General features: G+C 49.6%; 2 protein-coding genes and 1 long non-coding RNA gene across 3 annotated transcripts in view; 1 reads left to right on the top strand and 2 right to left on the bottom strand.

Annotated features, from left to right (window-relative positions):
• The first annotated feature begins 54,796 nt into the window (after positions 1-54,796).
• On the top strand, positions 54,797-69,044 carry Med9 (mediator complex subunit 9). The gene is made up of 2 exons (XM_005413973.2): positions 54,797-55,115; positions 67,247-69,044. The coding sequence occupies exons 1-2, from the start codon at positions 54,889-54,891 to the stop codon at positions 67,461-67,463; spliced, it is 444 nt and encodes a 147-aa protein (XP_005414030.1). The 5' UTR covers positions 54,797-54,888; the 3' UTR covers positions 67,464-69,044.
• LOC102018544 lies at positions 56,952-60,241 on the bottom strand. Its single transcript, XR_265080.2, has 3 exons — positions 58,399-60,241; positions 58,130-58,186; positions 56,952-57,306 (listed from the first exon to the last, which is right to left on the bottom strand). It is a non-coding gene; the product is annotated as an uncharacterized LOC102018544 (long non-coding RNA).
• A 1,219-nt stretch (positions 69,045-70,263) lies between the features above and the next one.
• The window catches only part of Rasd1 (RAS, dexamethasone-induced 1), a gene marked incomplete at its 5' end in the record, with an annotated part of 1,667 nt that continues 1,263 nt past the window's right edge, over positions 70,264-70,667 (bottom strand). The window contains 1 exon segment of the mRNA XM_005413972.2: positions 70,264-70,667. This exon segment is cut by the window's right edge and continues 792 nt beyond it.

Raw genomic sequence — 70,667 nt, 5'->3', positions numbered from 1 at the left:
GATTCTTATAACCGAGTAAGATGAACCCTCACCCAACCCGGCTGGCCTTCTTCGCCCGAGTGTCTCCTGCCAGACACCCCGGGTGTTTTGTTTGGGAGGGGCGGAAACCACTCTGGGTTTACATAGGAATTGTAAAGAGAGTACGAGAGGTTTAACTTTCACCCAGCTTTCTCAGACGTACATCCGTCAGGCACAGGGAAACCTGCAGGAGAGAGAGGGCAGAGAGAGGCATTCTGTAAGAACCTGGTGTGGTTCTCAAAACCGGCACTAAAGGTTGTTGAAATACTGTTCACAAACACTTGCTTTGGATTTTAGTAAATCTTTGCTGCAGGAGGCAGCGAGCTTTGCATAAATACTCTCAGCTTTGGGAGGCTTGCGATCTTTATTGCGATCGCCCAGCTCCAGGTGGAGGCACGAAGGCAGCCCCAGCCGGCTGGGCACGGGGCGGGAGTGGTGTGTCCCGGGGACACTTCACAAGGGCTGGCCAAGGGCCAGGGTCGGCCCTCGGACTGTGGTTCCTGGTCAGTGCGCTCAAATTCGCACAGCCCTTAGCTGTCAGTGCTTCAGCCTTGCCTTATCTCACGGCCTTCAGATTTCTGAAGAGCGCTCTGCAGGTCTTTTGAAAATGTTGCTCAGCCGGGACGCGTTCCTCTCCCCAGTTAGCTGGAGGCCGTGCCTTGCTGGGCTGCGTGCTGGAAGGATGACGTGTCCCTGTGCGTCACACCGGGAGGGACAGGGTGTCGATGTCCCCGTGCGCACTGTGACGCCGGTATTTCAGCACCCGGGAGTGCGGACAGTGCTGTCTGCGGGGTTTCTCCACCGGGAAGTTATTATTTTTCCCTTTGTAATTCATACATAGTTGGGGGTATTTTGCGACTAAGTTCAGTTTCTGCTTCAGCCTTGGGTCTGTTTACAATTATTTCTGTGGCACTGAAAGAGTGGCTTTAAAAGAAGGGTAACTTTGTCTCCCTCGTTCTTTCTGCTTTAGCTAAGTGGAAATCTAAAAAAAATTATCCTGCTTCCTCACTTGCTTATGCATTTATTTATATCAGTATGGGCCTGTGGATATTTATTTGTTTCAGAGAGATAAAGTCCAGTGCTGTACGTTGTTACGTTATCCTGACCTTTTGCTCCGTAGTCTCAGCTTTGGCTTCAGGGAGCTCTTCTGGGCGGGCTCCTGCGCGTGCGCACACGTGAGCACCCCCCCCCCCATGGTCCTGCCCGTTCCTCCTCCCCACCCCAGCTCCCACTGCCTGCCTGCCTGGCCCCCCACACTCATCCGTGGGGGAGGATTTTTCCAGGCAAGCTATGAAGACCCCGGAGTGTGCTGGTAGGCTCCCCCTCACACCCGGGGGACAGGCTCCGTCCTCGCCTGAGCGGTCACCCCAGGAAAGCCGGGCGGAAAGCCGTCCAGCAGCGTGATCTGCGGGCCCACCCCACTGAGAGGGAGGGGCCAGGAGGTAAATGGGGCTGCAGCTCTTGCTGACGGGACAGCAGCAGCTCCCGGCTCCCTCCCCTTCTTCCCCGCCCTGGGCTCAGTTTGCAGGGACTGTTGGTTGGTGCCTGAATGTCCACCAGTCAAGCTTTTGTTTGTTGGTTCGTTTATACGTTCATTTATTCATTCGACAAGTATCTGTTGAGCATCTACTATGTGCTGGCCCCTTTCCTAGTGCTAGAGGCAAAAACTGCTACCTCGCTGTAATGGGAAACAGTGTGTGTGTGCGTGCAGAGGTGTGTGGGAGGCTAGAGTGTGTGGTGTGTGTGTGTGTGTGTGTGCAGAGGTATGTGGGAGGCTAGAGTGTGTGGGGTGTGTGTGTGTGTGTGCATGTGGGTGGGCAAGCAGGTGAGTGTGGGGTGCGGGTGTGTACGTAAGTGTGGGGTGTGGGTGTGTTGGGATGGGGGCGCTGTGGGCGAGTGTGAAGGGGTGGTGGTGTCTGAGGGGGGGCAGTGGGTGTGGGGTATGGGTGAGAGCGAGGGACGTGTGGAGGCACAGGCGTGCAGGACTGTGGGGTGCGGGGTGTATGTGTGGGTGTGGGGCCGGGGGTCAAGGGTGTGGCGTGGGGGTGGGGTGGGGTGTGTGGGTGTGCCTGTGTGTGAGGTGTGGGCGACCCTGGGGCGTGGGGGTGTGCAGAGGGCTGTGGGGGTGGCGTGGGGAGCTGGGGGTGCAGGGTGTGCTCTTCCTGGCCAGTGATGTTGAGAACCTAGATTTTCGGTCGCAAGTCCATCCACCAAGCTGGGGTGTCTCCCACGTAGCAGCTTTTTCTCCCAGACAATCGCTTCATCTGTTGGTTGAGTTTAAATCCGGAGCAAATGGACAGAAGCCTGGCTCTTCGGGGGTCTCCAGGACCAGAGACAGATTTCTGGTCTCCCGTTTTAGCCCCTGTCTCAGTCCAGTTTCTGTCACAAAAACAAAACCTCAAGGACGGTGGGTTGGGAAAGAAGAGGCGCGTGGGTCCGGGTCTGGCCCGCGGGGAGCAGGGCGCCACTGAACTCCGCTCCCCGCTTGCGCACCCCGCAGGCCTCGAAGCTCCCGGGGCCCGGACGGCGCCCTCTGCACGGAGCTGCTCCCCGGAGGACCGGTCCCAGCAGTCCCTCCCGGAGCCCGGGGTGCCGCTCCCCCTTCTCTGCAGGGCGGGGCGCCCCATTAGGGCTTCCCGATGTCCCCCAAAGCCTCCTTGCTCGGAGACCGCTAGAGCCAGGCGACCCCGCGGGCGGCGGAGGGGCGGGTGCTGGAAGGCGGCGGGGTGGCAGAAGGGGCCCTGGCGCTGTGCTCGGCTCCTCGCTCCTGTCTCTGTCCCCGACGGCAGGGCGCCCACCCGCGAGCCCCGCAGACCTCTCCTCCTCGACCTGTGCGTGGTGGCTGTTCCGTCCCAAAGGAAAAGAGTGACCGCTACGCCTGCGGTCAGCGCCCACACAGGGGCTGGTTTTCCGGATCTTGGCCTGAGACTTCTGACTTACTGAGCTCTCCAGGTTTCTGTTTTCTCATCTGTAAATGGGGGTTCCAGGTAGTTCCCACCTCAGCAGGGTGTTTGAGGAGCCTCCAGTGTCACCCGCATGCAGGCTGTTTGCCAGGCCTAGAGATTGGGCACGTAATCGCTCTTATTTTTATTTTTATTTTATTCTGTTTTTGTTTTTCTTCCGCTACGAGGAATCGAACTCATGACCTTGCACTTGCTGGGCAGGCGCTGTGCCGCTGAGCTAAATCCCCAACCCCTCTTATTTTTAAAATTAAAATTTTAAAAAGGCACAGAAGTGACACATGGCTGGGCGTGGTGGCGCATGCCTATAATCCCAGCACTTAGGAGGCTGAGGCAGGAGGATAACCTTGAGTTCAAGGTCAACCTGCACTACATAATGAGACCCTATGTTAAGAAAAAAGAGAAGAATGAGGAGGAGAACAAGGAGAAGAAGTAACTACAAAAGAATCCCCAAACTAGAAAACTGCTATCCTCACTGCCAGGAGTTACCATAGTTGACTCAGTTTTGTGTTTTTGCAAATAGATGGTACTTTTGCTTAGACCTACTTTTTGCAAAAATAGTATTGAAACTTCCACCCTATTTGGTAGTCTACTTTCTTGACTTAATATTACATCATGGGCAAATCTCCTCACCATTCCCTGGAGCCTCTTTGTGGCTGTATAGTATTTCATGGCAGGGACCTGCTGCCGTTTTAAATCAGTCCCAAGGAACTGAAGAACACTGAGGTTGTGTGCAAGTTATAACTGTCACCATGAGTACTGTGCTGGGTATATGTGGCACATTTCTTTTCATCAGGCAAGTGTTGCTGCCTGGGTAAATGCATAGCAGGGAACTTGCTGCAGCAGTTTTTCCATGTGACATTGTGTGTGCATGCGTGCATGTATGTGTGTGTGCATGTTTGTGTGTTGCTGGGTATTGAACCCAGGGAGAACTGAGCTAAATCCTCAGCTCTTCAAATTTTTTTTTTTTTTTTTTTAAGACAGGGTCCTGCTAAATTGCCCAAGCTAAACTGTGATTTTTCTGCCTCAGCCTCTGGAGTACCTGGACTTACAGGTGTGCACCACTGCATCAAGCTCATGTGACAATCCATAAACCTTTTCCCAAGTGTACTCTCTTTTTTTTTTGTTTGTTTGTTTGTTTGTTTTCCAGTACCAGGAATTGAACTCACGACCTTGCACTTGCCAGGCAGGTGCCATGCCACTGAGCTAAATCCCCGGCCCCCGGGGTGTACTCTCGTCCCTCACCCATGTGGGCGTGGGGGGTGACACACCCTCTGACCCCTGCACCTGGCAGGTGACAAATGTTGTACATTTTGTTTCTGGCCACTTGTCATTGTCCTGTAAGCTATCTCATGACATCCTCAGATTTTATAATGAAGTAGCTGGGATCCAGAGAGGTCTGGGACTTACCCAGGTTTATAAAGTCCCTTTCCCCTCTAACTATCCATTCCCATGCAGAAGCCAGCTGCTCATCCATTCTGAGCTCTGCTTTCTGTCTGGATGTCCCCATGAGACCCATCCTTCCTTCCAGACCTGGCCAGATGGCACCTCCTCCGGGAAGCCACTCCTTGTTCCCCAGTGAGGGGAAGTCCTCCTCTGCAGCACCCCCCAGCCAGATTTCTCAGCACTGGCAAGGTCACAGATGGAACCCAGTCCTACCCTTCTCTGTCTCCTGCCCTCCCCACCCCCACCTTGGCATCTCACAGAACAGGCTGAGTGGATTCTGGTTTCCCCTCTTCCCCTGCCCCACTTGGGGTTTATGCCTTGCCAGATTGGGAGCAGTTACAGTTTAAGCTATCAACTGGAGCCGGGTGCGGCGGCCTACACCTGTAATCTCAGCATTCTGGGAGGCCGAGGCCGGAGCATGGCAAGTTCATGTCCTGCCTGGGCAACTTAGTAAGACCCTGGGGCTATAGCTCAGGGCAGAAGTCCTGGATTCCATCCCCAGTACTACAGATAAACAAAATAAAGCCTATCAATCATTATGAACCAAGCGCTGCTGGCCCCACCCTGCCCCAAAGATAGTGACCCCGCCAGAGACGTCTGAGGCAAAGCTTTTAACCTGCAGCCTCCAAAAGAACCAGGCCAGTCAAGGGTTCCCGTCCTCTGTGCTCCTCCCAGTGGGGGACAATGACAGAAATGCGTCTCCACATGGCTTCTGCGTCGCCAGACTGCGGGAGTAACTTAGCTGTTTGTCCTTGCTGATCCCACCCCAAGCTCACCGCAGCCTTGGCGATGAACCGCCATCCACGGCCTGCCTCGTGCTCGGTGTTTATCTCCCCGTGGAAACTTAGACTTCAGGTAAAATCAGAAGAGCCTGCACCTCCACCAGTTAGTGACACTTCTCCCTCAAGAAACAGACCTCCCTGGGGCCACCCGCCTCGTTCCAGAGCTCTGCTGCCAAACCTATGGCACACATCTTATTTGCCTTTAAGACGAAAGATGTTAACGTGTGAATTGTTCTTGACTAACCCAAAGCCTCGGTATTCAGGTCTAATTGCAGTGGTGGCGCTTTGCAATAAATAAGTGGGTTTGGGGTTGCAGTTTGGGCAATTGTCTCTAAAAGGTTCGCCATCACTGTCCCAGAGGTTTGAGCTGGATCAGAACACCTCGTTATGCGCATAGATTTGCAAATCTCAGCCTGAACCACCTTTCCTTTTCCCCTCCTGAACTACAAAAGCAAAGCAATGTTCTTAGCTCAGCTCCCAAACGGCCCCAGCACGACCCAAGTGGGCCCAGCTCAGCTCCCAAACGGCCCCAGGTGTCCCCTGCAGGGTCTGCTGGCTGGGTTTTTGCTTGTGCCATGCAGGGGAGAGGCTCCCTGGAGCTGGTAGCCACAGTGAAAGGCTGTGTGTGGGTCCCTGCGTCAGCCGCTTCGCTGCTGATCTACAGATTTCTTGAGGGTTCTGGCAGGACGGCAACTTCCAATTATTCTGCGCAACCGACATTTCGGAGCAGCCTGACAGGGAACAAGAGGGGGATTTGAGGGTGTCCACTGGCTTCAGGGCAAGCGCTTAATTGAGCAGAGCCTGCTTCTGTGAGAGATGGGGTCAGCACCTGCCTGCTCTACTGCATGATTTTCTTCCTGTGATCAGAGTGAGACGCAGTTAAAGCGCCATGGGGCAGTGCACTCGCCTAGCAGGCCGGAAGCCCTGGTTTCTGTCTCCAGCCCTTCAAAAAATAAATAAATTTTAAAATTAATAAAAACACATTTTGGGGATGACCTTAAGGCTGCCAACTGTTTTTGGAGGGGAGCTACTGGTGGTTGCAGCCAGGGCTTTCCCGTTGAGCTACGTCCCCAACCTCTTTTTATTTTTTGAGACTGGGTCTTGCTAAGTCATTAAATTTTCCATCCCCCTGCCTTGGCCTCCCAGAGGGCTGGGATTATAGCGTGTGCCACAGCACCTGGATGGCTGCTGACCTTTTGTGTCTTTAAATAAGAGCACTGAGGGGGCTGGGGATTTAGCTCAGCGGCATAGCGCCTGTCTGGCAAGCGCGAGGTCATGAGTTCGATTCCCGGTACCGGGAGACAAACAAACAAATAAAAAAAAAAGGGCACTGAAAGGAAAATCAAATCACCACCTATCATGACCACCAATATGGGGGGAAAAGCTCATTTTTAACCTACCACTCTCCATTGTCCCTTCCCCAAAAAGCTATAAGGCATCGTTTCTTATAAATTTCTGTTCTTTTTGTGATGCTAGGAAAGAGGGTCTGGCTGCTGGTCCCTGCCAGGCCTTGTAGGAGGATACAGACACACATTGCTATGGTTCAGATACGTCCCCTAAAGGTCCCTGGTGGCAGAACCTTTAGGAGGTAGGGCTAGTGGGATGTCTTCCAGTTACATACCGGGGGGATGTGGCCTCGAAGGGGATAGTAGGACCCGGCCTCTTCCTGTCCTTCCTTTACCCTCTTTTTCTGTGTCCTGGCCAGGAGATGAGCAACCTTCCTCTGCCACTTGCTCCTGCCAGGATACGCCGCCCCTCCCCACAGGCCTGAAGGTCATGGATCTGCCAAATAAACTTTCTCTCCGTGTAAGATGATTATGTCAGGTCTTCTGTAACAGTAACAGAAAGCTGACTACCACACACTGTGCACAGCACAGACCTCCACAAACCCTCGTCCTGGACAAGCCTTTAGGAGCCACTGGGATTGGGACCGAGCCAAGGCAGAGGAGCTGACTAAGGCCCATCCTCCACGGACCTTCTGTGAAAGATCAACATCGCGGGAGGGAGGCCACAGCTCAGTTCCCGCACTGGGCCCTACAGACCAGGCTAAAAACCAACATGGAGTCACTCGTGGTAAAGTTCCCGGTCACCACGTTGTTTATCAGACCTTCCAAGAAATCAGGAGAGGGGAGGGGAAGGGAGACAGAGAGAGAGAGAGAGAATAGGCACCCTTCTCAACAGGCCAGTTTCAGCTGGCATTGTGGTGAAGTTCCTGCCTTCGTACTTGCTCCCAGAAAGGTTACCAGGAGTAACCTGATGTGAACCTACCAGTTATTTATATTCTATTGTTCTGTCTCCCTACTTTACCAGGACAGTAACTTTGAGAGGACCAATCAGCTTTTTCTTTTGGGAAGTGGGGCTTCATTCTTAGTTTTATTTCAGGTTACTTGGAAGTGTGTGCAGGAATCTGTTTTTTGGTGTGTGTGTGTGTGTGTGTGTGTGTGTGTGTGTGTGTGTGTGTTTTCTTTACCTCTCCTCTGTCTATAAAGCCAACCTCCCTTTCCTGGCTCACTTGAACTCTTCTATTTTGTGGAATGAAGCCTTGCCTGGCTCTAGAATAAAAAATAAAACCAATTAAATTCTTTAAATTTAGTTTGCCTTTTGACATCTGGGATTCCAAGAGTACTACAAGAATCAAGAATGAGGCATAGAGTCTATTCTCAAAAGGGAGGGTTCATCCCGGCAGAGGGTGGGAAAGGAGGCCCTGACGTGTGCCCTCTGCCCCTAAGTGCTTGGAATGTGGCTTCCTCTTCAGAGACTTGATCTTCTGACATCGGCCATCTTCCTCCCCAGAATGCCCTGCGTCCCTGTACTATTTCACAAGAAACCTCAACAAACTGGGATGTACCAGGTGGAGCCCAACAAAGTGGTAGCCAGACTGGCCTCTTATTTTTGTTTTTAAAAGAATGAGTTAAAACACAGTCCCCTAGGGAGTCAGGCAGGAACATTACGGGTGCTTCGTGGGATGTGAGGATGGTGCTGACTGTCTCTGCGGACCTTCTCTTCTCGCATTGTTGTTAGACTGAAACAAAAACATGCTTTTCCTTCATCATGCACAGGTGGGCAAGGGCCATGACAGGTGCCCAGAGATGATCTCGGCGAGGGAGACAGCTAGAAGGACGGAGAGCTATTGCCAGCCTGTCAGGAAGCCTCACAGTCAGACAACGGCTGCCCAGCACGCCTGTCCGTCGACAGCCAGCGCCGCAGTTCCAAGGCCACAGCTAACCAGGAGACTGAGGCCGGAGGAGCCCTGGAACCCAGGAGCCGGGGCCAGCACGGGCAATGTCCTGAGACCTCATTTCAAAAACAACACGAACTGCCCATAAGTTGAATGGACCAATTAGATGTGGCATGGCCATGGGGTGGGATATTCTCCTACCATAGAAAGAAGGAAGTCCTGCCGTGAGCTGCAGGATGGATGAACCTTCATTCCTGATGCTCAGAGAACAAAGGCAGACACAAACAAACGTGTATATGATTCTCTTCATACAAAGGGTTCAGCAGAGGCCAGCCTGTAGAGACACAAAGAAGATCAGTAGTCAGGGCTGGGGAAAGCACTTGTTGGGGGAAATGCTGACCACTAACGAGGTTGGAGATTCTTTTTGGAGTTGATTACAATGTTCTGAGAGTAGATGGTTGTACAACCCTGTGAATACGCTGCACCGTTAAAAGGCGTATTTTAAGTAGGTGAGTTTATGGTATGTGAACCGTAACTCAGGAAAGCTGTTACAAAGAAAAAGAGAGTATACCCCCAGGTTACTAACAATTTTGATTTTTCAAGTGTCTCAGGATTAGGTTAGCTACCTGCCTAGTAATTGTGTAAATAAGAAAGTTTATTTTTACTTTGGAAAAGAAATCAAAGGCAGGTTGTTCAAGACTGGTGTACAGCTTCTCAGAGTCGTCAGGGATTAAAGTTTCTTCTTTCTTCTGTACCAACCCGGCACACAGCTTCCATCCTCAACATCAGTTCATACTCAAGATGGCTGCTGGGGCTCCAGCTGCTCGTCCCTGATCCAGACAGCAAGAAGAAGAAGGGGAGGAAGTAGAAAAGGAACAGGGCCCACCCCCTGCTTCACTGCCATCTCACTGACCAAAACCAAGTCACGGGAGGTCTTTCCTTGCCACAAGGGAGTCTGGGAAATGTAGCTTTTTACCTGGGCACATTGGTGCCCTAGCTTAAATCAAGATTTGTAATCAAAGAAGCAGACAAAGTAGGTAATGAGTAGGTAGACACTAGGGTCTACCACTGTTTTTAAGTGAAATCCTGGTTTTTATATCCTACTTCTTCTTTGTTTTTTAAGTGCTTTACAGAACATACCTACGGGCTGGACCCATTGCCAGTGGACCTGCTGGACAGGGCTGTGGCTCTCGGGGAGACCCTAGCTAAAAAGCTTCTCTGTGACGCCCTCTTGGGGTGTCTCTGGTGTGAAAATAGTGTGAGTTGAAAGGGGGACAGTGCTGAGTCACTAGAGGCAGTGGGTAGAACACAAGAGGCCTTGCCAAACACACAGCACAGACCGCACGGAGGGGCCGCATGTGGGTCTGCCTCCATCAGCCCCAGACAAAGGCTTCAAGCTCTCCACAGAGGCCCCGGCACTTGGGCCAGTCACTGGCCAGATGCGCGGGGACAGGCAATCTGAGTCATGGCACACTTTCTACTGTGCTCCGTGTTTGCATTTTCTCTGAATATAAAGCAGATGAGTTACAAACCAGGGGCGCAATTCAGACACAAAGGAACACAACCACAAAGCTAATAATTACTCATGCTGGACGTGACCCAGTTGTCATGTCACTCTCACTTCCAGAAGGCCAGGGCCATCCACGCTATCAGTGACGTCTCCTGGGGAGACTCAGATAACAAGCCCTGGGCAGAAGACAGCATTTTCAGGAGATAGGAAACGCGGGGAGATTTATGGCCATGTGTTCAGGGGACGCGAGACAGCTTTCCTCCCACCTCTGGGGGCTTGGGGAGAGGGTGACAGGCTGGCTCCTCGGCTCTCCTCCAGCCAGCTAGCCAGACTTCCGTTATGGAGCTCATCACATCTCCTGGAGACAGGAAATGGCCCAGAAATCCGCTGTTTATTTTCGTTACTTCATCTTTAATTTAAAAGGAAGACTGGGGACAGTGTGAAAGACTGATGTCCCAGAATGGCCCTAAATTCTCCATACCTCCCTGTATCCACACCCTTGGAATGTGGTTTTGAAGTTTCTCCCATCAGAAGGTAGAATGGAGGGTGTGGCTCAGCGGTAGAGCACTTGTCCAGCACGTGCTAGGACTGAGCTGGAGGGAAAAGGAGTGTGTTCGTATTCCAAGCCGAGTCCTCAAGAGAGCACTCAGCTTCCTCCGCCTCTTCCCTCCTCCCTGTGAGGGCCGTGAGGTGATGCCGGCAAGCCTGCCGGATGACGAAGCCCACGGGGAAGTCAGAGGGCACCGTTAACCAACAGGCAGCCAGTGAGTGGGCCAGGCTGCTGCCCTGCTAAGCTGGGCAACGTCAGCCCCACAAACCTGCAGACTCACAAGCCATAATAAATGGGCACAGAGTTCTGGGTGATTTATTGGACAGCGATGTTATACCCAGTCCAGGCAGCCTATAAACTACTATTAGGGCCTGGACACTGGTGCTGTAATACTTCCATTAGAAGAGAGAAGCAAGAATGAATTAAACGGCAAAAAAAAAGGAGATAGAGTGGAATCTTGGGACTTCATAAGCAGATATTTCAGGGGCAAGGAGCCCTCTGCTTCTGGTTCTCCAGCATCTTATCACTGAGCTGATCCTCCCAGCTGTGCAAACCCACGGCTGTCTAGATTCTAACAGAGGCTCCTACAAGGACATAATCGCACACAGACAGTTCCCACTGTACAGTGGTTCAACTTAGAATTTTTTTTAAATTCACGGTGGTGGGAAAGTAACATGCACTCAGCTGAAACCGTACTCTGGATTTTGATCTTTTCCTGGGCCGGTGCTCTAACCCTCTCACGGAGCCAGGCAGCAGCACCGAGCTGAGGCTTCTGGCCAGCCCTGCACTCACGAAGGAAAACAACCAGCGTTCTCTGAGCGCATATTCGACTCGCAATATTTTCAACAGGTGATGGGTTTTTAGAGGACATAACCCTATCACAATTCAAGGAGCATGTGTACTTACTAGCCAGGATGGTAGAGGCTCTAATGGGAATGGACCCCAGCCAGGGCCCTCACTGTGGCCCACTCTATGCCAAGCTCTGCTCCTGGTGCTGGGGATGGGCCGGTGACGCACAGTCCCAGTCCTCGCCATGTGCAGCCATTGCTCCAGTGCAGTGATGGCAAACCTTTAAGAGCTTTCAGTGATAACAAACTGCTGGCTGTGGCACGCATGCCGTAGGTTTGCCACCACTGTTCTAGTGGGAAGAAAGAGACGCTAAATAACTGAGGGAGTGAAATACCTGCTGTGGCAGACGGCAGTAAGTGCCGTGGAGGAAATCCAAGCTGGGTGGGAACTGAGTGTGGGCTGATGGTGGGTGCGTCTTGGATAGGTAGTTAAGGGAAAATTCATGGAGAAGGTGACACTTGAGCAAAGATGTGGGCAGAGTGGAGCCAGGGGACATCCCGGGTATAGTGCTCCAGAGGTAAACAGAAGGCCTGACCTCTGGCAGCCAGAAGAGGGTCGGAACCCGTGGGCAGCAGCCATGCTCCTCCCTTCTACTCCCCCTCGGCTCCGGGGAGGTGTAGGACAACCAGCCCTACTCTCCTCCTGGGGTTACTTCACCAGCCCTTCTACAGGCCGTGTTGACAGGAGCCACGACTCAAGGGACAGCTGCAGTGTCTCTTCCCCACTCCGGGCTGCTCCAGGAGCTGCTGCTTCCTCTCTGAGGCCAGAAGATGGTGCCTGACAAGACGAAGATGCAGAGGGACCAGGCTCCATTGCTGACATCCCCCAAGTCCAGTGGACCACGGTCAGCACTGCAGCCCTCTTGGAGACCCCTCAAAAGTAGCAACACAGGAGCTGTCAATCAAACAGCGGTGTCTCCTGGAGTTTTGACAAGCTGTCACTGTGACAGCTGTGGCTGTTTGAGATGCCTCATGACGGCTCTGAGAGATATCTACCTTGGCTGCCGCCATCTTGAAACACAGACCTACCCCAGATGACTCTCCCTTCTTGTATCCAGATGATTCTGCACCCCTCTGTCACTACTCAAAAGTCCTCATATAGGTCTGCAAAGTACAGTACATGAAACTGTACACGTGTAGCTTGCTTCTTATATGAGCAGCCCTCACTCACACTTCTTGGGTCAGTAAAGAGGGCTTCCTCTGGTGCATTACCTCAGTCTAGCTTTGCTTGGGTTATCTCAGGTGGCGTGGGTTGGGTGGGTTGCACTAAAAGAGCTCGTAAGCTTAGGTTAGTAACCCTGAAGACGGCCAGATAGCAGCAGGGCAGCAGAGAACCGAGACTGGTGGCTACTGGCGGTGACTTGCTGCTCCCAGCACAGCTCTTGAGACTCCGGAGGGAGGACAGTGGAGGATGAAGAGATGAAGACAAGAGTCAGAATGCAGGAAGCTGAGGTCAGGCGGAGGCCGCCTCTCTCCCAAGGGGAGAAAGGATCTGCCCAACGGCTGCAGTGCATCTACTTGTACAATCAGCAGAAGAGGCTATTTACAGAGAATTTAAGGAGAGGACAAGATCTGACTCCCAACAGTGACTGGCAGAGACCTGAAGGTGGGGTGCCAGGGGCCTGTGGTGACTGGGGAGAGCCCCAGAGGGGCAGCAGAAGCTGCTGGAAGAGCTCCAGAAAAGCTAGGATCCTTGGCTGCTGAGGAACTGATGGTGGATAAGAGTCACTAAGAACTGTAAAACCAGGAGCTGGGACAGTCACAGCTGTAGCCCTCAGAGCTAAGAGGCCCCGTGACTTAAAACTCAGAGCTTGACACCAAGGGCTGAGAGCCAACGGGAACACAAAGCCACTGCCATCAAGGGAACGACACTTTGACAATCCATGATTTCCATCCAAACCAAGCGAAAGGACCTTCAGCCAGTTGGCAACACAGGCAGTGGGAGCAGAAATACACGTTTCTGCCCACTGGGGCGTGGCGTGGCACCATCCCTGGGCACAGTGTCTTGTGTGGTCGTCCTCATTCACATGGAAGGATTTCAGCTGGGTCTGTGGTTTCCAAAGTAGATGTCTTCACTTTCCCTTCCACTCCGTGTGTGGCAACATCCACTCTCTTCCAGGCCTGTGCCCTCCCGAGACCATGGCCAGCAAGTTGTGGGTGGGGCCCTTGGATGCCCGGTTGGTCGCTTCTCTGACCTCTGAGAGGCGCCTGACCTTGGTGGCTTGGGATGATGGCAAGAGCTCCTGTCTCTGCCCGAGACTGCACGCTTCCTGGTACACACCCACGTGGGCTGTGCCCAGGCCCATGCTCTGCAGGGGCTCAGCAACGTTGCCATCTCCTCCCGATTCTTATGGTCCCCTGGAGGTGTCACCCGCTTCTGATGTGTCACGGTTTAGATCTGGTGCGTTCCCCAAATGCCGCGTGTGCTTGGGTGGTGCCCGGGTCACGGGTGCGATGCTGAAGGTGCGGAATGCGCTGCTAGAAGGTGGAGCCTGGCTGGAGGGGGGTCGCTGGGCTGTGGCTGAAGGGCGCGTCCCCCTCTCCCGCTCCGCCTTCTCTCTGCCTGCTGGATGAGAGCGCAGCCCCCAGCGCACCAGGAGCCTTCCTCCGCTCACGCCTTCCGCGGCACTCTCTGCCGTGGAGCTGGCCTGCTGTGGGCTGCCTCGTTCCTGGCCTCTTCTCTGGCTGACCAGCTGCCGTAAACACCTGTCCGGGCTGCATCTCAAGCTCTCACATTCTGTGTTTGCAGAGGGCGACCTGCCACCCGCCTGTCATCACTCATCCTCCTCAAGAAGGGCTGGGGCTCCTTGCTGCCTGGGCTGCTGGCCGAGGGATAACCTGTCCATCTCTTCTGCATGACAAATATTTCCTCCTCTCCCAACACCACACCACAGCCTCAGGCCAGGCCTCCAAGGACCTCCCCGTTCTTTCTCTTGAATCCTGAGGGTGAAAAGAGACTGAATTCCTTGCCCTGCAGCCACAGTGACCCCCTGAAGTCCACATCTGCTCGTGGCTCCCCTCTGCCCGAGACTGGGTGCTGGCAATGTGGAAACACTGACCAAGCTCGCGCTGTAGAGAGGCAGCCAGGGCCATGCCCACCACACGTGACATGGGGCCATGTGGGCTGAACTAAACACACCACCTGGAAAACACTGTCAAGGCAATCCCAGAAACTTAAATATTGGCTGGGCACTTGGTGATATTCAGAAATTCCTGGAATTTTGTATAGGTGTGATTATGATTTTATGCTATGGTTAGAAGAGTTCATGCCAGGCTTGGGGACACACTCCTGTAATCCTAGCCTTCAGGAGGCTGAGGCAGGAGGATCTCTCTGAGTTCAAGTTCAGGCTGGGTTACACAGTGAGTTCAACAGCAGCCTGAAGTACATAACAAGACCCTGTCTCAAAAAACAAATAAAAACTAAACAAAACATCAAGTCTTATCGAGGTGCGAATGGAAGAATTTATTGGTATAATTACTTAATGTCTGGGATTTGCTTTTAAGAAATCCATTTTTTTGTGAGGGAAGAGGAGTAAATGAATTAGTGTCATTATTTGCGGGTAATTATTGAAGTGCAGTCATGGGCACTTGGAGGATCATTATGCCTTTTTTTTTTTTGGTACCGGGAATCGAACTCAGGACCTTGCACTTTTTTAAAACTTTTAGATATGTTTAAAATTTCCTCTAATAAAAAATAAAAAGAATGTAGCTCTGCATTGCTAAGGATTGAATCTAGGGGCACTTTACCACTGAGCTACACCCCTGGCCTTTTTATTTTGAGACCAGGTCTTGCTAAGTTGCCCAGGCTAGGCTCAAACTTGTTATCCTCCTGTCTCAGCCTCCTAAGTAGCTGGGATTATAGGGGTGCACCACCACTGATGGCATACACTTTAATGTGTCCCGGTCCCCACCACTCTCGGGACAAAAGCAAGGCTCGTGGCAGGGCCCCTCATTCTCTTCCTGCTGCTGCTCCCACCTCCCGCCTTGGCTGCTCCTGCCTCCGTCTCTCCTACCTCCTGCCGCGAGCCTGTCTGTTGGCTTCTGGGAAGATTCTCCACTCGGCCCCCACCCTGTGCTTTCTGTCTCTAACCCTGGGTCATTGTTTTCTCCCAGCCTGGTGCATTGTCCTTGTTCAAAAGCATGGTGTGTCCGATGACAACCCCCTTCCTTGCTGGGCCCAGCTCCATGGTGATCGCCATTTCAGTTTCTTGATTCTGTTTCCACAGTTCTTATGCACAGGGGAGCAGACACACACGCTCATCCCCTGTCCCTACATTACACCCAGAGCAGCATGAAGACACTGCTGCAGTTTGGATCTGAGTGGTCCTGGGGGCCCGTGTGCTGAAGGCTTAGTTCCTGCGTTGCTAGTGGGAGGCAGTAGGCCCTTTAAGAGGCAGGGGTTAGTGCGGTGGTGGGTGAACCTACGGCAGGTGTGTTATTTGCTTTTAAGACAAAAGATGCTAATGTATGAGTTGTTTTTTCAAAACTAAAACCACAGTATTCAGGTTTAATTGCAGCGTGGGCACTTTGTGGTAATTAAGTGGGTTTGGGTTACAGTTCAGGCACTCATCTCTAAAGGGTTCGCTGTCACTGGAGTGGGATGACATGAGGTCCCTGGGGAGGGGGAGCCTTAAGGGCACATGGGAGCCCCAGTCTTTTCCTTTTTGCTCTTTGCTTCCTGGCCACGATGAAGAGAACCCTACGCTGCACGTCCCACCAGGATGTGCTGCCCTGCCACAGCCCTAAAAGCACCAGGACTGTGTCAGCCTTCCGTCACTGAGAAAAATCAGCTCATCAAGAGGAAAGATTTACTGTGGCCCACGGTTTCAGAAGTGTCAGTCCATGGTCACTTGGTCCTGTCACTTGGGGCCTGTGGTGAAAGAAAACATCCTGGCAGAATCACATGGTGGAGGAAACTGCTTCAGGTAGCTGGAAAGCAGGTGGGTCCTCCAAGGGTCCTCAGTGACCTAACTTTCTTCCACTAGGCTCAGCCTCCTAAAGACTCCACCCCCTCCAAACAGCACCACAGAATGGGAACCGAGCCTTTAGTACAACAGCCTTTGGGGTTTGCATTTAAGATTCAGACTATAAAACGTGTCCCATGAGCTTAGACTGAAACTTCTGGAACCATGAGACAAATGAAACCTTTCTTCTTTATAAGTTGATGATCTTGGGCATTTATTATGGTAACAGAAAGCTAACTAATACAGACATTGCATTTGCACCTTGCTTTTCACTCACACAGTTTTCTGGAGGGCAGTTAGGTTATAGCCAATTTTGTGCTCTTGAGGGAAGGGTTATAGGGAACAACCACATGTTTGCAGCATTCCCAGTGCTTTCTCTTTGCTCCTCATCTCTGCTACCCCGCTGTCTCTGCCGCAAAGATTCCTTCTCACCTGCCTTCCTTTCCCCCAAACTTTTGTCCTTCTGGTCTCCATACATCCTTGCACTCTCCAGGTAGAAGTCACTTTTCTGGGAAGCATCTCAGTATGAAGATAAAGAGGTGAGTGTGAAGGACAGGTCCTGAGTCAGGATGGAGTTTGAATCATGCCTCTTCCACTGAGGAGAAATGTTACTTAACTTCTCTAAGGTTCTGTTCTCTCTGCAAAATGAATGTGATAATAAGATCCTTGTTGGCCTGCAGTGAGGATCATATATGAGTCAGGATATCAGCAGAGTCATTAGAACACCACTTGGGTTAGAGTAGACGCGAAATAAAAGATACTGTTGCTCTTGTTTTGCAGTGCTAAAGACGGAACTTGGGCCTTGAGCCTGTGAGGCAAGTGCTCTACCGCTGAGCTGTATCCTTGGTCCCTCGTGCTGTTATCACTGTCATTGCATAGATGGCTTCTTCTCTCAGAAAGCTCTCACATATAAGTCATACTGTTCAGGCCTAAGTCTTCTCTTCCTCCCTTTAATCCATTCAAAACTGAACTTACTTCTCCACCCCATCCCCCTTTTTATGTTCCCTAGTACCCCAGTGGAACAGTCAGGAATGCTGTTGGCTGAAAGTGACAAAACCATCCAAAAGAGCCTTGGTAATAGCTGGAGGTTTGTCCCCCACGCATGGAGTCGCTGAACAGTTGGCAGCTAGAAACACTGACTCAGCCTCTTGATGGAGTAACTGAAGATGAATCTTTGCTCTCTTCCCTTCCAGTGCGTTCATGGTGTTGCTCACTGGATGGTAAGATTTGTGCCTCTTAGTTGTAAGATGGCTGCTGCAGCTCTAAGCCCTCATGTCATCGTCAAGGCAGGAGACAGGGATGATGGCAGTTACCCCAAGTCCTCCCCAGAAGCCTTCTGGCACATTTCCATCATCCACAACCGGGTCTTACACTCACCCCATGACTGGGACTACCATCTCTAAATCTATCTCTACTTGTTGTCAGGTTTACAAGGGAATAAATTTAATATAGGACATACAATTTATAGAATTATTTTATAACAGTCACCCAAAAATTCAAATGCAAAAAGAGTGCAGGAGATCTGTCCACATACTACAGACCCAAAGGATCCAGCTGAGGACCTGGATCCCACAGCAGTGTCTTGCAGGAGTCCAGCTGATGCCCATGGCAATGCCCCCATGAGCCCAACTGGAGGTCCAGAGCCCTTGACAATGTCCCAAGCAAGTCTGTACCAAGGATTTGCCCTGGGAAGGCCCAAAGGTCAGCGGTAGAAGCCAGAAAGTCTGTGCCAGCAGGATGAAGGATGTGTGGCAGCAGGCTGGAGCCAGGAAGCGATGCTCAAGGTAAGGACCAGAGCTTCCCAAGAGAGAACCAGAGCTCTTCTCAGTGACAGTGAGGACCCAAGCTCCTCCAGTGATAACATCTGGATTCAGATAAAAAAAGCCAGCATGACAAGGCTCTCCAAGAGAATCAACAGCACACCATCTTCCCCTCCAGTTCTCCTTTTCATGCTGTGGGCAATAATCCTCAGGCGGCCCATCCATATCCAGCACCATGCTGATTCAATTCAGCTGGGGTTACAAACTGACCATTAGTTGATCCACTACAATCCACCCTTGGCAGCTTGATAACCAGACACATTTCCTTAAATCATAGTCTCCAGTGGCAGATTTGTGAAAAGTTAACACTTCTTGGTCCATTCAGGTTTACTTTAATACAACAATTACATATGAATCATTCATATTGCACTCACTTCCCCACCAAAAGCAAATTATTCAAAGGATGTTCAAAATTTGGCTTTAAAGAACCATAACACTTTGACCAAATAATCTACTTACAACCATGTATCTAAAAACTACATTAAAATCATATTAAGAGAGCTAGTAGAACCACAATTCTTGCTTTCCATTAACTTTTAACAAGGCATGGCAACACTAAGAAATTCCCCCAAGGGGTCCCCTGCATTTCAAACACACTCTTCCTTCCTGGTGAAAGGCCTTAGGTCATTTTTTTTTATTGTCCTGTTCCTTCTCATAACCATGTTCTCCTCTGTTTCGTCCTTGCAATCCATAGCTCCATTGGAGACTTCCCTCTGGCCAAATGCTTCAAATCACCCTGCTGGCTCTTCGCTCTTAATTTCCACCACAGACCTGACCAAAAGCCTTCAACAGTGTCCGTGCCACCATCCCAAGAGTAGATTGTATTGAAATTCTTCTGCACCCAGGCACTATCTCTAACACAAGCAAAATGCAAACCAACTCCCTGCCAAAGCACAATATACACCACCTGGGATCCAGCAGCCGGTGCAGCCCTTCTCAATAGAAGCCTCCTGAGCCTCATCCTAACCTGAATTTCCATCAGTACTCTGATTTTCCAGGCTCCAACCAGAGTCTCCAACATACTTATAGCATACAGGGGCTGCCTCCTTGGCCAGTCTCTCAAAACCTTTCCAAATTATTTCCCAAGGCTCTTAAACCACATGGCCAGGCAACATCACTGCAATGGCCCCACTCCTGGTACCAAATTTTGTTGTACTCAGGGTTTACAAGAGAATAAATTTAATACAGGACACACAATTTATAGGATTATTTTATAATATTCACCCAAAGAGTCACATGCAGAAGAGTGCAGGAGATCTTTTCATGTACTAGAGGCCCAAAGAATCCAGCTGAGGGCTGTCCACACCCAGAATCCCGCTGATTCAGTTCTGCTGGGTGTTACAAGTTGACCACTAGTTAATCCACCACTGTACTCCATCCCTGCATGATCAGGATTCTGTGAGTAGGAAGGGAAGAATGCCAGGGAAGGTAACCAGGATGTGGGCTACACTCACATTCCATAGTCTGCTCCACCTCTCTTTTTACTTGACATTAGCCAAAGGCCAAGAAGCAATGCACTGCTCTTTAGATGATGACCATTTTCTACCTTTTATTGTAGTTTAGTCTCCCTTGCTAAGCAGTGGGCTTGCTGAGGACCAGATGCACTGCCAAGCGCATCTGTGTCCTCAGCAGTGCCAACCACTTGAGGCTATAGAGATAAGTGGACAATCTCTTGGGGCTGGGGATTTAGCTCAGCGGCAAAAGCGCCTGCCTGGCAAGCGCAAGGTCGTGAGTTCGGTTCCCGGTACTGGAGAAAAAAAACCAAAAGAAAAAAAAATAAGTGGACAATCTCAAAACCACAACCTGGCCACAGCCAGTAAGTTTTCGGATTCCAGAAGCTTCCTGCGAAGTCTCTGTGTTTTGTGTGTGACAGCGGCTCAGCAGACACACATCACATGTTCCCATGTGTCTGCCTGCTCTGGGTGCCCAAGGAAGACTTTCGTGGGTGAGGTTCCAAGGTTAAAGAACACACATGTGCAAGACATCAGCAACAACAGCAGCAGTGTGGAGCAGAGCAGAGCACAAGAGCCCAAGAGCCGCCTGCGCCTTTATTGTATAATTCTTACACAGGCTGTTGTCTCATATTTACATTCTTACATAGTGCCGTAACCCGTGCATGCATGTTTACCTGTGCTAAGTCATGGTTACATAACTGTGTCCCACTGTGCGCCTGCGCTGGACAAGCAGGGTCAGGTCCTCAGGTGTCCTTAGACGCCTCTGAGCTTTGAAGCAGCCTGAGTGGCTCCCCACACCATGCTCGGTGTCTGTGCGTGGCTGTAACAGCCAGCAGCAAGGCCTACCCTCCCCACGCCCCCATCCTCCTTCCTGCCTCATCCCTTGCTTCTCAGGAAGCTCAGGGTTTTGTCACCCTGGACCTTTTCGTGTTTGGGTTAACTTGATCACAGAGAGTGAGTCACCCTGTCTGACGTACTTGGAGGAAAGAACATTCTGCCTGGGAAGGGCCGAGGTATCAGGAGCACACTGCCTGAGGACGAGGAGGTCAGACTGCATGTTTCTCCTGGGAGCTGCCAGAGTCTCCAGGCGAATAAGAGTGAGTCGCTGGCCAGAGTGGGTCGGGGCCTCCTGGGTCGCAGCAGATTTGCCTGTCCCCACCCAACGGTGCTGCTGAGCTGAAGGCTGATAGCTGAGTTACTCCATTGACATCCAAAGCCCCAGTTGTTCAGAAGCCAAACAGTGCCTGCGCTTTGAGGGGTGCACGAGGCCACTGGGAGGCTGGCTGGGCTCCTCATCTGTGTGGAATGAGACGGATGAGTGGCACCCAACTCGGCCCTGCTCTCTTCCCAAAGGCTGCTGCTCTCAGGCTTTCCGGACCCCAGCTCCCTCCGCTCTCCTCTCCCAGGACCAGTCAGGGGGCTGGTAATGGTGGAGACAGCACAGCTCGGAGAGCTGGAGAGTCACGACCACGCTCCCAGTGGCTGAAGTCCAGGATATTCGCGTATAATGACGTCCACGAAGCACAAAAAGCAAATTGGAGCTCGCTTTCCCTTGGTGACTCAGAAGGCCTCATGCGGGGTGACAGAGCTTGCTGGCTTCAGGTTGTTAAAGCCTGGTTATGGTGGGTGGGGGGTCAGAGGTCTGGGTGAGCAGGAGCCAGTCAGGGAAGTTCATCTTCTTTCCTTCAATGCCACTTGAGAACTGGTGCCCACCGGTCTGTGACCCCCAAGAAGGAAGGGGCTATTTTAGGCAAGGGAAGAGAGATGAAAGGATCCGTCTCATCCTCTTGAGTCTGAGGAATGGGGAACACCCGGGTCCTTGTCTCTGTCCAGTGCATTTCAGATCTTGCTGGTCTTGGCCAGGGCTTTCCTGGATGTAGGTGCCTGTTCCAGCCGAGCTCACAGCTCTCTCTCAGAGCCATCCCTGCTCTCAGGCCCTCTGGTGAGAGCTGCCTAGCACGCGGGAGAACTCAGGAGTACAGGATGGTTAGAGCTGGCCTGGCTGGCTCGGGCCTTGTCAGTAGTACACTGTAACCCCAGGCCGCCTGAGGCTGCTGCCCTCCTTCTCCACGGAGGAAGTGCTCTGGTCCTCTGCGTACATGGCGTCGTCCTCCGGGCTCAGCTTCAGAGCGTAGCTTTTCTCCACCCTCCATCTAAACTGGCATCATTAATAAGCAAGGAAGGAACCTTCTCCCCGAGAAAGACCAAGAAGAAACCAGACTGGAGCCCAGAGGAAAGGAGAACAGATCCACCTCAAGCAAGCGTCTCCTTTGCACGCTGCTTCCAGAACACGCCCTGCTAATCCCATGGAAACTCAGGCCCAGGCCTGTGGGCCCTGTAGGGCACTATTATTACAGCTGCAGCATTGGGGCGGCCATACTTTGTGTTGTATTTTTCCACATCTGTGCCGTCTTCTCTGTATGTGAGCTCCTAGGGGCCATGCTATCTCCTATAGTAACATAGCAGATGCTCAATAAATGCTTATTGACTTGGTGTTAAGTTTAGCTGAGTATAGTATGGGGTTTCCCCAAAAGGATTAAACACAGACTCACCATGTGACTCAGCAACCCCACTTCTGACTATGCACCAAAAAAAAAGAAACTGAAAGCAAGCCCAGGAACAAACTCTGTTCTAATCTGTATTGTGGATGTCCCCCGAAGGCCCATGTGTGGAAGGCTTGGTCCCCAGCGGTACTACTGGGAGATGGCAGAACCTTCAGAGGGTGGCATTAGTGGGAGGCAGTTAGGTTATTGGAGGTGTGCTGTTGAGGGGATATGGGGACCCCAGCCTCTTCTTGTCTCTCTCTTTTTTATTCCTGGCCACCATGAGGGGAACAGCCCTCCTCTGCCACTTTCTTTCACCATGATGTATTGCGCTAGCATGGCCCAAAGCAACAGGGCCAAGTGACCGTGAGCTGAAACCCCTGAATAATGACCTAAAATAGAACTCTTTCCTGTTCTATGTCACTTATCTCAAGTATTTTATCACAGTGATGGAAAGCCGGTTAATACAGATGTTTACATATATATAGGAGTACTATTCATAATAACAAAAGGTGGAAAGGACTCAAATGTCCATCGCTGGATGAGTAGATAAATACAGTGTAGGAGACACCTACAAGGGGAACTTATCTGGCCTTGGAAAAGAAAGAGATTCTGACATATGCTCTGGCACAGGTGAACTGTGAAGACAGGATGCTGAGTGAAATAAGTCAGTCACACAAGCACAAAGACTATTGGGTTCCACTCATGTGAAGTATCCAAAGAGTTAAATGCACAGACAGCAAGTAGGTGGTGGCTGCCAGGGAAAAGCTGGGAGGAGGAGGAAGTTGGTGTTTCGTGTGGATACAGCTCCTGTCCACGTGGATGAACAGCATTCGAGAGGTGGGCAATCATGATGGCTGCCCACACATGAATGCTTCAGTGCCACCGATCTGTCACATGAAAGGGGTTAAGATGGTAAATGTTAGGCATATCTTACCAAAATGGAACACATAAATTAATTTTGAAAATTAGCTGGATCGTGCAAAACACGATGGAAAGGAAGATGAATCTTGCTGACATTGCAGAGGGCTGACGGCGGAGTCTACTATGGTATTCCAATCTTTCTCACATTCCACCTGCTGGCAGGATGTACTAATTGCAGGTAAAGCACTAAAATTCTGCTAAAACCACAGGGCGCTCCCAGGGGACTTTTGTGAGCATAGAGATGGGGGCTGACTATGCCACCCCGAGATGCAAGGCGATGGAGTTCTTTGTTTCACTTCAGCTCTATTCCCCTGAAGAAGGGACTAGTTGGCTCCCTCTGCTTCTGGAAGGACCAGAAAAAAAATCTGCTCTTCTCACCCAGTGGGAGTCATAGATTCTGACTTCTGCCTGAAGGAGCAAAGCAAACAGAAGCTTGAAAAAAACAAACAAAAAAGGGGAAGGGGGATGCAGTGCTTGAGGTGGGCACTTGAGTTCCTGCCTAGCAGAGGTCTATGCAGAGCAGAAACCATCTCCAGCAATTCCCTTACCCATACCTGAAATCACAAACAAGCCTTTGGCCGGAGTCCTAATGGGCTGCTGACTAGGACAGCCCCCCTCTGACACAGAAAACACAATTATACATGCACAAGTGACCTGTGAATACCAGACCAGGTGGGCGCTTAGCACCCGTGCTCTCCATGAATTCCACCCATCTGTGGAAGCCGGGTGTGGGCTTGTTAGGGGCAGTAATGACTAATAACTCAGGGAACATCATGTTCCAGACCCTCAGCCGAGGCACCAAGAGGTGAGAGACAGTATGTATGTGTTGGATAGTAGGGACAGTGTGACATCTATTTTAATTTTTCTAAGAACCTAAATCTCCCAGAGTGCTAGCAACATCAATATTTAGGGTAAGGAAACGAATGTAAAACACACCAGCATTAAGATTCAGGTTCCCAGCCGACATCCTGGGATCTTGAGAAATTTAGTTCTTAGGAGGCTGGGGATTTAGCTCAGCGGCATAGCGCCTGCCTGGCAAGCGCAAGAATGTGAGTTCAGTTCCTGGTACCAGAAAAAAAAAAAAGAAATTTAGTTCTTAGGGCGCTGGTCCTGTCACCTATGAAATGTGGATAATCATAGAATGTTCCCCTAAATGAGACACAGCAGGCAAAGCTCTCAGCACTGTTCCCAGTGTGTGGTTAGAACCTTTCCAACAATGGTATGGTTAAAAGGACAAGCCAAGTGCATCCTAGTCAATTCCAGGAGCCACTTTTGAATGTCACAGAAAATGCTGGCTGGGAAAACACGAAAAACACAGTCATGGCTCTCACAGAGCTTAGGAATAGCCTGGGTGACTAAAAAAAAAGGAAAAAGCCATTCCAGGCCATGCCAGCACTCTGCTGGAGTGGATGCCAGGATGGGATGAACCAGGGGGCTGCTGTGACCGACTTGTGGGCCTGTTTGTTCTTCATTTTCATTGGCTTCTTTTCTTAGGTGGTGGAGAAAGGGCTGTTTTGGGAGGCCGTAGATAGTAGCTCTTAAAGCTGGGATTTAAGAGCTTTAAGATCATTGGCCCTCTTAAAGCTGTAATAAAGAAATTAAAGCTAGCTGGGCATGGTGTTGGGTTCCTATAATCCCAACTACTCAGGAGGCTGAGATAGGAGGGTGACTTGAGTTCAGGAGTTTGGGGCCAGCCTGAGTAAGATTCTGTTTCAAAAGTATAAGAAGTGAAAATCTTCTCTTGCTTATTTACTGCTACAAAACATTATTTTAAAGGGGCAAATCAAAGAGGGGATGACTTTATTTGTGGCGATGGAATTCCACCTCAAGTTAATTTATGCAAAACTAAACAAGCGAAACCCTGAAGAGGAGATTTACTTTCTTATAATTGAAGAGAACAAAGATGGGTCTTTCTGGCTTCAGTCACAGCTGGATCCAGATGCTGAGAGCCTCTCTCTCTGCCTTCCTATTGGTCTGTGATTAGCTGACCCCATAGCTGTCCTGGGAAGCACAGCCGCCCAGACTACGTGCTCTCAGGAAGAGGCACTTTCCCACAAGCAGCAGGACTGTTGGAGAGAGACTAAACTGAACACCGGCTAAGTATGCACTGGACATTCCCTTGATGGCCACTTGCACGGTCAGTTTCCACCTGTCTCTGCAGGGAAATTTTAGGCTCCTTAAGGTCAAGGTCCATTTCTTCTTCTCCTGGCAGAGAATAAATAGAAACGGCCCCCCGACCCGTGTCTCCCCATATATCTTCTGTGATGGGGCGCTTGTTACTTGCAAAAGTAACTCCAGGGGTGGAGTTGGTCTCCAGCTGCGTGACTCTCCCACCACTGGGCCAGGCCTGCCTGACACTGCGGAACACCAATCACCAACCACCAGCCTCCTTCCCCTTCCCTTCCTTTTTGCCGTAATTCACCAGGAGCTGAGCTAGGCGGGCAGGCCACAGTCTGGGAGGGGCGCTGTATCCTCGCCTCCCAGCAGGGTGAATGCAGAGCTGCATCACTTCAAACCAGGTACAGGTGACTTTGGGGAAATTCCTTTCATCTCTCTTCCTTTGCCTAAAATAGCCTCTTCCTTCTTGGGGGTCGCAGACCAGTGGGTACCAGTGGGGGGATGAGGTAAGCCATCCACAGATGCCTGCTTTGGCAACATTCCTGGAAAGGTCACCATCAGCACCGGCTGAGCATTCTGGCACCTCTGGCCAGGCCTAGGAGGAAGCAGTGCTGACCCAGGAGGAAGTCTGAACTGGGCTGACAGACCGCAGTAAACAAGTTAGGAATGAACCTGTGCTCTGTGGAGTCTGACTTTGTCAAGGAACTTGTGGCTGTTGACAGATAATATCGATACCCGCCATTCCAACGAACGTCATGCTCAAATTACAGGAAGCCAGGCTGTTAGGGTCACCTGAATGGACGCGTGGCTCTTTAAGGTAATAAATCCAGTTCCTTTCCACAAGTGCATGGGCAATCTCAAAATCTTCCCGTAGCATCAGCTGCTTCAGGGCCTTCCACTGTCCGGAGCATCTTTGCAAGTGGGATCTCATTGCTGCCACCATCAGCAATGAGAGACCATGACTGGGGCAGCCATGCCCTCCCTCAGCTGTTCACATCTCCTCTCTCCTCACTGCCTTCCTTGGCCCCATGCAGAGCTGGCACAGTGGTGCAAGGGCTCCATCCCGCTCTGTGGTGCAGTCCACCTTCCGAGGGCTCCCGGCTCACACAGCTGAGGAGGTGACACAATTTGCTGGGGGCCACTGAACATAACCAGTATGTCCTTCTTGTTCCCCACTGACCTCAGGATCCTGGGCCACTTTCCCCGGGGACACTGGGTTGGGCTGGGTGGTGCTCTGTGTGCCCTCACCTGGGCTGTGCCAGTTGGGCAGGGAGGAGAGCTTAGGCACATGCAATTAGAGGCACAGGGCTTGTCTGTGTCCTCTCGGGTCCTGAACCAGGGGGCAGGCTGAGGAAGAGAGATGTAGGGGAGGGCTAGGGAGAAGAGTGTGTGTGTGTGTGTGTGTGTGGGTGGGTGTGGGTGTGTGTGTTACTGGGGATTGAACCCAAGGCCTTTGTACCAAGCTACATCCCCAGTCCTTTTTTTATTTTTTCATTTTGAGGCAAGTTTTCAAAATAAGTTGCTAAGTTGCTAACTTTTCCAGGCTGGGCTTGAACTTACAATTCTCCTGGCTTAGCCTTCCAGAGTTTTGGGTTTATAGGTATGCACCAGCAAGCCTGGCTGGGAGTAGAGTTTTTTTTCTGAAAGGTCATTTTGGCTCTCTTGGAACTGCCAAGCAGAGAAGTGCCCTTCGGCCCCTAGGATTCAGAGGGCTGCTTACAGGGGCTGTGGGGGCTCGGCTGACTGGCCTTGCCCCCGGGCACAAAGGAAGGGCTGCCGGCCCAGTCTCGGAATATGCTCTGAAGGCTGCCTGCTCCTTCACCAGGAGAGAAAGGGCTTCAGGATTAAGATTTCTAGAGGTGGGACCTGAATGCTTCTCGTATGCCCCATATGTTTTGCTACTCAAAATTTGGTCCCTCAGCCAGCTCTGCTGGCGTGGCCTGGGACCTTGTTGGAAATGCAGACTCCCAAGCCCTGCCCTGCGCTACCCAGTTGGAGTCTGTGTTTTAAATGATCTCTGCTTACCATTGGAGAAGCAGAGCCCAAGAGCTTGAGGGTGTCAGTCCTGGCTCCGGGGAGGCCAGCTCTAGCAATGGCCATCCAAAGAGTAGGTACAGTATTCACCAACTCCAAAACCCAGAGCTCGGCCAAAGTGCACAGCTGCAGTTGCAATCAGAACCTAGGTTAAAAGTACTGCAGATGCACTGCAACCAGGGCTGTAGCTCAGTGGTGCTCAGCACTAGCTCGCCTAGCATATGCCAGGTGCTGGGTTTCATCCCCAGCACAGCAAAGGGAAAAAAGTAGAAACACTTTAGGTAGTGATGGTATAGGAGGCTTTATTGTGACCCTTTCCCCCCAAAATATTCATGTCTCAGATACCAAAAAATGTGACCTTATTTAGAAACAGTGTCCTTGCAGATGTAACTAAGGATCTTAAGAGGAGATTGTCTTGCATCATCTGTGTGGGTCCCAGACCCAATGGCAAGTGTCCTTGTAGGAGATAGAAGAGGAGAGACACAGATACAGAAGTCTGTGAAGACAGAGGCAGGGATTGGAGTGATGGGGCCGCAAGCCAAAGAACACCTGGAGCCACCAGAGGCTGGAGGCCCTGTGGACACCTTAGATTTGGCATCCAAAGTTGGGAAACAATAAATCTGTGTTTTTTGTAAAAGACAAGTTGGCGATAATTTACTACAGTAGCCACAGAAGACAAACAGAGTTGATCTTTTCAGATAATGCCGAGGAAAGACAAAGCCAAAAATAACTCAAGAAATAAACAATGGCCCACCAGCCCCACTTAAAGCAATCTTAGCTCAATTCCCAGAATTAGCTGGTTTTCCTCCACCCCATTTCCTTATTTCTTCTTTTAATGCTCTATGAAACCCAAGGTACCTGGTCTTGCCTGGCCAGCTGATCACTAGACCATCAAAGGCTCCCAGAACAGCTCCTTCGGGCTCCCACATACACTGCTGTTATTTATTCCTAGCCCTACCTTGCGGAAATTACTTCAAGTTGTTATGGCAGAGTGAAACTAAATCATATTTTAACTACACAAATGTTAGCAAGTTCTTTTGCAATTATTCCACAATGGCCTTGCATGAGGTTAATTTATACAGTAGTCCTCTCTAATCCATGGGAGAAGCATTCCAAGACCCCAGTAGATGCCTAGAGCCTCAGGAGTACTGAACCCTAAATATAGTTTCCTCTACATACGTAGATAGCTATGGTACATTTTAATTTATAAATTAGGCACAGTGAACTAACACTAGTAACTGACAATAAAGTTAAAAATTATATTAGAATGGAACAAAACTGCCAGCATCACTTCTCTTGTACTATGGGCTACTAGTAAGTAAAACGGGGATTATTTAGATGCAAGCCCTATAGTGCTTTGGCTGTGGACCTGAGAATGGAGACGGCTGCTGAGCGACTGATGGCAGGTAGCATTCAGTGTAGACACTAGGCAGAGGGATGACTCACTCCCCAGGCAGTACGGAGCTGGACAGGGAGACATTTCATCGTGCTACGCAGAATGACTTGTGATCTGAAGCTGATGAATTCTTTATTTCCGGAATTTTCCATTTGGTATTTTGGAACCATGATTGACCACAGGCAACAAAGTAAGGAATGTGAGGCTGTGGGCCACAGGGTTCACTGTAGGAGTGCCAGGCCTAAATGGACAGGAACTCCGAAGGCTCTGGGGCTCTTGGATAATCGGATTGTTTTCCTTCGAAAATTTTTCAGTATTCAAAAGTAAAGATTCAGGAAAGTAACTCTCAGCTTTGACTCCTGTTGGACTCATCTGGGGATCCTAAAAATAACAACGGCGGTGTTTTGGCCTCACCCAAAATTAGGTAAATGAGAAAGTCTGAGGGTTCTGAGAGTCATCTACCCCATGGGGCAGAGCGCGCCTGTGGAGGAGCTGTGCCAGACCCAGCTCCCATCCTCCCATGCGCCAGGGGGTAGGGTGGGCGTAGGGATGACTGTGCCCAGGCCAGCTGTCAGACTCACCCGAGCTCACCTACGAGGAGCAGGGATCACCCAGGATCCGTTCTGCCAGCAGTGAGCAGGCCCCTGAGACAGTGTCTGGAAATGACAGAGGAGGGGGCGTGGGGACAGGCCATGGGCCACATCCCACCCTAGATGAGGACATAGGTTCAGAGAGGTCCTAGGACTTGTCCAAGTTCCCGTGACGAAGGCGTGTAGGGCTGGAATTTGAAGTTGGCCTCTGACTCCAGAGCCTACAACTGTATCTCAGACTAGGGGTGTGCCATTACTGGGGCACTGCTGGACTCTGGCCCTCACACCTCACCCTCTGATCCTCCCAGAGCTTCTGAGAATGACCTCACATGCCCTTTCTTTCCAAACTTAACTTGTGTCTCGAAGTATCCTATACACACGGAAAAGTTCACACTGTCCCAAGGCAGGCAGCTTAATGAACTTTGACAAAACAAACACGTCTGTGAAACCGGAACCCAGACGGAAAACCAGAACATGACTGGCAGCCTGGGCAGCTTCCCAGCCCCTCCTCTCAGATGCTATCACAGTCCAGGTTTCTAGATTTCTTCCGCTTGTGTCTGCACTTTGCATAAGTGGAACCGTGAGTGTGCGCTCTTTTTGTAGTTGTTCAACTCAACCCGTGCAATTCACGGATGTTGCTGTTCGTAGTTGCATGGTATGGACGTGTCACGCAAGGTGGATCGTTCCATCCTGGATGGGCATTTTGCGTTTGGATAGCACGGCCAGAAATGTTATTGTACCTGTCTCTTAGTGCCCAGGTGAATCCCAGCACCTGGTTGAGAAATGCCTTTTCTGCTTGTATTGGGCAGCTTTCCCAAGTCTGGGTTGAAGGGGCTGGAGATTTAGCTCAGCGGCACAGTGCCTGCCTGGCAAGCGTGAGATTGTGAGTTTGATTCCCGGTACTGGAAAAAAACAAAACAAAAAAACAAACCGAGTCTGGGTCAAAATACCTGACATCTACAACCTGCAGGAGCAGCTTATTTTGGCTCATGGCTTCAGAGGTGTCAGTCCATGGTCAGCCAGCTCCAAGACAGGAACATCATGGCAGAAGGGTGTGGCAGAGGAAACCTGCTCGACTCACAGCACTGGGGAAGCAGAGAGCAGGACAAGAGCCCAAAGGAAGGGGCAGGGATAGCCCTTGAGGTCACACCCTGTGACCCACATCCTCCACCTAGGCCTGATCTCCTAAGAGCCCACTCATCTATGAACTCACCACTGGGTCAACCCTTCCATGAAGTCTGTGTCCTCACAATCCCATCACCTCTCCAGGCGTGTCTCAATCCAGTCAAACTGACAATCGAGATGAGCTGGCACACCACTTAAATTAGCAGAGTTAGTTTATATGGCTTACAACCAAGCACTTTGTGCAATGCCACTTCTACGCAGTATTACGCCTCCATTTTACAGAGGGGGAAACTGAGGGTCAGAGGGAGGGTCAGCCACTCACCCAAGGTCATGTAACTAAGGTGTAGTCAAGGCAGATTGGACCAGGGCCCAACCAGGCTCATGTGAGTCCAGGGACAGATGTGTGTCCCAGCCACCACCCAGGTGGCCTCCTGCTACTCAGTGGTTTAATGGCAGCCCTCCCCCATGGCGAGGCGCTGGGCCCGGAGGGAGTGGGTGGGGACTGCTGGACTCCCGCTGAGCTGCTGGGGCTTGGAGTGGTGGCCAGTGCCAGGGAAGGGGAGAGCTTTCTGGCAGGAGAGCTGTCCAGAAAAGGAGGGCTTCAGGTGGTGGCAATGCAGGCTGGCAGCCCTTCCTGTGAGAGGAGGGGAGCTTCCGTTCAAAGAAGGCCGACCCCCTGGCCAGGCCCAGATGGGTCCTGGGAGTCACTGAGGCGGTGGTAGAGAAGGGAATCCACGATGGCCGGTCTTGGCTGTCAGTCTCACTGGATTGGGAGATCCCAGGAGGAGCGTAATGCACTGCTCTAATTTGGATCTGAAATGTCCCCCGCAGACCCCTGTGCTGAGGGCTCAATCCCCAGGGCACTGCTGGCGGGAGGTGGTGGAACCTTTGGGAGGGGCCTCACTGAAGAAAGCCAGGGCCTTGGGACACGTCCTTGGGGGGGATATGGGACCCCAAGCCCTGCTGTCTCTCTTCACTTACCAGCAACCACAGGGTACACAGACTTTCCTGCCATGACGTACCCTGCCACGGACCACAGACCTAAAGCAACAAGCTAAGTGACTGCACACTGAGAGGTTTGACACTGCAAGTGAAAATAACCCTTTTTGCCCTTTAAGTTGATTTTTCTCAGGTGTTTTGCCACAGTGCTAGAAAGCTAACACATGCACACTTCCTGTGTTTGAGTCTGTATCCACTGAACACACGTTTTAAAAAGATTAAATTAGGCTGGGTATGGTGGCCCATACCTGTAATCCCAGCACTCAGGAGGCTGAGGCAGGAGGATCACCGAGAATCTGAGGCCAGCCTGGGCTACACAGTGAATTCAAGGCCAGCCTGGGCTGCATAGTGAGACCCTGTCTCAAAAACAAACAAAAAAAGATTAAGTTAGACCGTATACATCAGAGAGCTTTGTTGAGGACCTGGCATGGAGAGGGCACTCAGAGAGCAGTTGCTGCTCCTCCTGTCGTGCCAGTGAGATAGGAAACAAGTGTGGCTTAGACTGGATGGGAAGAGAGACATGGGGAGACTGCAGGACCTACCCAGCACTGCCTCTCTGGACCCTGCACGTAGAACTTTCCCGAAGGTTCCCACAAGGTGCAGACAGCGTATAAGACACAGAGGCCAGGAGGGTCCTGCTAATGTGATCCTCACGTAGCCCACCCTGAGTTTTGTTTTTGCTTTTGTCTTTCCCTCTCTTATTTGGCCCACGTTTGCACTGCAGAACCAGTTCCGCCCCCTCACTTTTCAAATAACCTTTGCTAGCTTTTTTGGCTTGTCTTGTGCAGGTCTTTATTTGAGACAAGAAGGACCTGCAGTTGTGTAACTGGCTGGAGACCCATTTCTAAGGGAGCTACCCGATGACACTCCCTAGTGGAGACTGCTGACCGCCTGCCTGGTCTGCTCTCTGCCCCTCACTCAGGCTGCCACCCCTGCCTGCATGCAGGGGCTCACAGCAAGGCCCTGCTCCTGACCTGGGCCTGGGCGTGGTCTTAGATATAATCGGCACTGCCCTTTGACTGGGTCAGGATGACGCTCTGGTCACGGCCCACGGAGCAACCAGCTTGGCAGAGAAAAGCCACCCAAATCCAAAATGAGGCCTTGAGAACAAAGCCAGTCCCCCCACTGCCGTGATGGGGTGACCATCCTGTTCGTCACACCTGTTTTATTTAGGCTTTCCTGTTTGTCATTTGAGTTATTCCTTTGTTGGTGCAGTTGCTGGTTCCGGGAACATGGTGACCCCACTCATGGAGCCCGCCCCCGGCCCCTAGAGTCTGCGTTCGCCACTGCCCCGCTTTGCCTAACTGGGCCAGGCTGATGGGGCGGAGGCTGTCTCATCAGCCGCTCTGCCCTGCCGAGCGCCGCACACAAACGCAGCCTCCGAAATCCAATTTAACATAAATCTTGACATTTGGACCAAGGCAAATGGGCCTTATTCAAACTCAAACTCTATTTGTTGAGCCACTGAGCAAACAATAGCCGATGTATTGTTCGGTTACAACTGTCCTAATTACATAGAAACATTAATTTTATGATTTTTTCAGAGTGAAGCAAATTTTTAGAAAAAATTGGCCTCTTTTTTTTTTTTTTTTTTTTCAAATACAGAGAGGGAAGGTGATGTGGATCCACTTTGTTGATTGATAATGTAAGCAGCTCAGGTCCTGGATTTCTGTTTGTCCTACCTCCCTAGGTCCCAGAGCACTGTGAGGAGGGAGAGGCAAATTCAGTAGTGTTTGTGGGAGTGGGTGGCGTGCAGCAAAAACAATCCAGCAACCTCAAGCAGCATCTTGCATTCTGTGCTCCACTGTGCAGCAGGGTGGTGACCTCCCTGGGGCCAGGGCCTGGCCCCTCACAGCACACCATAGCCCATCGCCTTGTCTTCAGCTTTCTTTGAAGTGTCTTCTCAACATTGGGGTGGTAGCACATGTCACTTCCTGAAGAGCTGTCTCCTTGACCCTTGCCATGGCCATCTCCGCTGGGTTCCGACTCCACCCCAGTCTTAACTTGATGACTAAGAGATGGGTCATTTCTTTCCGTTTCTCTTCACTGAAGGAGTGTCAGCTCCAGGAGCGAGGCCCTCTTCGGTGTTGTTCGTAGCTGCATCCCTTGGGTCTAGAAGAGTGCGGGGAACTGAGTAGAAACAGAGGCAACTGTGTGGATTGAGAGATGGCTGGGGAGTTTGGCTTGGGGAGCAGAGGAGAAAGTGATGGATATGGAATTGATGTTGCCTTCACTATTACCTAAGTATCCACAGCAGCCCCTCCAGGTCCCTAAATTTGTGAAACAGGTGCCACAAAGGTTCCCAAGATTCGTAGGAGGAAGAGGTAATGTGCAGTCATCAAATAACTGCCGCTGACGTGCGGGGTGTCCAGTTGCAGCAGCCCAAGGGAAGAAACACACTCCTGGAGACCCAGACCTTCTCCCTTGGGCGGGACAGGGGCGGCCCCTTGGTCACGGCTCCTCCATTGCCACAGAGAGAACCGCTCTGCCTGGCTTTCTAATTCTTGCCCTTTGATTCTGTCCGTGGGCCCACTCCTGGACTTTGTCAAGTGGCCCTGCCCTTGGTGGCAGCTCCCTGTCACGCTCTGCTTGGGGACCCGGCTCTGCCCGTACCCGAGCCCAGACTGTGTGCCTGAGGCTGTCCAGGCACAGGGTGGACCTGCACACAGTGGATGTCCTGGGGGTCCGCCAGCAGGGCTGGTGCTGTGTGGCAGCAGGAAGAAGTGGCCACAGAGGGCATGGTGCCAGGAAGTCTCTTTCATTTTAATTTAACATGCTCTTAACAGGTTTTCTTGGATTTTTCTCTGCCTCATTCTCACCAACATGGAAGCTCTCCAGAAGCTGCTTCTGAGGAGGTCTGCCTAGCTGATTAAAACCTTGATCATCTGTCCTCAAGGGCACCTTGACCATCAAATCTGAAGAAAGCTGTAAACAATCAGAAGCACCCTGCCTGGCCATGCCAATGAGCAGCTTATTAAAATGTCCTTACGTTGAGGCCTATTTTTTTCAAGGCTACATTGTTAGGAAAATAATTGGATTTAGACAATGAAGGAGACATCTTACACAAAGAGAGATGGCAGCTGTCCATAATTCTCTGAACTTTCTGCTCCCATAGGCCACTCACACCCAGCAGGACGTAGCTGTGTTCTGTCTGAGGGCGTCAAGCAGGAACAGGAGCCTCAAAAGCCAAATTGGTCCCCTCTCTCCTGGGCCCTGGCCTGGCCACCATCACTGTCCTTGAGGCTCACTGGAGAAGGACGCAAGTGTGGAGACACCAACCATCCTGTACTGCGGTAAGGATGTCACACGTGCAGGAAGCACACCGCTCCTCAGGAGTGATTTCCTTGGTGTGCTGTTCCCTGTGAGTCTTCATCCTGATCTCAAGGCCTTGTCTGCTCCACTAGCCAGATGTCCCCGCTTTCCAGAAAGGTACTCTCTCCATGGGTGGGGGGTTCAGGAGTCAGGACCGACACTCCAGCGACCTTGTCCAGCAGCGCCGCCATTCACGCAGCCATGTGTGGCTCCACCCTCTCTTCTTGCAGTGGAGTGCAGAGTCACGGGGACGCTGGACGTGACAAATGTGCACTGCTCAGTTGGGTTCCCAGCACTGGCTGGGCAGAGGGTAGCACTCAGCCACGGTGCCTCAGATGCTGCTGGCTGGCCCCTGAACCTCAGCCTGCCACTAGAGAGCAGAGGCAATCACACACACTGGCCTTGCAGTGTTCCCCTGGGGCTCACAGGAGAACGTGCAGAGCCATCCTGCAGGGGCTTCCGGGAGAACCACCTCGCTGTGGAGGAGTGAGGAGACTTGTGAAATTCACTGACTCTAAAACGGATGGAATTCTAAAAGTCAGCCTGCTCGTTCACCAGTGCCCAGGGAGGTGGAGTTTTGTGCATGGATATATGGAAAATCTCCGTTCTTCTCTAGAGACAGGGAGAGGCTAATGGGCCACTATTCTGTAAGTCACTGGCTGCGAAGTACAAACAGGCATGTCCTACGATGACACTGTGGCACAGTTCAAAGCCAGTCCTTCTGCAGGGACTATAGGACCACACATCCCCACAGAAGTCAGCCCGGACTGCCTGCTTTTGGCCAAAGTGAGCTATGAAAGCCAATGTGAGGCTGGAAGAGGGGACCCCAGTGCCCTGATCACAGTCGGTCCCACTGTTAGCAACTTGAGGTCAGTTCTGCAGATATGAAAGATTTCATAAACATTACCTAGAAGGGGACTTCAACAAGTTAGTCAGCCCCCTCTTTTTCCTGATGTATAAATAGGCCCAAAGATGTTAATAATAATCATATCATCAACACCATGACCACCATCATCACTGTTAGGGTCATTACTATTATCACTACCATCATTACATCACTGTTACCATTCATCACCACCATCCTCACCACCATCACCAACACCATCACCAACATCAGCATCATCACTACCATCATCAGCAACACCATCACCACCATCACCAATGTCATCACCATCATCAGCAACATCATCACCATCATCAGCAACATCATCACCATCATCACCAGCATCATCATCATCACCAACATCATCACCACCTTCATCAGTGACATCTTCACCATCATCATCAACATCATCACCACCATCATCAGCAACATCATCACTGCCATCATCACCATCATCACCAACATCATCACCAACATCATCAGCAACATCATCACCATCATCAGCAACATCATCACCATCAGCAGCAGCAACATCATCACCATCATCACCAACGTCATCACCACCATCATCAGAAACATCATCACAATCATCACCAACGTCATCACCACCATCATCAGAAACATCATCACAATCATCACCAACATCATCACCACCATCAGCAGCAGCAACATCACTACCATCATCACTACCATCATCACTAACATCATCACCACCATCATCACCAACATCACCATTTCCATGATCGTCTTCATCACCATCACCATTGCTAACACTTTCATTGAGCACTTACTGTTTGCTAGGCAGAGGGCTAAGCACACCTTAGCCCTGGACTGATTCAGCTCATCCTCCCTGAGGTATCCCTGTGAGGCGATGTGGTTAATTAGCACTGTGAGTTCAGTCCTGGGAAGTAGAGGTTATATATGTACCCAGGTCACATGGCCAGCAAGTGGTGCAGTTGAGATTTGAACCCAGTTTGCCTGACTTCAGGATCTGAGAGCATTTGGCCAATACCTCACAATGAGAGAGAGAGCAGAGGGTCAGAGCAAATGCTCCTGTTCCAGTTTTCAAAATGTGCTTTCTGTGATCCCCTACTTTCCCATGGAGGTCTGTGCCTGGAGAGAGGGCAGCTACCACTTCCTGCCTGCTTGTTGCTTACAACTGGACCAGAGTGAAGACTGGTAAATTACCAGGAGTGGACTTTTTGGTTTGGTCCAGTCCAGTTCTGCTGCAGCCCAATGCCCAGGGCTTCTATTGTCCCACCAAAGGACAGCTTGCCTATGCCCAAGAAAGTGCATGGAGACCCTGACTCCCAGCTGAGTCCCAGAGGTCAGCCATGGATGGTCACTGTCACTCACCCTCCAGACTTAGACTGCTAAATCCTGCTTTCCTGATTTCTCTATAGCCAGTCACTCAATATCATATTGCACCCTTTGTGGTTAAGCTATACAACATGAGTGCACACATACTCCCTTCTTTATGAAAAGAGCTATTTAACAACATTAAAGGCCTTTTAACATTAGACAGCACCATCAAGCAGAGTATGGCGGTGCATGCCTGTGATCTCAACATGCTAGAAGGTTGAAGCAAGTGGATCACAAGTTTGAGCCCAATCTCGGGAATTTAGCAAGACCCTGTCTTAAAATTATTAAAAAGTGGGGATGGTGGTGATTAGGGATGTCACTCAGTTCAAAGGCACTGAATACAGTCCTCATTACCAGGAAAAACATTGTTGAGAGAGAGAGAGAGAGAGAGAGAGAGAGAGAGAGAGAGAGAGAGAGAGAGAGATCAAATTACTCCTCAATTTATTATTCCTTTTAAAGCCAAAGAGAGTTACAGCCATACAGCCTGATAGCCAGAAACCTAGTCCAGCTCCCTTCTTTACCAATAAGGAGACTGACGTGGTAGGGTTTTACAGAGAGAAAGTAGAGGTAAAGCCTCTCACAGGGTCTCCTGAGAGGGCTTCTTGCTCCTCTAATTCACTATGCACATTCCAGCCTTGGGATCTTGGTTTATTCAGTCTCCGGCAGAGAGAGTTGGGGCCATTTCTTAAAGACTGCCTATTGAACAGCAGTTAAACTTTTATCAATAAATTAACTTCAATAGGAAAGTCAAAAACAAGTTAATCACTAAAAATAGATTGGATGTTCCTTAACCTATGATGTTTAACCAAAACCCAATACCAAATACCCAGTGTATGTGCCCAGCAGTCACCATACTCCCACCGAGTGCAGAACAAGACCTCAGTGGTCAAAGCCGTCCCACCTCAGCTCCATTCAGGGGGCTGCAGCTTATCAAAGAGAACAAGGTAAGAGTGAAGTGCAATAAAGGAGAAAAACCACAGGAAGGAACCATATCAATTGTTGGTGATGTGGTGGGCAATCCAGATAAACCAAAAGAATGCACTAAAAACTGATTAGGTCTGGGGAGGTAGCTCAGTGGTAGAGTGCTTGCCTGACATGAGCAAGGCCCTGGGTTCTATTCCCACACGCTTCCTTTGAAAAAATGGGCCAGGGATATAGCTCAGCAGCACAACACCTGCCTGGCAAGTGAAAGGTCCTGAGTTCAATTCCCAGTACAAAAAAAAAAAAAAATCATTAGAAAATCAGAGGTGAACCAGACATGGTAGATAGTGGTACATACCTATAATCCCAGCACTCTGAGAGGCTGAGGCAGGAAGATAGCAAGTTTGAGTTGAGCCCAGTTTTGGTAATCTGAAGATTTACCAAGAACTTGTCTCAAAATAAAAAATAAAAAAAAAATTAATAAAGCCTAGGGATGTAGCACAGTGTGAAGGTCCTGGGCTCAATCCCTAGTAATACTAACCCCACACACAAACTAAAAAAGGAAAGGAAAGGAAATTTAAATGAAAACATATCAAGACTTAGTGGCAAAACCCAAAGTGTACAGAAAAAAATGATACAGTGATTAAGTGACAGTCATAGACACTGGAACATTCTATTGGTCAGGGTCTGTCTCGAGCGCTGAGCTGAGGGCTTTCCTCAGCCCAGCAGGGCCGCAGGAGTGTGGGGAACCACGCAACGAGTGCTTGAGGGAACAGCAAGCAGCCCCAGGCCTTAGCGCCCAAGCTCTTGAGGTCTGGATGTCTCCCCTGCTCTCTCCCTCTGCCGCTCCCAGCCTCTCCCCGTCCCTTTCGCTCCATCTCCCTCCAAACTAAGACACCTGGCAGAGCTTCCTCCCTCTGGGGACGTGGACTGGGAGAAAATGCTAAAACCCAGCCAGGCATAGTCAGGGCACAGTCACATGACGCGGGATCCAGGTGATGCCCTTCTGATCCAGGGAACTCTGGTCCTGGGAAGTCATTGACAATGTAGAGGGAAAAGCAAACTTATTAAGAGAAGGGCCTCCTGTGCAGGGTCGGGGTGTTCTCAGCCCCACACGGTTGTTTGCGCTGCTGGGGAACGGACCTGAAGAGCATGACCCAGGACTTTCACTTGAAGTTGGCTTTTCTGTGAATGTCTATAAATAAGCAGAAAGGATGAGTTTCAATTTTCCATTACTTGCTGCTGCTGTCCTTCAGATTACCTTTGAGAACACCCTGTACAGAATGAGGGAAGAACCACCTTGCAGAGGAATGATTTCTAAGACACCTGTTCCAGCTGCTATTGCTAGCAACAGATCACCGCAAAAGGTGACCACGGAGAACAATCCTTTCATTGTGCTCATGGATTGCAGGGGTCAGACATCGGGACAGGTGTGGCAGGACTGGCTTCTCTGCCCCACTACGGCAGGGAAGCTGCAGAGACCAGCAGTGCTACTGTTGCCTGAATTCAGACATTTGGTGACTGGGGCCTCAGGTGGGTGGTCTGCTGGAACCCACACCTGGGGCCTCTCTGCTTTTTCTCTGCAAGGGCTGCTCTGGACTTCCTCACTGCATGACTACCAGTTTCCAGAGTGAGTATCAGGAGAACCAAGAGAAAGCTGTACACCTTTTGTGTGTGTGGTATATGTCAGCATCCTGTTACTGTAACAAATACCTAAGACAATCAGTGTATAAAGAGGAAGGGTTTGCTCTGGATCAATGTTTCGGTTCACCGTCAGTTGACCCAGCGTGTTTGGGCATAAGGTGAGGCAGTATATCATGGTGGGCACGTGTGGTAAAGCAAAACTGCTCTGCTCGTGAGGGAGAATCAAAAAGGGGAAGAGGTCGGGGTGTATTAGCTTTTCTATTGCTGGGGCAAAATACCTGACACAACTTATAGGAGGAGATATTTATTCTGACATATGGTGTCAAAGGTTTCTGTCCAAGGCAGCAAGATCATGGCAGAAAGAACACAGGGGAATAGCGTCACAGACGAAGGGGCCAGGGGCCAGATAGAGTCCCCAAGGTCATGGCCCCACTTTCTACAGCTAGACCCTTAATAGCTATGAAGTCATCAGTGGGTTAATAAGTCATCACCCTCAGTCAAGTCATCCCTCCAGGAGCCCCTCAGTGCAGTCAAGTTGACATTCACAATTAACTGACACATGGGGTCCTACAGTCCCCTTCAAGGGCACAACCTCAGTGACCTAAGATCTCTCACCAGATCCCCTCTCTTAAAGGCTCCGCTCCTCCCAGCAGCACCCCCAAGGGAATAAAGCCTTTAATGCATGGGCGGTGAGGGGACATTCCAGATCCAAAGTATAGTGTGTTTAGAAAAGCACACATAAGCTTTAGCCTCATAACCACTTTTAAATATAGTTCAGTAGTATTAAGTATGTTCACATTGCTGTGAAAAACATCTCCAGAGCTTTTTCATCTTGCAAGTATAAAACTCTGTACCCTTGAAAAACAGCTTCCCATTCTCCCTTCCCTTGGCTCCTGGCAACTCCCATTCTATTTTCTGTCTTTAAGAATTTGACTACTTTAGTCACTTCATGAGTGGAACTGTACATAGTATGTCTTTTTGGGACTGGCTTGTTTCCATTAGCATAATGTCCTCAAATTTTATCATGTTGTGTCACATGATAAGATTTCTTTACTTTTTAAGGCTGAATAATATTCCATTCTGTGTGTACTTTGTATACCCATTTGTCAATGGACATTTGGACTACCTCCCCCTTGGGCTATTGTGAATAGTGCTATCACCTCTTTGAGAGCCTGCTGTCAATTCTTTGGTGTCTGTGACCAGAAGTGGGGTTGCTGGATCATACTGTAGTTTAGTGGTTAGTATTTTAAGATCCTCTGTTCTATTTCCCAGAGGGCTAACATAATTTTCCACCCCAATCAACAGTGCCCAAGGACTCCAATTTTCCATTTTCCTGCCAGCACTTATTATTACTTGCTATTTTTGGCAAGGGGTTGCTGGGGTTTTTTTTTTGTTTTGCTTTCTTTCTGACAGTGGGGATGGAACCCAGGACCTTGTATATCTTAAGCATGTACTGCTCTACAGCTGAGCGACACCCTTAGCCTTTTTTTTTTAGTAGAAGACACCCTTGTGGGTGTTTTGATTTGTATTCCTCTGGTGATTAATGATATTGAACATCATTTTGTGTGCAGTACTTCTTGGCCATTTGTCATTTTTAAGGAAATGTCAATGAAACTTTTTGTCTCTTTTTTTTGGTACTGTGGGTGAAATCCAGGGCCTCATGCAAGTTAGGCAAATATTCTGCCATTGAGCTACAACTCAAGGCACATGCTCATTTTTAAATCAAACTATTTGATTTTGCTGTTGTTGAGCTGTAGGAGTATTTTGCATATTCTTGATACTAACCCCTTATCTGGTAAGTGATTTTCAAATAGATTTATAGATTGCCACTGTGCATATATGCACCAAGATTTGGACCCACAGAGGCCCCTGGCTTCAAGCATACCGTTCCTTGCCCTCACTTTTGTACCAGCCACTCTAGCTCGTCCTGGTCATCAAGGTTGGGCATCTCCCCCATTCCATGACTCCCTCTTCCGCCTGCTGTTCCCGTGGCATGAAAGACCCGAAGCAAGCTAGTCATGGCTTCCAGTTCACTGCCACCCTCACTATGTCCCTCATGTAGACATCCCTTCCCCCACCCCTCACCAGGAACCAGGACCTCAGCTCCAATAGAGCCCCAGAGTGTGGATACAGGGTGCACAAACAAGTGGATCATAGGCATGTTGGGAAGAAGGACAGATTTTTTTCTGAGACTGGCCTTAACTCATTATATAGCCCAGTCTGGCCCTGAACTCACAGCAATCCTCCTGCCTCAGCCTTCCGAGTGCTGGGATCATAGGCGTGCTCCACCACCATGCCTGAGGACAGGTTTGATTTCTATCCACTGGGTTTTGAAACTTCATATTCATTTTTGTCTTTTTGAGACAGGGTCTCGCTATGCAGTTCAGCCTGGCCTTGAGCTCAGTTTGTAGCCCAGGCTGGTCTTGAACTCACAATGGTCCTCCTGCCTCAGCCTCCGGAGGGCTGGGATTACAGATGTGTGCCACTACATCCGGCTGGAACTTCACATTCTAACATTTGGAGACAGAGCACCATACTCCATAACATTATATTATGCCAGCTGCTTTTAGGTAATGTAATATATGGTACAGTCAATGCGTTCTGTGGTCATGTGATTCTCTCATTGGCTCTGATTTGGATCCGAAGTGTCCCTCAAAGGCTCATGTGTTAAACGCTTAGTTGGAAGCCTGTGGTGCTCTTGGGAGGGAGCAGAACCGGTAGGCACCGAGGCCGAGTGGAGGAAGTCAGACGCCTGGAGGCGTGTCCTTGAAGGGCCTGTGGGCCCACCCCCCTTTACCTCTCATGGACTGAGGCCGTGAGCCAGAATAAATCTTTCCTTCCTCAAGCTGATTTTGTCACAGTGCCAGAAGTCTGACACACGCGCCGTTACCGCACCTCCCTGCTGTAACTGGATTTACTGCCTGAGCACTATCGCATGCCCTGCCCTGCAGTAGACGGGTCAAGCGTTCCAAGGCCCTGTAGAGACTAGCGCGGGCAGAGAAACCAGACAGGAGAGCATCTAACAGAACCGCTTCCCTTTCCAGTCTGGAGGAGGACTGACGTCATCGTCCTGACACCGCATGCTCCTCAAAGGACGGTGCCACACGCAGCGCTCATCACTGCCCCTGCTGCCGGCAAGCCGGGCGTTTGCCAGCAGCCGTAGCTGGGTCAGTTCTGGGGAGACGGACCCCACGCTGCTGGTTAACGCTCAGCGTCGTGTCTCTCACCACAGCCAGTCTGGTCAGGGGCCTTTGTCACCCTGGGGAAGTGGAAGTGAGAACCTGCCCGACATCTATGGAACAAGCCGCCTGCCCTGTGTGGGGGAGGCTCTCTGGGGGGCATTTTGTGAGGCTCAAAGACCCCACTCTTCGTGCCCACTCCCACGGGCACAGCAATATTTGCTAATGGAACACACAGCTAGAATTGATGACTTGGGATTTTTTAGAGGAAGGTAGAAATTGAAGCTTTTTGGTAACATCTGTCAACTCTTTTTAAGTTTTCTGAGCCAAATAGTGTGTGATTTTAGCCCAGTATTAAGCTGATTGAAGCTGATTGAGAGCAGGGACTTTGTGTTGTTTAGTGCCGTGTCCCAGCAGCTAGTGACACCCAGGAGCTATTTGTCAAATTCAGACAGAGGGGAAGGGGAATGTCCCAGTGGTATAGCGCTTGCCTAGCATGCACAAGACCTTGGGTTCCTTCTCTCTCTCTTTCTCTCTCTCTGTCTCTCTCTCTCTCACACACACACACACACTGTTGAGTGGGTACACAACTTAATGCTCTTTTCTGTAGCTGGAACTATTTTTCTCTAAGATCTCCCTGTTTTCCCTTTGCCTACTGGACCATTTAAAAACTTAAAGCAATAACCTTTGGGGAGGCAATTTGGGAATTTTAGTGGCGTATTTTTCACTTCCAGAAAGAAAAACCTAACTGTGCTCTTGAACATAATTTCTCATCTTCTCTTCCTCATGTGTGGCTGGATATTTGGACTGTAAACTCACCTGGCCAGAGCTGTGCTGTGCATTTCTGTTTTGAGCAGTGCGTGAGCATGTGGCGGAATGTCCTTCCCAGTCCTCTGGGTCTCAGGGATTCACCCAGCTTACAAGGGGCAGCTCATGCTTTGCTGCCTGCAGCTCAGGCCTTCCACAAGGTGCCCAAGGCCAGGGAGGTACGCTCAGCTGTGACGATGGTCAAAGGGCAGCAGAAGCCATTGTTCCCAATGGTAACATCACGGTGCTGACTGGTTATTTAGGCTTGGATGCGGCGAGGGTAGAAGAAAGAGTATGGGAGCGAGGACTATCGGTCTGTCAGCACACAGTCTAAACCGCAGTCCTCAGACTTGGAGGCAGCAAGGCAAGATGGCCACAGGCTCCGTCTCCTTTCTACACGTGCCTCTTCCCACCAGCCATCACGTGGAGCCCAGGCCTGGGCCTGCTGCCCTGGAGTCCGTGCTTACAGCGACTCCTAAACAGACTGTGTGTGGCTCACCTTGTCCAGGTGAATATGCAAATGTAATTAATTTTCGAAATCAAATATGTGCCTCTTCCCTTTAGAAGAGAGACACGGCCAACAATAAATAACTTTTCCTTTTTTAGAAAGTGGAAGAGACTGAAATAGGATTGCAAGACAGCTCAAAACAGGTATTGGGTCAGTTGTGGTGGCTCACAGCTGCAGTCCCAGCCCCTCCGTAGGCCAAGGCAAGATTGCTTAAGCCCAGAATTTCAGGATCAGTCTAGGCGGCACAGCAAAGACCCTTCTCAAAAACATAAATCCCGGAGGACATGCAAACTACTTCATTTCGATAAAAACAGCCCCCAAAGTCTATCTGCTATTATTATGGTTCTTGAAATTCTGCAAAATTTTGATCTATTATTGGCCCTTTGTAGAAATTTACTATTTTTCTCTTTGGCTTGTTTTTCTTTTTTAACATATTATTTTATTGAAAACCACATTGCAAATTCATATTAGCTTACAAGGGAGGCCATTGTAGCAATAGATTATTAAGAGAAAAAAAATTACAGAACAATATGGTCCCAAATTTGTTTTAAAATACTCATAAGCATTTGTAATATAGGAGAAGATCAGAAAGCAAAATGCTAGGCACAGATAAATCTAGGTGGATGGGGAAGGTTTTTGTTTTCTTTTGTATGCTTTTTGTACTTTTCCCCCAAAATACTCCCTTGATCATGGTGGGGTTTTTTTTTTTTTTGCTATTGTTTAAGATTTCAAAATAACAAATATTATCAAATAAGTGAAAAGAATTCTTGAGGACATCTCTCACTCCTTTTAAGAATCCTTGAGGAAGCCAGGCACGGTGGTGTCTGCCTGTAAGTCCAACACTCAGGAGGCTGAGGCTGGAGGATTGCTGTCAGTTCAAGGCCAGCCTAGGCTCCATAGTGAGTTCAAGACTTGCTTGTACTAGCTTTGAAATCCTGCTCAAAAAAAAAAAAAAAAAAAAAAGAATCTGTGAGGAAATTATCATTAGAGCTGCATATGAAGCCTAGCAATAGAATGGCTCTTTTTCTCACTCAATAAGAAGCCAAGACTCTGGTTTATGCAACAATTTAATAATATTATGACACTCAGTCTTTTTCTCTATTTGTATTTTGTTGCTTTTGTACCTAGTAGCCTCATGGTTCAAAATGGCTACACTTCTCTGGGCATCCCATCCACATTCCATCAAGAAAGAAGGGAAAAAGAAACAGCCCCAACCATATCTATTTATTATTTTTCCCCTTGGAAAGATGAACATTTTTCTGGAAATTCCACTCAGCCTACTCTTGCTGTCCATGGCTAGGTTCTCTGGCCACTTCTAGCTGGGCCAGTCACTGGCCAAGCGAATGTGATGATTATAATCATCCTTTTTGGTCACGTTTTTTTCTCCCGGGGTTGAAGTGGAGTTCGGGTAGCATGTGAGAAGGCAAAGGATGATATTGGCTCCCACCACCAAAAAAGGGTCAAAATGTCTCTATTAGCGGTGTAAGTTACTGAAACCCGGCTCCTCACTCGCTTCCCTCCCCAACTCCAATATCCCAGCATCAGCAACTACAGCTCATGCACCCCAGGCCTGTGTGACACTTTGGGAGGATGGCCAAGTGAGGAGTAGGAGGTGGTGGGTGCTGGGCAGCCTCAGGCTAGGTGGCCGGAGCACCAGAGGCGGTGCAGATAGGGCTGAGTTTCGGAACGGGAGCCTTCTGTGTGAGAATCCAGCACAGACTCTTAGCGGGAGGAGTGGGGTCTCAGTGGCTGTACCCTCCCGCTCCTCTCCCTTGGGGTTTATTAATTCTGTTTGTAGATTTCTTAATCACTGAGAAGCAACTTGCCTCACTTCCTTGGGCTCTCTTTGCGCTTGATTTACTTTGTAGAGATTTTTGCTGCAGGGTGGTTGAGCCAGTTTGGAGCTCAGCTTTGGCTGTCAGGGGGTTTTGTTTCTCATCTGTATGCTTTTGGCTTCTCTTTCTGAGCTGTGCCATGTCTGCTTCTGCTACACCCTGCTGTTCGGTGTAGGCCCACTTCTCCTTGGACGATGCTCCTACAGCTGCCATCTATTTTATCCGTGTCTTCTGTTGAAATGTTAAGGGCTGCTCTCCCACCTTGTGCCTTTCTGCAGAAGGCCGAGCTAGCTGCTCTCCTGAGCAGAGCTGCACCCTCAGACCAGCCTTGGTGACATCTGCCCACGAGACGGGCAGAATGACGGCAAATATCTGTACTGGGGAAATTAATTCTTGGCTAATGCTGACAAATCGCGTCACTCATGGAATGTTTCGTTTCTCCCACGAGATGCAAAACTTCCTGAGTCAAACACTATCCATCCTCCACTCTCCACCACAATATCTCAGCATCAGTAATTACAGCTCATACGCCCTGTGCCTGTGTGACACTTTGGGGGGATGTCTCAGTGAGGAGTCGGAGTAGTATCCTTACAGTGCCTCATAACACGGCCTTGCACAGAGCAAGGCTCTGTAGATATTTATTAATAGCTTACTCTTTCTTCCCTAGACCAGGGTCAGTACTAACCATGATGAGTCAGATTGCACAGGACACCAAAACAAGAGCTGATAGGGGGAAAGTGGAGGAGAAAAGGTGCAAAACATAACTTCTATTTGAGTGAACTTACCTCTGATTGTCTTTTCCTGCACTGCTGGCTAATTTGGAAACATACATGTGGACAACTCCCAAGATGTGTGGACAAAGGACGTAAGAAAAAAGAATAAGAAGTAGCTAGAGGAAATGAGCAAAATTGCCGGGTGTGGTGGCGCATGCCTGTAATCCCAACACTTGGGAGGCTGAGACAGGAGGATTGTTGGGAGTTCAAGAGCAGGCTGGGCTACAAAGTGAGCTCAAGGCCAGCCTGAGCTGTATAGTGAGACCCTGTCTCAAAAAGACAAAAAAAAAAAAAAAAAAAGGAAAGAAGGAAATAAGCAAAATTGCACTTTTAACTCAGTTTCCTGAGTGTCCCCCGAGTATCAGACTTTGTCAAACACTGCACACACAAACCCTCACCCCCATGGTGACACCCGAGGTGGGAGTACTGCTGAGACACTCAGATATAGCGTCACTGCTGCGGTTTGGATAAGTGTCCCCTGAGGTTCCATGTGTTGAAGGCTTGGTCTGCAGTCTGCGGTGCTACAGCGAGACGACGGAACCTTTGCGAGATAGTAGCTAGTGTGAAGAACTTAGGTCATTGGGGGCATGACCGTGAAGGAGATATTGGAACCCCGGCTCTTCTTTCTCTCTCTTTGTTCCCCTCCCACTATGCAGTACTCAGCTTCCTCCGCTATGCACTCCCGCCACAGTGTACCTGCCAGCCTGGGCCCAGCGCAACAGAGTCACGTGACTATGGACTGAGACCACGGAAACCAGGAGCCACAGCAAACCTTTCTGCCTTAGACACGGACGATCTTGGGTTTCTGTTGTAATGATACAAAACCGACTAAGTCACAGAAGAGGCACTTGGTAGATGTGGCCCTGGTGCTCTTCCCTGATCCGTCTCTTAGCAGTTACATTTCCAGCCAGTGCTCTCTGCAGCCAGAAACCAAGTAAGGAGGGGCTGCCCTGCCCAGTCTCACCGTGTGGCTTTCAGTGTACTCACTCAGTTTCCTAGGTTACTCTATTCCTTTATCCCTGCCCCACTGAACACACTATAAGGAAACAAAACTCTTACTTAGGAAACTATTGTCTTAAGCTGCTCAGGCTGCTATAACAAAAGACTGGGAACTGCGTGGCTTATAAATAACAGAAATTTATTGCTCATAGTTCTGGGGGCTGGAAGTGTAAGACTGCACTGATATATTCAGTGTCCAGCAAGGGCGCATTTCCTGATTCATAGATTCACCTTCTTGCAGTGCCCTCAGATGGTGAAAGGGGAAAAAGAGCTCCCTGGGGCTTCTCTTAAAGGGCACTAATCCCAGTCATGAAGGTTCCACCTCATGACCCAGTCACCCCCTAAATTCCCTCGCTCCTAATACCATCACCATGGTGGTTAGGATTTCTACACAATAACTGGGAGTGGGGCACAGGCACTCAGGCCAGAGCAACTAGCTTGGCTCCAACACACTTTTCCAGGGCCAACTTGGAAGCTGCTGCTGGCTTCTAAGAGCACCAGCCTAATGTTGATTTTTTTCCCCTCCTTTACTTCTGGGGTGACAGCTAATTGGAGGCCAGACAGTCACCAAAGGGACCATAAGCTTGGCTGCCAAGGAGTTTTCAAAAGACGCCCATGAATTTCGCATGCAAGAAGCTCCTCCGCTCCTGGAGCTGGGGACAGCTCTTCCCACACTTTCTTCTCTCCCCGCAGTTGCCAAGCGGTTACATAAGTAGTGCCCCCTGCCAACTGTCACCAGGGCCACCTGGAAACTCAAGATGTATGCAAACCAGCAATAGCTTGGCAGAGGCTCCCTGAGATTTGCTCCAAGCCTTCTCATTACTATCAGCCCTGAATTTTTAAAAAGCAGAAAAACAACAATGTCCATTTTCAATATGCTGGGGAGGTGACACACAGGCTAGAAATGGCAACATTGCCCCCTGAAGTCAGCTGCTCCCGTAGTCCCTGATTTCTTCCCAAGGTCAGGATCACACACTGGTTCTTGTGTGCGTGTCCCAGCGCTCCCACCAATGGGCTGCAGGAGCTTAGCTGGGTTGTTCGGCTTTCTGGCCTCTGCTCCCTCATCTGCAAAGTCAGGGGGACCAGCCCCAGGCGTCTCCATCTGGAAACAAGAAGTCTGCAGGCTCCCTTCCTCCCCTCTGTCTGGCACAGAGGCTGGCACAAACCTGGCACGAAGTTGTGCCCACTTGATCGTGGACAAGCTGAGCTATTTCCTCACAGTGCCTATAATCACCCTGTTTGAATGAGAAGCAAATACGTGACCTATGCATTCATTCTGCCAGTGTCACAAGGGTTCCCTTCCCAAGTCGCCAAACCTAGGTGCTCTCCTCTGGAGCCCTCTGTCTATCCCTCTTGTGTGTGACGTCCTCGCCAAAGGAGAAGAAAAGGTGTCAGTTTCCTGATCTGCGGGTGAGGAAAGGCGATTAAATGAAGCAACCAAATGCTGTAGAGTCCTCGACACTGACGGTGCGTCCTCTGTCTAACACGCTTTAAAGAGGGGAAAGGATGTCTGGGGGAGGGGGTACCTGGCTTTGCCCCATCCCAGCAGCTGATCCCAGGCCAGCACCTGCTTGGGAGGACCCGGCCGCAAAAGGGCAGGGCTTCACGCGATGTTCATGCCCGTCCCTTTCAGTCCTCCGTCTTCAGCTCTGTCCCCTCTTCCCCACACTTCCAAGCAGGCTGGAGCAGGGACAGAGCTAGCAGACGGGGGCGGGAGCATCCCGCCTACAAGGCAGCTGGCAAGACACGTGGTCCGTGCTGAAGAGCAGAGGACAGGACAAACACAGCTGACTGCACTGAGCATTTCTTCCACTTCTCAGTGTGCAACTTGCTCCCCTACAGCTTCAAAGATTCGGGGTGTCTGGGGCTATGGGCAGGGCTATCCCCAGAAGTCCAAAACCCAGAACTGGGGCCGAAATCTTGTTACCTGCAGGATGCCCCAAGTCAGCGTAGGTCCTGGCCCCTTCTGCATCATTCTTATTTTTATTTTACTTATTTTTATTTAATTCTTGGTGCTGGGGTTGAACCAGGACCTTGCAGGTGCTCAGTACATGCCCCACTACCAGAGTACACCCATCACTTTAACCACAGTTTTGAAACTGGAGTTAGCAGTCAAAAGTCAGAAAAGATTGACAATAAATCCCATAAGGTTGAAAACAAGAAACCTCTAGAAAAGGCAAAGAGTAACAACTGGAAGAAGGCTATTTTTTAAAAACAGATTGACAGAAGGTTAAAGAAGGTTAACAGATTAAAGATTTAAAAAGGTTAACAGAAGGGCTAAGGGTTGAGGCTTTCCAGAAGCAGCTGGTAGACAGAAGGAAGGAAAAATCCTTGCTTAACAAATAATTTGAATGAAGATTACGTGATAAAGAGATCAGAAAAAAATATGGTCTCAGAGCAGTAATGAAGCATTTTAGACAAAAGCTAGTTCCTGGAAAGGATCGCCTCTCGGTTGTATTATATCAAAAGCTATTTGGTAATTCAAAGGGCAGCTGGTGGAGGCCTGGAGAAAAATCACAAAAAGAAGGAATAGAAACCAAAGGAGAATTTTCTGAGTCTAAAGAAATATAGTCCAATTTGTACGCTGAAGTGCCTCAAAATGAGTGCACAAGCGAGCTGAGAAATTGGGCAGAATGGAGTAGCTTTCAGCAAGGAGAGGGTGATTGAAAGGAAAAAAAGAAAAGGAAATCAAATGGAATTCAGACAGAGAAGAAAGCCAGGGCAGAGCTGAGGGAAGGGCTTTTGTCTGAGGTTTAAGCAACAAATCACAGCCCAAGGGAGCTGATTCCTGGTGTATATTGTACTGCATTTGGCTTGAGCCATGACTGTTTCCCGTTTTATACACTCACGGAAATCAAAGTATCATGTAGCTTTTCCCACCTGCCCAAAGCTCCAGGTCATGAAAAGAAAAGAATGAATCATATGCAAGTACAAAGCTTTGATGAAAAAGCCCCCGAGCACACAATGACATGACTGGTTTAACAGGCCCCGAACCATTTGTCTGACGGGAAGGAGCTATTTTTGGACCTCACGTAGCAGAAGTCCATCACGAGTGAGCTCATAGGTACTGGTGATGCAGGTCCACTTTGAACAGCTGAAGGCTCAGTTCTGGATTCAAGCTGATTTCTGTTTGCTTCCAATAGAGCAATTTCAAGCTGGAATGGAGTTGACAATGTGCCGGGCACCGTTCAAAGCTCTTTTCCTGTAATAACTCTGATAATCCTCACAGTACCCCCAAGAGGTAGGTATTTTTATGATTGCATTTTGCAGATGAGGAAGCCATGGAAGAAAGGTTAAATCATTTGCCCAAGGTCAGCCAGAGAGGCACAGAACCTTATTCCGTGTATCAAACCCCTATGTACCCGCCGGCATGTTTGGCAATGGTTTATATTTTTCTCATTTGCTTTAAGTCCTAGTATAACTTACAAAAGAAAAGAAACACTCACTACACAGAAAGTTCCTGTGCCTATCATATTCCACTTCTGAGTTCTAACCCCTCTTACATGAATGGGGGGTTTCATTCCAGTCTCTTTTTCAAATACTTGTACATATATATGTCTTGTATTTAGACACAATATATAGTGCTGTTTTTCCTACTTCAAAGATTTGCATAATGTTAGGATTCGGGTATCTGTTGCCCAAAGGTCTGTGTATTACAGATTTATGTCCAGCCTACTTTCACCATGATACACTGCCTAACAACTGGCCTGAAAGCAAGGGGACCACTGACCAAGGACTGAAATCTTAACTGTGTGCTTGAATTTACTTTTCCTCTTTTTAAGTTGACTTTGTTCTGCATGACTAATCATTCAACTCAACATGCACGCATACAGTTTCTGCAGATCAAAACACTCAGCTATTTTATGACAGCAACAGAAAGCTGACACATGCAAGTTGTGATAGACCAGGTAAAGTAGTCCCCCTTGTGCCCTTGCTTTTCCTCCATTTCTGCCTCAGGGCTATGTGCTCTGCCTACGTTGATGGGAACCAGTCTCTCTGTACCATCCAGTTGTGTATCCACCAGCCCACAGGGCCCCTGAGCACTTCAAAGGTGGATAGCACCAATGGAGATGTACTCTAACTGCAAAACACATAAGGTTTCAAAGGCGGCACAAAAAGTAGTAAATAGCTAATGATTTTAATACTGGTTTTGTGTTGAAATAACACTTTGGATGTATTGGGTTAAACAAATGTCATTAAAATTAACTTCATTTGTTCCCTTCTTTAAATTGTATTTTTTGTGGTACTAGAGATTGAATATAAAGCCATCACTCTGAGCTACATCTCCAGCCTTTTTTATTTTTCATTTTGAGACAGGGTCTGGCTAAGTCACCAAGGCTGGGTTTGAACTTATGGTCCTCCTGCCTCAGCTTCCTACAGTGCTAGGGTTACAGGTGTATGCCATCATGCCAGGCAAAATGATGTTTTAGTTGCTTTACTTGAAGCTGTATTTTTTAAAACTGCTCTCAGTCTGGATTTTGTTAATTAGCAAAGAGGAAGCCCTAAATTTGTATAATAAGAGGCACTGATATGTACCATGCACAGATATTCTGAGTGTTTTATAAGTTTCTTAGTCCATTTTGTGCTGTATAACAGAATACCATAGACTGGGTAGTTTCTATTGCACAGAAAATCATTTAGCTCATAGCTTCAGAAACTGAGTCCAAGACCACGGAGCCAGGCCTAGTGAGGGTCTTCCGCTCTATCATAACACAGCAGAAGGCGGTTAATGAAGAGAGAAGAAGAAAGGATCTAAGCTGTTTTTATAACAAACTCACTCTCTTGAGAATGATTTCCACTCCTGCGATGGCATTAATCTATCCATAAGGGCAGAGTCCTGGTGACCTAATCACCCCCTAAAGGTCCTGTCTCTCAACTTGAGGTTAGTTTCTAATACGTACATGAACTTATAGGGACACAAACAAACCACAGCAACATATAATAAACCATCTAGTCCTCCTGTAAGATCGCACGCTTGCACCAAGTGAGGCACAACGAAGCAACTGACTAAAGTGAAATAACTTCAAGGAGGGTGAACTGGGATGGAATCAGGCAGACTGGCTCCAAAGCCTGACCCTTAAGCCACTGGCTGGACAGGGCCTTATGAGAAACGGCACCAATTTCCCTAAGGAAGCAACAGCCACATCTTTTAACTTGGTGAAGTCTAACAATCTCTCCCCACATTTCACTGGAGTAGCTGGCTTTTTTGACTTCTAGCAGAGAGGCTATAACAACATACATTTTTTGCAGCAATTTCACCCTTAATGAAGCCAGCACAGGCAGTATTTTTTATGACATCCACTTGCAATGTTATGACGCTAGCTGTACTCTCTTCTACTAATTGTATTAACTATTTTAGGGGAAATGGTCAACGCTTGTCACTCTTGTTCATCCTTCCTATGCTTTCAATTTGTTTTCTTTAGCCGTATCTATTTATACCTGAAGTGTTTTCATTTTTAAGGAGATGCCTTCATTATTCTGCCAACGATAAAACTGGGACTCATAATTAAGTTATGAAACACACTGAGAGGGAAAAGATGACGTGTGGTTGCCATGGGGATATTATTGATGATTATTGGATTGTTTTTCTAATTCTGAGCAAAAACCCATTTTTAACATTTCACATCATAAAGCTACAGAACAGGAATGAACCTGAGGTCCTCTAAGTGTCAGTTTGAACCCTAGACTTAGCGTTAGGCAAGCTTTGTGATAGTGTGACCCTGGGGTGGTACTGTAAATGCTGTAAGCCTATGTCCTCATCTATAATACCGGGATGCTGACATCTACCTTCTCGGGCTCTCTGAGATAGCAATTGTAACTGTTCTTTAAGGTTGCTTTTATTCCATGATAGTTGTGGTAAGTACTATTACTTCCATTCTACCACCTTTACATCCCCAGATGGTTCCAAGAGTGTGAAGTCTCTTTCAGCCCATGTGGCCCAGTGCCAACGGTCTTGAACTATTCTCTTAGTTGGACGGGTTCCAGGTTAGAAGGAATAAATACTGCAATTCTGCCTCTCCATTTGCTTTGCTTCTGGGACAGTCTGGGCAGCTCTGGCTGGAGAAAGCTTGGATGAGCTCCTTAACTACAGCACATAGACCCGTCTCCAAGAATCTGCTCCAGATGCCCCCACAAGCCCCTGAAAATATCATCACCAATGCTGTCCTCGGGGTGTGCCACCATGCCCGGAAATGCTGTTCGCCTTACTTCCTGAATGTGGACTTCCTTGCCTCTCTTTACTGCCGTGATAATGGCCTGAAGGCCGTCAAGCCCAACCAGTTGACAATTTTCTAGCCTGTGTCTCCTGCACACTCACCAAGCTTAGGATAGCTGTGCCCATTGCTATGAATATGTAACACAGCCCTCAGATCACACTGTTTTGAGAAGTATACATGCAAACCTATCAGAAGTCCCCCTCTTTGGCCTAGGATCCTAGAGGATCCTTTTGGGGTCAGACATGTACTTGAAGTCAGAAAGCACTAGCTTAGGGCCTGGGGATTTAGCTCAGTGGCAAAGCGCCTGCTTGGCAAGCGCAAGGTCGTGAGTTCGATTCCTGGTACCGGAAGAAAAACACAACAAAAAAAGAAAGTACTAGCTTAGCTCTGCCATGACACTGAACCAGGTAAGATTTTAGAGGCAAGGAAACTGGACCTAAAGGCTTTGGGAACTGGCCCAAAGGTGGTAAGGGTATGTGATGCTCGCTTTCGTCTAGGGCGTGTTTATTCCTGGTGTGAACCCCCTCTGCTCTGTACTGAAAGTCCCTACGCGCACCTCTAGCCGGCCAGCAGCAGGTGCATAGCAACGCTGGTTGAGTGAACCGGTTAGCTTCTCCCGCCGCCGCGTGGAACTTCGAGAGCACGTGTATTTGCCTCTGTGTCCCTAGGCCTCAGCCCGGGGTCTGGCACTGCGGGCTTGGCTGGCGGAGGAGTGCGGCCTCGTCCCGATCGCCTGTGCCCTCAGAGCGCTGGCCTCGCACAGGCACTGCCTAAACCTCGTGCCTTGTGCTGCCACGTGGCTGGGTCCTCCGGGACCTCCAGGGCTGAGCCTGCAGCCCCTTATCTACCTCGACGTTTCCTGTTTGTTGTTTTTGGGCCCTCTTCGTCATATGAACAGGATTAAGAAAACTGTTACTTCTAAAATAAGCCTTCTGTTCCTCACTGTTTAATAATTTAGCTATCTCGACACACAACCTACCCCAGGCCAGCTCAGACCCACCCGGGAGCTTGTTGCCTAGCAACAATCCCCGCCCCCGCTTCTTAAGCCCTCCCCTCGGCTCCCGTCAGTGCGCATGCTCAGTACCATCCCGGCCTCGCTGGAGCGCCTGGTAGTGACGCAAGCGGTTTGCGACGCTCTCGGCTGGCGGACTCCTGGGGTCCTACGCTTGAATTGCTGCAGGACCGGGCGCTATGGCCTCTGCCGGGGTGGCCCCCGGGCGACAGGCGGAGGACGCGCTACCGCCGCCTTCCGAGTCGCCGCTGCCCGAGGCCAAGTCGCTGCCACCTCCGCAGCCGCCGCCGCCGGTTGCCGCGCCCCAGCCGCAGCAGTCGCCGGCGCCACGGCCTCAGTCGCCGGCCGACGCGAAGGAGGAAGAGAACTACTCCTTCTTACCTTTGGTTCACAACATTATCAAATGGTAAGCGCCTGGGAGAGGACTGGCCGCCGCACGCCCCGGGCCTCTCGTCCCGCACGGTTCACGCTGCCAGAGGCCTCGGTGTCTGGGACACGTCCCCATTTCACAGATGGGGAAACTGAGGCCGGAGAGGGAAGAGGCCTTTTCCTAAGCCGCACAGCGCCGGCCTGCGACTTCAGAATCTCGTTGATTCCTGATTTCGATTTGCTTAAGAGCGAAGCCTGCTCATATCGGTCTATGTACAGGCTTTGCGGCCCAGCTGCTCACTCTTTCATTTCAGCGATACTGAGCACGTTAAGCTCGCAGCCACAGCTTTCTCACCTTTCATATGGGGTAATAAGATTGAGTATCCCTTATCCGAAATGCTTGGGAGTTTTTCCTGATTTTGAAATGTTTGCCTACACCTAATGAGATACCTTGGGCATGAGACCCAGGTCCCCGTGCAGCTGGCCCGAAGGCAGTTTCATGCAATATTTTTAGTTCACCCGAGTTTTAACTGCGACCATTCACGTGGAACCAAGTGTGGAATTTTCCACTTGTGGCCTCCTGTAGGCAGTTAAGTTTTCAGATTTTGGTGTATTTGGATTTCGGATTTTTAGATTAAAGATGCAAACCCTATGCCCGGTTTGGTTCCTTCTTTTAAAAAACAGATACAGGACTTGTCATCTTGCCCCTGTGGCCAAATGCTATGGATGTACACAGTAAAAAGGACGAGCTTTTTACCCCATTTGTCAGTTATAAGGAGAGAAAAGACACATACATTAATAACCCATAATCCAAAAGAAAGTTGAGAAGGGAAGAGGGGTAAAGGGAAACATTAAAGGAAAGACACAAAAGCCACCTCCAGTGGTTAGATCGCCACCCTGCTAACTTTGTTAGGATTGGAGGATGTGTTTGTCCTCTTTTTGGCCAGCTCTCTCTGACCCCCGTGTATACCTAAATTATTTCGGTATGTTACTTCTGCATACAGTCATGTCACTCAGCGGGGATGTGTTCCAAGAGGTACATCGCTGTTCCAGCCTCCCAAGAGCGTTCGTAGACGGAGACGGTACAGGTCACTGGATTTGGCCTGCCGATAAGGTCAAGAGATGCTGTGGCTGGGTGTCATAGTACAAGCCTACAGTCCCGCAATCCCAGCACTGTGAGAAGCTGAGGCAGGAGGACAGGAAATTTGAGTGCAGCAGGGGCAATTTAGTAACTTAGTGAGACACTGTCTCAGAATAAAATAGGGCTGGGGATGTAGCTCAGTGCTTTAAATGCAGTGGGTTCAATCCCTAGAATTGCCCCATCACAAAAAAAGAGAGAGAGACAGAGACTCACAACATGAGGGCTCCTGGTATAAGAGGTCACAGTTATCGTGAACTTTTTACTATGTAAGAAGAGGGAATACACTCTCAAAAGACCAGAAAAAATTACATAAACCAGTAGCAGTCATTCATTATTAAGTACTGTGCATTGCTCACAACTGTACATGCCACACTTCTACAGCAGGCAGTGCAGTATGTAAACCGCGAGAGACGGATTGTGCTACAGTGGTTACGATGGCTGTCATATCACTGGGTGACAGGAAGCTTTCGTGAAATCTTACGGGACCGCCACTGTATGTGTCGTGTGTCACTGACCACACGGTCACTCAGCTCTCGACTGCGTGTCCATATGATAGGTGTTGATCCTTGGGCTTGTCACTCCTATTCAGCTATTAAAAACAAAAACAGCCAACTCTCCCGGGTCCTAAGGTAGAAGGATTCTAAGTTCAAGGCCAGCCTGGGGAGCTTAGTGCCTTGGCAAGACCCTATCTATCTCAAAATGAAAAATAAAAATTTTAAAAACCTCTGGGAAGGTAACTCAGTGCAGAGGCCCTGGGTTCAGTTCCTAGTATTGCAAAACAAGAAAAAGTAAATTAAAACACAATTCCCACTTTAGTGATATTCAAATAAACATGGTGTGCTCTTGCTCTTTGATGATTTGCTGAAATAGCATTGGCACTCACACCTTTGAAAGCCTTGAGTATCACCTTTCAGCACCTTTCAAGTTTGAACAGCCTGGATGCCCTCGCTGTGGGCTGGCCTGGTGCTCCTCCTCCACTTTTTCTTTCGCGGTCTTAGTTCTCACGTTAGACCCTCGCTTACTTCGATTCCTTTGCCGCAGGATACTGTTCATAAGGTAAGGCAGACTCTGTTCTCTCTTCATTCATCTGAAATGGTGAAATAGCACTTCTCAAGAGCAAGAAGATGGCAAACAGAAACACATGTACACACCCCGCCAACCCCTGGGCAGTGATGAATTATGAAGGGGCTTTCTAGATTGATTCACACATACGGATTTTAGGAAATATGGAAAAATGAAAACACAGACAGTGCAAGACAGCTCTTGGATCCGGGAGAATATATTCTTGAGCCCCAGTAGAGCAATTAGATGGGGGGAGCCTTAAAGATGGGGCAGTAGGTTATACTAGAGAACAAGCTTGAACGCTCCTGAGTTCAAGTCTGTGTGCTGGCATTTGCTTGCCTTAGCTCTTGGAAGATACTTAACCTTCCGAGGCTATAGTTTTTCTACCTCTGCCCTGTCATAATAGGCCTCAAACAATAGGTTCAAATTACAGCTCTACAGTGCATTGGGTGGGTGACCTTCAGCAAGTAACATAGCTTCTCCAGGCTTCTTTTTCTCTTGTGAAGTGGAGCAGTAATACATAAGTCACTGTTAGGTGTGGCAGTGAACACCTGTAATCCCACCTGTAATCCCAGCACTCGGGAGGCTGAGGCAGGAGGAATGCCACAAGGTCAGTGCCAGCCTGGGTTTCTTAGTGAGTTCAGAGCCAGCCTAAACTAAAAAGTGAGACCATGTCTCAAAAAGAAACAAAACTACGTAAGTCATAGAATTGTTGTGAGATAAGAGAATGTGGGTTGGTCACATGCGTTTGTCTAAAAGAACAGTGAAGGGATTTCTTAAAGCATAAAATACAAAAGAACAGAACAGGAGATGACTGCCACAAAGCAGATGGGCCAGTGCTCACTCACCTGCCAGCCCGGAGCAGCCGCCTTTGACCGTGTCCTCCTGTTAGGTCTCAGGAATGTCTGGAAGGGGGCATACAGGGAGGGTTGTGAACGAGAGGGTTACTTAGACACCCGAGAAGCGGGGCCCTGGTCCTGTCCCTCCCTCCCTCCGAGCAGCCAGCTTGGCAGGTGATGGCAGGAGCAGGCCCCAGCTGACTGGGCTGGGAGACGCCCTCCACACTGCACGGGCAGCGAGGAGACCTTCTGAAAGTGGCAATTGAGAGAAGGCTCACGAGCTGATAGTGAGCAATCCCCGTCCTCCTTCCTGACCCGGCTTCTAGCCTGGCACCAAAGAGAATGAGTGCCTTCTCCGTGGCATCTGAGCAGCCCAAGAGAAAGTACTTTCGCAGAAAAAAAGACCAAAAAGAAAAGACTTCCAGTACTCAAGAAAGCCTAGTCAGTTCCTTCTGAGAAAGTAGAAATGTGTCGCTCGTACTCAGAGTTTCCTTCTAGTGTCTTCCTCTTTATGAACGTGCTGTAGCAGCCCAGGCCCCTGTAAGCTGAGGGCAGGGCCCCTGGCCAGGACAGGATTGGGCAGAACAGAGAGTCCCTCAGGGGAGACGGTGCACAGCGAGATGGAGTAACCTTGGAAAGAGGCCAGGACCCAGGCGGAAAGGCTTTGGTGCGTGTGTGTGTTTGAGTTTACAGGCTCCCGAGGAAGGAAGGAGGGCAGGGGCCCCAGGGACAGGAGACCATGGGAGGCCTGTACTGAGCCTAAACCCAAAGTGCGAAGGCGGGCAGGACAGGCATGGTGGGAAGTGAGGGCAGAGAGGGTCCCACATGCAAGGGAGAGGACCTTGTCCTTTCAGGGCTGAGGAGTCGTGGAGCGCGCAGGTTCAGGAAGCCAGTCCTGGCAGGTGGCTCTCTGGGGCCGTGTTCCTCCCTGCCTCTTCCCTTACTCCCCCAGCCGACTTTTTATTGTTTGCTCCTGTGGGGAAGATGAACAGGGTATTAAAAGCTGGATTCATGACTGTGGCCTTCCTTGTTCTCATCAAGCTCAGGGTGTTACATCGTTAGTCTTCAAAAATTACTTAGTGAAATGTAACAGTTGCACATTCCGTAGGAAAAAAAAAGTGTAACTGCTTGTGAGTGCTTTTGGAAGTTTCCCTCCCGGAATTGCACGTGCATTTGTCTTTTCAAAAACTTATACAAATTAAGATCATGCTGTGTTGCGTGAGATCATATGTAAGATGATACTTTCGTTGTAAACGAAACTGTGTAAGATCATACTTTCGTTGATTAGTCTGCTCTGGATGCATCTTATACAGCAAAAAAGACCTGCCTCATTAAGGCAGCTGCAGAGAATTCCACCTTAAGGATTGTGTAATTTATGCAACTGATCTTCTGTCTATGAGGTCTTAGGTGTTTTTCTCACTTTTGCTGTTGCCTGCAGTGTTGGGGTGTCTTTACATTCCAGCAAGTTCATGAGGAGGTAAATCCTCAGCAGAGAGAGTGAGGGAGCAGAGGGCACCTCATTTTTTATTTTGATAGCTGTTGCTCAGTTTAGCAATCACGGTATATTGCTACATTGCTTTAGCTAACTTCTCCAAAATTCAGTCCTACAGTCTGGAGTGGTTCAGTTAACCTAAAAATTCTACTAACCTAAAAAAGCCCGTAAATCTTTCACCCTGAAAACATTTTTAAAAAGAAATCCAGTTGTGGATGGGTTCTAAGAGTATTCTTGGGTAAAAGATAGAAAATGATCTTCCACTCCACTCTTCCCAGCTCCCTCTTCTGTCCCAGAAAAGCGTCATAGTCCATTTTATGAATACGCCTTCATGTATTTACACTGTTTCCTGCTTGAGGATGCCGGTGTGGTATTGGAGGTTTTGCTTTTGCAGTCGGCCTGCAGTGAGCATCTTTGTCGGAGCAGTCTTGGAAAATTTGGGGGAGCTTCTGCAGGGGAAATTTCTAACAGTAGAATATGTGAACTTAAAATTTTATCACTATTCACAGGTTTAGAAAGAATACATCAGTTTATGCTTCTGGTAACATAGTATTTGTATCTTTTCCTCCTGTGAGACAAGGTGTCACTACATAGTTCAAGCTGACCTTGTACTTACTGTGTGGCCCAGGCAGACCTCCAGCTCACAGTGATCTTCCTGCTTCAGCCTCCCAAGTGCTAGAATTATAGACGTGTGCCACCACAGCTGACTGTCACCATTTACCTTTCAACTTTGGCTTATCTGATAGTCAGAAATGACACTGATTGTATCTTTCATTACCGTAGGTAAAACATTTTTCATATACAATTTTATATGTCATTTGTACTTTTCCCTATAAACTGCCCATTTTTTCGTAAGCTCTTTTATAGAGAAGAAATAGTGCCTCTGTTAAGTGTATTATAAATATAAACAGTGCCATTGTTAAGCATATTGTAAGTGTAATTCCTAAGTTCATGGGTTTTTTCTTTGTTCATGATCACGTTTTGTTTTCATTCAGAATCATCTACTTCCACATAGTCAGAGTTGTTAAGCTTTTCCTTACTGCTTCTGATTTTGAGCCCTAATTTAGAAAGGCACTGGACTTGGGCACATAGCTCAGTGAGAGAGTGCTTGTGCGATCCTCGGGTTTGGTCCCCAGCACCACTTTAAAAAAAAAAGGAGCCTTATATTGATCTTCTTTTCGAGGACTTTGGTTACAGATTTTACTGCTAATTCTTTCATGCTTCCAGATTTATTTGGTAGAGAATAAGACTCAGGGAGCTTTTCCCTTAGCCCCTCTCCCGTGGCCATTTAATTTACTGAATATTTATTACTGTCCCCGCTTGAGTTGCTGCCTTTGTCATACACTCAGTTCCCGCATGGTTTCTGATCCACTTCTGGACATTCTGTTCTTCTTAGGTAGCAGACTGTTTCAGTCCTGGAATCTTCATGGTACATTTATTTCCCTTTAAGGCCAGTCTTACCTCCTTTCTCTTGATTATCAGTATTTTCCTGAGGCGTCTTTACCTTTGAATCCAGTTTCTGAGTAGTTGTCTGAGATCACAGCGCTTTTGGCTACTGAAACATTTCGTCTAGAGCCTGCTCCTTTATTTTCAAGCCTGTTGACATAACCTGTCTACCAGGTATAACCTTGTTTTGGGATCTAATAACTGCTTTTTAAATTAGTCTCTTTGCCTTTGAATTCTCCTCTCTAATTATCCTGAGCATCTTACCAGGATGATTTTTCTCTGCTCAAATTCTCAAGGGCTTCCTGTTCTTCCCAAATTGGGCCCAGACGTTTAGCCCTGCTCTCAGGGCCAGCAGACCCCTCACACGGCCTGCCCAGACTGCCCACTCAGAGCCTGGGCAGAGCCTTCGGCTGCGGCACTGTTAGGTGTGTGGCCCTCGGGGCAGCACTGCGCAGTCCTTCAGGACCTGCTCTGCGGCCGCTGCCTGTACTCAGAGACTTCTGAGCCGGAGCTCCTGCTGCACTGGGCCCTGCCTGGCTCCCGGAGCCGTGCTAGGAGGGCCTGCAGTTGAGCCATAACACTCTCATCCCTGCCAGTGTCTTTCCCATAGTTGAATGAATGGTCAAAACGATAGATTTATGTTATTTTTAAGGAATAAGGAAAGGGAAAAAAATTGCATTTTATTCCTATAAAAAAATACTACAAATCCCAACTTTTCCTGGCCTTTCTTGTTATGTGTGGAAGCCACAATTACAAAAAAGTATAACATAGTAAAAGGAGAACGCAGTGAGGTCTGTGAGGCCTGGGAAAGCTATGACTTTCCTCCCTTCAAACCCAGCAAATCGGGGCTGGGGATTTAGCTCAGCAGCACAGTGCCTGCCTGGCAAGCGCAAGGCCGTGAGTTCAATTTCCGGTACCAGGAAGAAAAAAAAAACAAACAGTAAATCTGAGTGTGGAACTCAGTGTCCCAGGCAAAGAATCCTGAAGTGCAGTTCCTGCTGCCTGCTGCTTCTGGCCCCCTCAGTATGGGTACTTTCAGGGCCCCTTTTTAATTACCTGCTGTACTTCTTCAAATGGCTGCGGTTGCTGGGTGGGCACGAAGGAGCCGTCCTCGACCCTACAGAGGGAGTTCGAGTGGGCACACAGCCCTGCTGCCTGGCCGGCTGCCACAGCACGTCCACCTATTGTAGGAGGTCAGCGAGACCTCCGTGGGAACAGGGTGTCGCTGTGTCATTGACCTGCCCACACAAGGCCGGTGTGGGTCGCTGGCCCTCGCGCCATCTCAGGCCTGCTGCAGCAGGGGAGGCCTGTGGGCCCAAGCTGCAGGGTCCAGGCTGGTCCAGGCGTCCCTGCAGCCAGGGAGAAGTGGTATTCAGGGTCCTGGGAAGAAGGGGACCCTGAGCCTGGGGAAACTGGAGGCGCTAGTGGGTGGCACTGCTTTGAATTTGCCCAGCAGCTGCTGTCTGGGGTGGAGGGCAGTGGAATTTTCAAGAGGTGAGGTGACTTGCTCAGACTCTGTTTTCTAAAGGTGAGTCGGGCAGAGGGGTTCAGAGATCAAGAACTGGATGTCCAGGAAAGCGGTGGCAGGGGGTGGGCTGGAGGGGCTTGGGGAGGAGGACTTGGCAGGCTCCGAGCTGGGAGGTGGGGGTGTCACACAGGAGCGAGTCTGGGCAGACAGCCCCGAGCTCGCCCGGGGAGGTGGGTGGGCTGTGCCATCTCGCTGAGGAAGCAGATGGCACGTGGATGTCTGAGGGCTCGCTAGACTCAGCAGCCACTGCTGGGAAGAGGGCTGGCCAAGGGGAGGGCGCAGCACCCACAGCACCGTGTAGAACGGCGTGTCTCCACACTTCCTCAGGCAGCAGAAGCCTTCATTCCTCCCTGAAAAGAATATTACACATGGAGCCTTAACACAGATGAAAAGCAAGGGTATGGAGTCCAAAGCCCCTTGGGTGCTACCAAGGTGGATCAGAGAAGAACAGTTGCTAGATAAGGAAGAGCCAGTGTGGTCAGGGTCGGGGGATAGCCTGTTGTCCACAGCTACACAGATTGTATGTTAGTAAAGATTTGTAAAGGCCCGTGTGTGTGTGTGTGTGTGTGTGTGAGAGAGAGAGAGAGAGAGAGAGAGAGAGAAAGAGAGAGAGGTGAGACTCTCCTTTTCAAGCTGGCCGCAAACTGCCAGTCCTCCTGCATCAGCCTCCAGAGTAACTGGGATTACAGGTGTACATCACTGTCCATCTCAGAGGGCATTTTGGTAATATCTGTTAAGAATTATGTAACCTTAGCTGGGATGGTGGAGCATACTCGTAATCCCAGCTGCTCAGGAGCCTGAAGCAGGAAGATCACAAGTTCTGGGCCAGCCTGGGCTACTTAGTGAAACTTTGTCTCAAAACCAAAAAAGACTGAGGGGCTAGGCATGGTGGCATGCACCTGTAATCCCAGCATTTAGGAGGCTGAGGCAGGAGGATCACCACGAGTTCAAGGCCAGCCTGAACTGCATAGTGAGACCCTGCCCAGAAAAAAAGACTGGGGATGTAGCTCAGTGGTAGAGCACTTGCCTAGCATGTGAGAGGCCCTGGGTTCCATCCCCAATACGGAAATAAACTTACTTCAACCCAAAATTCCCACTGGTGTAAAATTGTCTTACAGAATACTTGCATCAATACATAAAGATGTAAGTGCAGAATGTTCATTTCCATTCTGACAAATTACAAACGTTCCAGTCACCCACCAAGTAATTCATCTGTGTAATTGTATATGTGCCAAACACAGACCTTCAGGGTACATTGTTAAATGAAGAAAAGCAAGAATCGGAACTGCATATGATCACATTTCTGTCAAAACAAATAACAAAAGTATGCATGTGTTTCTGAGCTGTGTATTTTGAAGCAGTCGAAACTGTACGTCACATGTTAACAGAAGTTATGTCTGGGACCTGGGTTAAAGAGACTTCCCCTCTCCTAAGCTTTGGTTGGTGTCTGGCATTCTCAATTTTTTCCTCTCAAGCACCTATTAATACATAAGACAAAAAGATGATTTTGGAGAGATGGAAGCCGCTGTAGTTAGCCTGGTCGGAAGAGATAGGCGCAGAGGACGGCTGAGGGGCATTAGGCCTTGGACATGGTAAGGAGCAGGTGTGAGGAGGGTATGTGAGACCAAGTCAGACGCCAGCGAGGCCAAGTCATGAAGGGAGCAGGTGTGGAGGAGGGTATGTGAGACCAAGTCAGACGCCAGCGAGGCCCAAAGTGACTTAGGGTCAGTCTGCCCCTGGGCTCCTTTTGCTCCTGGGTTGTCGGGGGTCGTGCTGCCTGGTTGTTGACAGTGCATATCTGTGCTAAAGTACCTAGGCCAAGAGAAACAAAAGACAAGACCAAAGATAATGGGTGTGTGACTCTTAGGTGCGCCCACCCGAGCCCGTGCTGTCTGCCCCGAGTCAAACCCTGACGAGCGTGCTACCTGCTGGGAGAAGGATGCCGCTCAGCAGTAATATTTTTGTCCACTCTGAAAAATAGAGGATGGAAGATGGGACCAGAGAGCCGGAACTTTGTCCTTGTTTGTACTGTTTTCATGCTTCTTGACCTACTATCCTTTTTCTTCTTCTAAAGTTGGATGATGACTAAGCCAAGCACAAAGGCAGACCCACTGGGAGTCCTCTGCTGGTGTTCGCTCAGCACTCAGGCCTGCTCCTCTTCTTTCAGCTCGGGCGTTTCACAGTCATTCTAGCTTAGCAGGTTCCCACTTGGTTCAAGCCGGTTCATAAATAGTGTGTTTTCCTCACCCCAGGACTTCTGTGCTATTTACCGCTACCAGCGAGGGTAGGTAAGCAGCCCACAGAGGAGCCCCCTTGCGGCTCAGCTCCCCCTCTCCCCAGCAGCTTTTGTCTGCCTCTTTATTTCTTGTCTGAAGACCCAGCCTCCTTTCCCAAAAGCTCGCTAGGTGGATAATGGGCAGCCATGGGGCTGGGAGATTTTCAGACATGAGCGTCTTACATAGGCCACTTTCTGTCTTCAGAAGTGAATTTTCTTTTGGGCCTGGTTCAGTTTACTTCAACAACTGTATTAGGATGACTTCCTTCCACATTTTAATTTTACATGTATTCTGTTCGTTTATATCACATCTTTCCAGCCTCAAGTGATGGGAATCACTTTTCTTAAAACTATATTTTAGGAGCTGGGGATGTAGCTCAGTGGTAGAGTGCTTGCCTAGCATGCACAGGCCCTGAGTTCAATCCCCAGCACGAAAGAAAGAAAGAAAGAAAGAAAGAAAGAAAGAAAGAAAGAAAGAAAGAAAGAAAGAAAGAAAGAAAGAAAAAGGAAGGAAGGAAGGAAGAAGAAAGAAAAAGACAAACTATTTTAACCTCAAAACTTCCTTGGGACTTTAATTTAATTTATAAGTATGTTAACATACATGCCATCCAGATGGAATACTTTCAGAAGCCCAGATGGTTTCTGTCCAGATTTATGGATCCGAGCTGAGACTTAAAAGAGCTTAAAACAGATGCTCCCCTGGCTGAGAGTGTAGCTCGGTGGTGGCGCACTTGTCTAGCAGGTTCAAGGCCCTGCGTTCCAGCCCCAGCACTGCAAAACAAAACAAAAAGATGCTCCCTGATTGCTTCCTTCCAGACCGTTTGTGGTTCTCCCAAATTCTAATTACTCCTTCCTAGCAACCGGATTAAGGTACCACTGACTGCGCTCTACACTGAGGGGCTCCAGTGACAACAGGGAATGTTTGCCGGCCCTTCATTCTGGGGAAGAAATGACTGGCGCTCCGAGTCCTGCCTCTGAGTTTAGGGCTGTTGATAAATAGTGAGCAGGCCCTCGTGGCTGTCTGATTTGTAAGGTGTGCGGTGTAGCTGACAGATCGCCGGGGAGGATGGATATTCTGTCTGAGTAAGCAGAGAAATGATGAATAGTAAACACGAGTTTGCACCATCTGGGTTGAAATTTCCCGGTAAGGATGGGTATTTATTAAGAAATATGAATGATCACTGACACTTCTCCCTCTTCGCTTCAGTGGCTTCCTTTTAGAACGGCTTAGTGAACTGCCGTTTCATTTTTAGTCTCAGCCGCTTGTTTTCCAAAGCTCGGCCACTTACTGACTCCTAAAAAACGTAAAGGCACAACCAATGGGCCATTTCTTTGACCTTGGGTGAAAGTTTTCATTCTTGTTTTGCTTTTAATTTGGTAGTTGCTGGGGCTCATTGATCTGTGTGTGGCTAATAATAGCTGTAAGATGAAGTGAACGATCCACTTCAAAATGAACTTGACCTGAAGGCATGAACTTGTCATGACTGTGCCAGGAGAGGCCTGTATATGCTGAAAATTTCCAGTAGCTTGTAACTGATTTAGAATTTATGAACAGTTCTGTGGAAACAGTTCAAGCAAGCATCAAAACCTCAGCTAAAATTAGTTCTTGCTAGCTGGCAAAGACTTTGGCCTGGGAATGACCCAAATTAGATAAAAGGTAGTATTCCCATAAGGTTGTTTGTTTGTTTGTTTGAGATGGGGTCTCACTGTGTAGTCCAGGCTGGCCTCAAACTCATGGCGCTCCTCCTGCTTCAGCCTCCCAGCTTTAGAGTGCTGGGATTACAGGTGTGTACCACCACTCCCAGCTTATTTCTGTAAGTTTTTGGGGAAATTGGTCAGCAGATAATTGATAATGGTTTGTTCCTTCACTCAATACATATTTATGAATTTGTTTGCCAAGCATTTCTTCGTTCAACAAAGATTCCTGGAGTACCTGCGGCGTCCCCATTAGCCAGGGGCTGGGACACACCTGGGACCAGGCGGCACAGCCCCACCCCCGTGGTACTAAGGTGCACTGAGGAGCAGTGTTAAACCCCTGACATTGCAGGTGTGCTAGGCAGAGGGCGTGTTTTTATTTTTTTGTTTGTTCGGGGATTTTTTTTGAGACAAGGTTTCACTATGTAGTGCAGACTGGCCTCAAACTCACAGTGATCCTCCTGGCTCAGCCTCCCGAGTGCTAAGGCTTAAGTGTGCGCTACCAGGCCCAGCAGAGGAGCGTTTTTTAAACTAACTAAGGAGGAACTGGTCCCTGTGCTCTGTGGGTACGCAGCGAGTCAGGGAGCAGGCACAGCAAACAAGGCTTCTTGGAAGGCCCCGGAGAACGCAGAGCAGTGACGTCAGGTGGGTATGGGCTGGGAGTGCTGATTGCTGCCCTCTGTCTCACAGCATGGACAAAGACAGCCCCGACGTCCACCAGGACCTGAACGCCCTCAAAGCCAAGTTCCAGGAGATGCGCAGGCTCATCAGCACCATGCCTGGCATCCAGCTGAGCCCCGAGCAGCAGCAGCAGCAGCTGCACAGCCTGCGGGAGCAAGTCAGGACTAAGAACGAACTTCTGCAGAAGTACAAGAGCCTCTGCATGTTTGAGATCCCCAAGGAGTAGAGCCAGGCGACTTCCAGGACTGCCCGAGAGGGCAGGAGGCGCGAGGCCCTGCCATCTCCCCCACACTCCTTGGCGCTGCTCCTTCGACCCCAGCTCTGACCTGCAGCCAAGCGGGGCTGCTGTGGGGCCTCCTTAGCTGAACTTGGTCTTGACCATGTGGGCGTCAGCCCCGGCTCGTGTGTGTGTGTGTGTGTGTGTGTGTGTGTGTGTGTGTGCGCGCGTGTGCACCTGACTCGAGTGCCCGCTGTGAGAAAGAGCGTTGGGGGGGGACCCTCTACCCTCTCTCTGGGGAGGGGCATCTGCTGTGCCTGGGCCCACCAGCAGCTCTGAAGGGCAGTGTGGGGAGGGGAGCGCCTCCTGCGGCCGCCTGCTCTCGGCTCCTCCCACCCCCAGTACCATCAGGGTGTACCAGGTACATACTGTTCCCATTAGCAGCATTTGCATAGAATTCACTGCTTCGGTGAGAGCTCCAATCGTACGGCATGAATTTAATAGAATTAAAGAAGGCTCTGAGAAATGAACACTCTTTTGAAAGGCCAGAGGGTGGGTGGCTGTTCCTCCCCGAAACAGTTTAGTTCCGTTCTGTTTGAGCGGGTGAACAGCTGCGTCTGTGGGGTGCAGGCAAGAGCCCGGGCAGGGGCCGCCGACTCCAGGCTCCCCCTGCTCCGCCTCCTTACAGCAGCTCTCGCTTTGTTCCCTGAGACCACAGGGCCCAAGAGGAGCCGGCCGCCCCACAGTGCAGCGCTTCCCGCGGGTGGAGAGGGCCCCGTCCCGCACGGGCCCAGTCGGGTTTTAGGCGGGCACATCTTTCCTCCGACCCACACTGCCCTGGCCTAGAGCATTATTTCCTCTTGGCCTCCTCACCAGAGCCACTGTACTTGCTGCCCTGCGAAGGGTTTCCAATATGCCTTTCGTTCAGAGACTCACGGTTCTAGTGGAGGTTGGGTGGTCCGTCAGCAAGGTGGCGGGTAGCTCTGGGCCAGTGCTGGCGGAATGTGAGCCGGGGCAGCTTCGCCTAGGTGTTTACATATACACTTGATGTGCCCCAGCCCTGTTGATTTCTTCCAGCAAGGTGGTGTTTGTAGCCTCTGGCTGTCATACTGATAGGTGATAGTCCCTTCCCCTGCGCCTGAGGGTACTGGAGAAGTAAAACTGAACATTGTTTAGACCTAGAAATGGGCTCACTGCCTGTGCTACCCAGTTGGGGGCTTAGCAGCCACCCGCCAATGGCCTCATTGGCAGCAGTGCTGCTTGGGGTGTTTGTAGCAGGGGTTCCAGCAGCATCAGCCTGTAACCACCTGTCAGGAGACGGCTGGCATGTTGGGATCCCACAGCTGTGTCGGGGAAGAGACCAGCTTTCACTGGCCAAAAAAGCAGTCTGAGTTGAATTGGGTGATCACTTGTTACACCAGTTCTACCTAGAGATTGATACTTAACTGAATCAGTTATTCTCTTGAAATTTCACAGTAGTGGGTGGGCCGATTTTAAGGCTTTGACTAAATACCACAAAACACAAAACCCATAAAAACTCCATAGACAGTGGCTGGGTGTGGTGGTGTGCTGGTGTAATCCCAGCACTTGGGAGGCTGAGACAGGAGGATCGATGAGTCTAAGGCCAGCCTAGACTACCTACAAGACCCTGTCTCAAAAAAAGAAAAAAAAAATTCAGACGTGCTGAGTCTTTCTGAGGCTGGAGTGCAGAGTGTTTCCTCAAAGAGGTGGAGGGAAACAAACCCTTCTGCGTTCAGTTTTGACTTGTGACATGTTTCAAATGTATAATTAAAAGAACTTACATTCTGCTCCCAAGACACTGTCGTCTGTCTTTGCTGTGCTGGGGATCAAACCCAGGGAATGTTGGGTTTTACCAGGGATTCAGAGTGGATGTCTCTTGATTGGTTGAAAGGGTTCAAGTTACTTAGACACAGAATGAAACTGGGAGACCCTTGTTCCTCCCCTCCCTCCCCCCAGCACCTGACCAGTTAAACCAGTGTAATATGGACTGGCTCCTCCAACAGAAATGGTGACTTGTCCCAGCACCTGCCTCCCAGGGGGTGCCTGGGGCCACCCTTTATGGTAGGAGTGGGTGCCTTTTGGTGCTTGAGGACCAGTCCTGGCTGAGAGCGGCTCTGCAGAGCAGGGTGAAACGCTTCGGCAATGCTGTGACCCTCACAGGGCGCGGCACCCTCTCAAGCTGCCCACTGTTTGGGTTACTGGGCAGCAGGTACTTGTGCTAAGTACTTTTGAAACACTACACTTAATCCTCACAGCAACCCATGCAGAGGGGCCTTCTTTTTCGCAGATGACAAGGGCTTGGCAGGTGTTGCTAGCTTCAGGTTTGCAGTTGGAGTGGCAGGGAGAATTGGGTCACACGTCACAAACAGCTGAGGGGTCAGGGGTCCAGTGCCAGCCTGCTCTTCTTGGGCTCCATTTCCTGTGTGTAACAGCTGGGCCCAGGTAACACATCCAACGGTCTTGAGTTTTGAGCCCGACACCCTGACCCTAGGCCTGCCCCCGATCTGGAGATCGGCTGGAACGGAAGAATTAAGAATGTTCTCTGTGACCCGGCCTGAAGACTAAGCAGGGGAACGGCAGCGTGACCAGGGAGGACCCTGACTCCGTTTGTCTTCATTTTGTATCAGTCCAGTCATCTGGAGCTACTTTGGAGCCCTTTCTCCCAGAAAACCAGAAGCTATTTTCAGAAAGGCAAGGTTATGTTCTAATTCTGGACAAGGCGAGGGCCAGTGCCTCGGAAGCGGGTCCCCTCTCCCCAGAGCCCTATCTAAAAGCAAAGAAAGCCCAGTTTGTTCATTTCAAATGATTTTATTTTATATCAAAAAAACCAACAACAATAATAACCGTAAAGACCTCACAGTATAAACGCCTGGAGAGTTTGTTCATGTCCATGTCGACAGCGGAACTACTATTAAAGTGCAAGTTTCGTGTTTTTTCCCTTGTGCAACTTCACACATACACACACACACATGTAAACAAGCCGTTTGGCTAGGATTTGACCCACTCCCTCGGTTTCTGGAGGGCAGAGGCTTTGGCCAGCCTCCTGAGGACGTGGAATCACAGACCGGATAATGCCCCGTTGGTCCAGACCCGACCCTTCCAAAGCGGAGGGGGCAGGACGGTTCCATGACACCTGACAGCGGCAGGTGAACTTCACCCCCTCTCCCACTCCCCTCTCCCGCACCCTGTCCC

This window comes from Chinchilla lanigera, unplaced genomic scaffold (genome assembly GCF_000276665.1).
Source record: "Chinchilla lanigera isolate Chin_1 unplaced genomic scaffold, ChiLan1.0 scaffold00176, whole genome shotgun sequence".
NCBI classification, from domain to species: Eukaryota; Metazoa; Chordata; class Mammalia; order Rodentia; family Chinchillidae; genus Chinchilla; species Chinchilla lanigera.
Note: the sequence above shows the minus strand (reverse complement) of the source record. Positions and strands in the feature narration are given on the sequence as shown.

What these genes read in the sequence shown, in the direction of transcription:
- Med9 (XM_005413973.2), top strand. Translation starts at nt 54,889, where the DNA reads ATGGCCTCTGCCGGGGTGGCCCCCGGGCGACAGGCGGAGGACGCGCTA. An exon ending in GTTCACAACATTATCAAATG is followed by an intron (nt 55,116 to 67,246) that starts GTAAGCGCCTGG and finishes TCTGTCTCACAG; the next exon opens with CATGGACAAAGACAGCCCCG.